The sequence below is a fragment of the Psammomys obesus genome, unplaced genomic scaffold (assembly GCF_907164565.1).
Source record: "Psammomys obesus unplaced genomic scaffold, mPsaObe1.curated_primary_1811, whole genome shotgun sequence".
NCBI lineage: Eukaryota > Metazoa > Chordata > Mammalia > Rodentia > Muridae > Psammomys > Psammomys obesus.
In genome coordinates, this window is record NW_026596069.1 from 30798659 (window position 1) to 30870747 (window position 72089).

General features: G+C 38.8%; 1 protein-coding gene across 1 annotated transcript; it reads left to right on the forward strand.

Moving 5' to 3' along the window:
• The first annotated feature begins 29987 nt into the window (after window positions 1-29987).
• On the forward strand, window positions 29988-55889 carry Hapln1 (hyaluronan and proteoglycan link protein 1). Its single transcript, XM_055625609.1, has 4 exons — window positions 29988-30101; window positions 46816-47187; window positions 51204-51506; window positions 54900-55889. The coding sequence occupies exons 1-4, from the start codon at window positions 30002-30004 to the stop codon at window positions 55187-55189; spliced, it is 1065 nt and encodes a 354-aa protein (XP_055481584.1). The 5' UTR covers window positions 29988-30001; the 3' UTR covers window positions 55190-55889.
• Window positions 55890-72089: the final 16200 nt, after the last annotated feature.

The window sequence follows — 72089 nt, forward strand, 5'->3', positions numbered from 1 at the left end:
TCAGTGGCCCCTCATTACTTCTGTCAATCTAGGTTATCATTAACACTAGTTTCGTTTTACAAGGACCATTTAAAGAAATCCATTACGGCATCAGCCATTGAGTGGTGATTTTGTATCCCCGTCAGCATCTTCTTGTGGTCTTTGTTTTCTGGATGTGGTGTTTCTGTGCCTGCTGAAGAACTCCAGGTTAACACATCTTTTCTTTATCTGGTTTAAAAATAACTCTCCACATTGATCTTACTTATTTTGTTTCAGGCACAAAGTCTGCCTCCATCTTTATTCTTCACAAATATTACGTCTTCTCTACTATTTTCTTTTAGAGATTCTTTTTTGCAATTTTAGTGATTATGTTTTTTGCTTAAATATTTTTATGTTCATTATTAGGGATTTTCTAAGCTCCTTGAATATATGTGCTTATATTTTTCCTCAAGGTTGATTGTTTTTATTCATTTCTTTAAAAAATCTTTTTCTTTTTCTTGCTCTTTTCATTTGAGTTAACAATATTATATATATATATATATTATATATTATATATATATAATATATATATTTGGCCACTTAAGCCGTCTCAAAGCTGAGTTTTCTATTCACTTTCTGTTGTATTGTTCAGCCCACTTGTGGTTTCATATTCTATAATTTCAATTGCAAGTTTTCACTTCAATAATCTTTTAGTCTGAGTTGTTGAACCTGTGATTAGTTTTAGTAAAATTTTCATTTCAGAAAACGTAGTTCTCATACTTAAATATTTTTAGCTAGGTCCTCTGTAAATATCTAGTATGTGCTTCTTTTCAATATTTTTAATAATTTCTCTACTGACTACATTTTTTTCATTTTTTAAATTTATTTTTTATATTAATCACAGGTTATTTACTTTGTATCCCAGCCATAGCCTCCTCCCTCCTTCCCTTCCAATCCCACCCTCCCTCCCTCATCTTCTCCCTGCCCCTTTCCAAGTCCACTAATAGGAGAGGTCCTCCTCCCCTTCCCCTTCCATCTTCAGGCCTGGCTGCAATGTCTTCTTCTGTGGCCTAGCAAAGCTGCTCCTCCCTTGGTGGGGGAGTCGAAAAGTTGGCCATTGAGTTCATGTACTGACTACATTTATAATATAGATATAATATGATTTAATGATATTTTCTACTATTTCCGAGTCATTTTTGAAACAGAGCATTGATTAGTTTCCCTCTTGCCATTTTCCTAATTATTCACATAGAAGCCTCTACCCATTGCCATAAATTGTGAATTTTGTCTTGTTTAGTAATTTATAACTTCAAGTATTACTGATAATATTAAAAATGTGGTTATGATGAATTTTGTGAGTTTTTTCAGTGTATGGTAGGTGGCACCAGAGCTGCATTTAGCTGACTGCTACCCTGTTCCTGAAGAGAGCTATTTAAAAAGCACTGCACCAGTGCTTGGAGTTAGGCTACCGACTTTGTGCCCGAAGCAGGTGCTGTGAAGCAAAGACTCCCAGGACATGGGGATAAGCACTCATATACAGCCCTGCTCGGCCTCCTTTGGAGCATCCCAGGGGACCCCTGTAAACATCTCCCTTCTCCCTGGGTACCTCTCTTCCACTCCTTTAATCTCTATGGCTACCCTGTAGTCAGTAGCATCCTAAAACCTCTAGGCTCATCCACTCCACTCTAATCGTCAAAATGTCCTACTCTGGGCTAGTTTTCCTTCCTCCTCTGCATGGTAACTCTCTTTGGGAAGCCATGTTGGCTATCAGAGGCTTCACCTCACTGGTTACATATCAGTTAGAATGTAATTGTTCTTTTCTTGATAGCCAATTTCTTAAGAGCCACTGGGTTAAAAAAAGAAAAAGGCAAAACCAAAAAACACCTCTCTTCATTTTCTTAGAGCCTGTTTTGAGCAGTAGGTTAAGTCTTGCTTGCTGGTCTTGACCAGAAGCTGAGCCTGTATGGCTTTATTTTCATGGTTTGACTGTTCTTCATTTTTATAAATTCTGTAATGAATTGCAGATGTATATAACACAGTTGTGATAATTAAAATATGTTGCATTTTAATAATACAGTCTTGATAATATCTGAGGACTATGTTTAACAATTAATCATGTTAATATATCTAAGTAGCTCATAAATTCTAACATAGTTTTCAACTTCATCACCAACACCCAAGTTATACTTTTTTTTCCTCTAAAGAATAGGTAATTAATGAATAAAGTGTAATTAATAAAAGTTAAATAAAAAATTTTAAAAAAGAATAGGTAATTGGGGATACACAATATCATAAGTCAGGTGGCAAAGAAGTAAAGGCTTCTTTAAAGTACAATATCACTTTCTAAATACAAATTAATACAAATAAAAAATTTGTATTAATAAACTTTAAATGGTTACAATGAAACATACAAAAACAGAATTAAATGGCTCTAAATGGAAATTGCATGGCTTTCTACTAACTCAACTGTCCAATATGTTTCTTGGTCATTTTAAATAGGGACTTCAGTTACTATGGACAGATATTTATTCTACGACCGAAGAGCTGAGGAGAATTCGACTACTTAGATATTCTGCTTTGAATATCATCTGCTCTCCCAAACCTAGAAATGCATCACAGTACAAAATTCCTGCTTCTACACCTGTGAATCGGGGTCTGTGATCTCCTTGGGTGGCTCATTTTTTCCCCTTTGGAATTTTCAAAGCTTTGATTATGAAAGGAAACTTCTGAAAAAATGTAACAGAGATTCTAGATGCTCCCTTAGGGCAACATATGGAGGAAAAGAAAAGAACAGAATACTTTGAGAGTTTAAAACTATCTTGACTTACATTAAACACAAAGAGGTATCAATGTGTACTGAACACAGGAACCCCTCTCCTTAAGCTTTCCTACCTAAGTCTACTGAGGATTGCTTCCCTAATAAGTTAAGTTTCTGGGTGGTCTTTGAAAAAAATTCTTTGAAGACAGCAGTCATCTAATAGCACTGTAAATGTGAAATAACAGTTGTCTTTTTAATCTTGAAGCTAAGGATGAATGAGTACCAATTGATCACTTTTATTTGTGTAGAATTTCTTACCTCAGCTTTTAAAGATATATATTTTATTCATTTTTGTGAGTGAATGCAGTGGGTTCCTCTAAGGACGCCAGGAGAGGGTGTCTGATCCCTCAGAACTTGTGTTCCAAGTAATAGCAGACGTCCTACTGAAAACTCGGAACAGAGCTCAGGTCCTCCAAAAGAGCCACACACATCCATAACTGCTCACTAAGCATTCTAGATCCTACCTCACTTTTGAGAGGGGAATTTTCAAAAATGCCTCAAATAAGAGGGTAAAATTCCTTATAAAAACCCAAAGGGGAAAATTGAAGTATATGTACTCAGTGTTAAAACTAACTAAGCTTATTTGATGAGCTGTGTATGAATTTACTAGTCAGTTTCACACTACAACAATAAAGTATCTGACACAATTAACTTATGAAAAGAATGATTTAGATGCTGGAGAGAAGGCTCAGTGGTTAGAAGCACTGGCTGCTGTTCAAGTGGACCACTGTTCAGTTCACAGCATGCACACGGTGTCTCACAATCACCTGAAACCCCAGTTCCTGAACATCTGACACCCTCTTCTGACCTCCAGTGCCAGCACCATTCATGCAAGTGCTGTATACACACACATGCACACACACACACACACACACACACACACACACACAGGCAAAGCATCTGTACATATAAAAAAAAATTAAAAATAATTATAGACTTGAACTGTGTACATTTTTTCAAAAACTTCCCAAACACATGCTCTGGCCCTCTCTCTTCTTACTTACAAGAGATTTCTATTAGCAAATAATGGCTTCCCTTGGCAGTGAACGCAGTGAGGCCAAGTAAACAAGCTTTGACGAGGTTTAACACAATAGTAGATAACAGAGGAAACCTACCCCGGGAAGAAGAGTGGCTGGATTAAGCATAACTGGGGAAATAAAAGATTTCTTACATTAAGTTACAAAATAACTCAAGTTATCTATCCCTAGGCTTAAGAATTTTAGTTCAAACCTCCTCGTAAATCATTTGCTTACACTCTACAAACAATTACAAATTTTAAAAAGAGTTTCTTACCAGATGCTCCAGGACTTCCAGTCCGAGACTGGGGAGCAGCATGACTTTGGGCCTTCAGTGAGAGTACCAGCTGATGAAAATGACACAGGAAAGTATTAGATCTGACATTCATATCATAAGTCAGAGACCAGAGGCAGGATGAACTAGAGTTCCAAACTTCTCTTTGAAAGCAAACACTCAGAGCTAAAAATCTTTCTAAGGGTGAGATGGACCTACACGTACTTGCCACCAACCTAGAAATCCTGAGTTCAATCTGTAGCTCCTAAAAAGTAGAAAGACAATTTTACTATGTCAATTCTACTGATTCATGAGCATGGGAGATCTTACCATCTTCTGATTTCTTCTTCAGTTTCTTTCTTCAGAGACTTGAATTTTTTTTTTTTCCACACAGATCTTTTACTTGCTTGGTTAGGGTCACACCAAGGTTCTTTATGTTATTTGTGGCTATTGTAAGGGTGTTGTTTCCCTAATTTCTTTCTCAGCCCATTTGTCTTTTGTATACAGGAGGGTTTCTTATTTTTTGAGTTAATTTTGTATCCTGCCACTTTGCTGAAGGTGTTTCTCAGCTAAAGGAGTTCTCTGGTGGAATTTTTTGGGTCACTCATGTATACTATCATATCATCTGTGAATAGTGGTACTTTGACTTCTTCCTTTCTGATTTGTCCTTCCACAGTGGGCCTCTGAAAGACTCTAGTCAACAGGTTATCAAAGCCAAACTTTGGGCAGAGTGCAAGAAATCTTATGGAAGAAGAGGGAAATAGAAACACATGGAGAGGACAGGAACTGCCGGGGCCAGCCGGGCAGAGTCGAATGGTTCTTGAGTTGGGAGTGAGGATTAAAATTAATAAAATAAACACACAGCACACAGGAAACTTTTTAAAGGTCCAGACTTGACAGCCACGGCAAAAGGCAGACTGCTGCAGCAAGCAGCGTCAGCAGCAAGCCTCAAGTCTCTGCCTGCCTCCTCTGTCTCCAGCCTTCTTCTCTGTCTCCAGCCTTTACTCTGTGTCTCCAGCCTTCACTGTGTGTCTCCAGCCTTCTCTTCTGTCTCTAGCCTTCTCTTCTGTTTTCAGCCTTCTCTTGCCATAACTGTCGGCCTGTCTTTTTATTGTAGAGTTTCTGAACCAGAGTAGAAACATCTCAGAACAATAGGTTAATTTGCACAAGGAGCTAGAGGAAGAGGTGTGACCCTCACAAGCTATCCCACCTGCTGTCACAAACAAAAGGAGATGGACTTGCAAGTTCTCTGCCATTAGTAAAGGCCTGCTAAAAACCATCTTTCCACCGAGATTTAAATATCAAAGCCGGCCGCTAGGAGTCACGGCTCCCGACAAGGAACTTCACAAGGAGACCAACAAAGCCAAAAAAAAAAGCTGGGCCCATGGGGTCCTGCACCATGGCTGATGCAGCAACCAAGGACCATGCATGCAGAGGACCTAGACTCCTGCTCAGATGTAGCCCATGGACAGCTCACAGTCCATGTGGGTTCCCTAGTGAGGGGAACAGGGTCTGTATCTGACACGGACTCTGTTGCTTGTTCTTTGGTCACTTCACCCTAGTAAGAGGGCTATTGACAAGCCACAGAAGAAGATGCAGGCAATCCCAATGAGGCTTGATAGGCTAAATTCAGATGGTAGGGGTGGATAATTCCCCCTTCCTGAGAAATAGGAGAGGGGAATAAGAGAGAAGAGGGAGGAAGGGTGGGCCTGGGAGGAGATGAAGGAAGGGCTACACTAGGGATGTAAGTGAATAAAATAAAGTAGAAAGACATAAATTACTCCTGCTAGTTTTCCTCTCTCTCATATGCACACACACACACACACACACACACACACACACACACCAATGCCAAACCAGATGTGGGTCCTACACACCTTTAATCATACTATTCAGGAGGCAGAGACAGTCAGATTCTTGAGTTTGAGGCTAGCTTGGTCTTCAGAGTTCCAGGACAGCAGAGCTACACAGAAATACATTGAAAAACAACACAACAACAACAAAATAATAATGATGATTATAGTGACGATGAAATAAAATATTTAAATCTCCCACAATTCCCAAGGGTCCTTACCAACCCCTCCTATGCCTAGAACCTTAGTGCATGGGTCTTTGGGAAACACTATAGAAAAAGCAGACATGCATCTCCTGTTTTGTTTCTGTTTCTGCTACTCAGTGCCCATACTCACTACCTTCAGTATTAAACCCTTTGTAGGACTGGCAATAAATTCAAGCTCTGGTGTTAGAGCACAGACTGGGTGGACATGAGGCCATGGTTTTTGATCTCCATCCGTAAAAAAGTACACATAGTAAATTGAATATATCTAGGGATATAAAAAATAAAATAAAAGCCTCCGCCTACTTTTTCGGAACCAGCTATTATTCAGCCTCGTCAACACTTTTGATTTCATTTTTCAAGTGTGAAATCACAAGATGATTTCTTGATATTATTACTCCACTGCAATTTACCCACAGTGAAATATTAAGGTATTCATATTTGTTTTTGTGGATTCTCCCTTTCTTTAAAATCTTACATTCCTTTTATTTTCCTTATATATGTAATGAAAAAATACATCTTAGTTGCAAAATGAGTTATTACCCTGAAAAAATGTCTGCGCAGCCAGCTTTCCACTCCAGGAGAACACTGGGCAAGTCGGCAACGCTGTTACACTTTACTAGCCGCATGCCTGGAGGGATGATCTCCATTACCACAGTGGCTCTGGCTCTGTGCCCGTGCCCATGCACGCGTGTGTGTGTGTGTGTGTGTGTGTGTGTGTGTGTGTGTGTGTGTGTGTGCAATGAAGACAGCCATCCTTCAGGGTACTTATACTGTTCACACCTTAGTTAAATACACTGACTTCAACCTTCCCAGCATTCTTTTACTCTTCAGATAATACTATATGAATGAGAACCTAATAATTCTGATTGATTAGCTGACTTACATTAAGTACTCTAGGAACTGATGTGACCTTGAAAATCCCAGAGGCAAGCCCATTCTAAATGGTGTTGGGTCTGTGCAAATACAATGACTGTATTTGTAAACGTCCGTAAGTGTGAACACCAATGCTGAATTTTAGTTCCCTGAAGTGCTGCCCAGCTTTCTCGGTGCGATGAATGTTACATGGCCTTCAGCTTGGTTTCCTTTGTGTATTGCTTTATTAGAGGAGTTATTAGAATATGTCAATGATGATGGTAGGAAGCTCTAAATTTTTGTTTGATATTTCCCTTACTGCATCAGATTTCAGTGTCATTAGCGCCTCACTCTATATGAATGCCTCTTATTTAAATAGATTTCCTCAAATACCCATACCGAAACCAAAAGAGGAAATAGAAACTATCCAAAGCTACATTTGGCAAATCCTAACCAGGAAATTATCCAAAATTGTGGATTCCCACAAAAGAGAACAACATCCACTTACTTTTCATGTGCATTTAATTATTGGAAAGATTTTGATTGGGCAATTATGTTCTTATTTTGAAGCAACTTCATTTTCCTCTTGAGAATGAGGTCTCCTTAAAGTGGGGATTGTGCCAGTGTGCTCTGCCAGAGCCATTGTGGGTATTGAAAACTTCAACTTGTGAAGGAAAAGAAAGAGAATGTCAGGCATTGCACTGTGGCAGAGAGACCAATATACCTAGAGCCTCAGAGGAAGCTGCCAGGGTGCATGCTGGGAGTCTGTGGTCACTGCAGGACTCCTGGGGCAAAATATTCCTTCCACTATGACAATAAGCCTTTACATCAAAGGCAGTATGGGAGAAGCTAGAGATGAACAAAGACTAAGGCCAAAGAAATGTGATCTTAATGGGAGTGAGTTAAAATGAAGACACCGCTTTGACAGAATATTTGAAGACATTCTATAAGCATACATGTTTTATAGATAAAATGTCTCAGATACCAATTATATTAAAAAGAATGAAATTTTTCGGAAAGAAAGTAGTGGTCAGACATAAAGCCACATTACTTGTTCCTTGATCAACAGGACCAAGGACACGGGACACAGGAGTTCTTGTTCAGCTTACCTCTGTAAGAAACCAAGGCAGTAAACACTGTCATTCAATCTTCCAGGAGAACAGCTGTATCTAAGGACAATTTATTAAAAAAATGCCTATCAAATTTTTAAAATTCTAACACCAAACAGCAGAAATAAACCAGCAGATCATTGCCATGCTTTCTTATTGTTTTTCCTCTATGCTATAAATAATAGATGGTGTGCACAGAAATATTAGATGTGATGCATCACTGTGGTTGTTTTCAGAGGCTTCTTTGGTAGAGAAAAAAATCAACAGCACAACTGAGACTGTTCTAACTCAACCACTTTCAATCTAGGGGCTAAAGTGGATACAGATTCACAATTCTATGATATAGAATCCTAGAATCCTCTAGAATCCACCGAGAATCCTCTGAGATTTAACAAGGTCCTTCCTCTTATGGTTTGAACTTAATCATGGTGAACGATATTTGGGGACTTAGATTGCATTTTATGCACTTGGTCCTAAAATGATGTTGAATAAATGATTTGACTACTATACCAGGAAGCAGCTATTTCTTCTGCTTATCCATACTGCGGAATAGAAATTGGTGCTCTTGCTGGGAAAGCTATTTTTAAAAGACCTTAATACACTGTCACTAGAAAATGCAAATTATAGTCAAGAGGTTCCCAGGGCCGTGATGTTCTCTATAAGCTGGATGGCAAGTGCATACTGAAGCTATTCAATGCACCTGGAGAGAATATTTGGCATTTCATGCAGTTTTTCAAAATGGATTTTGACCAGACTAGCATGGAAGCCTTCAAGCCAGATAGGAAACTGTTTCCCTTCCCTCTGCTTTCTCCTTCCCTCTGGATGCTCCCTTTTTTTTGCTCATATTTCATAATGTTAAGCTCATTCCCATTTATTTTACATTCCTCTCAGCCTATCATTCAGAGTGCCAACCTTACCTAAGAATTTATTCCTTTGCAATTGTATAAAAACAATAGGAATCTTAGAGAATAACATTCTTCCTTTGAAATTCAGGAATGCAAATAAAAACACAGTTGCAGATGTGAATTTCATCCTGTATTGAACTCACTGAAACTGAAATTGTGGGTTTTTGTTTTGTTTTGTTTTTCCTTACTTTGATCCTCACCTGCTCGACAGCATGCTTCCACCTCCTGATATAATAGTTTAGATAACTTTACAGAAATTTCCTGAATTTGTTGGCTCTCTGCCATCAACACAGTAATCTGGGCGAGTTTAGAGCAAGGAACAGGCGTGTCCTCCTGTTTCTATTGAACCTGATTTATTATACTTTTAGTCCATGCTGACGCAAGAAGAAGGTGGCTTGGCTTCTGAACTAGCTCATTTGGAGAATTTTCTGTTTGAAATCCAATGACATTGAAATTCTTCTTGCTGCATAGTTTCCATCATTGTTATCAACTGGAATAAGAATGAAATCATGATGATCTCACTGTTTGTGTCGCGGGTGAAACAAGGTAGCAGGACACTTTACCTGGTAGGAAAAGTCTGCCCATGTTAAGAAAGCTTTCTTAGAGGTGCTAATGTTTCACGGGCCCATCTCATTACCCCCTCTTTCTCCACTTGCAATAGCTGATTCTTTAAAGTCATAGTGTAAATAAATAGATTTAAGAAACAAGTGGATAAAAGGGCACATATTTTAAGTAAATTTTCAGCCCAAGGATGGGAATAATGAGGTAGAGCAAGGAAGGGATAAGGCTGAGGATGGGAAGAGATAGCATTGGTAACAGCCTTTTGAGTCTTGCCATTTTCTTTCCTACCCTCACCAGTCCCCTTTTGGCTACATTTTCAACCCTGATTTTGATTTAGCTCAATCTTTAATGGTAGTAGTACAATTTCATACAATCTCCAGTCTGCGAGAGTAGACAAATGAAAGAGGTAATGATCATACCAGAGCTTTTCTGGCTGAGATACTGCAAATCTCTCATGAGAATGAAACTATTGGAAAGGTAAGGAAGGGGCAGACAGTAAGGGTAACAAACCATAGCAATACACACACAGAGAGAGGGGGAGAGAGAGAGAGAAATATGCTTTATATTTGCCTACAAATAATGTTTAAAATCTTTCATGGAAATACTTCCAAGAATATGTAACTAGTCATGTGTTCTTACAAACCATGTTTTAGAATTCAGTTTAGAATCAACATTTTGCATTTTATTTTCCATGCCACGCATGGCCTCAGTGTTCCCTGAGTCTCTGTAGTAGTATGTAAATGAAAATTGATTTCCAAGTACATTGCTGTTGCCAAACTCTTAACACCGATGACTAATATAGTAGGGTTCTAGATGAGCAGTACAGTAGTCTTAGAGTAGGGTTTCTGTTCTAGTTTGGTTTCTGTTGCTGTGTTAAAATACTGACCAAAATCAACATGGAAAAGAAGGGGTCTGTGTTGCTTATGGGCTACAGTACAGAGTACAGTACAGGGTAGCCAATGCAGAAATTCAAGTAGGAACTTGCAAGCAGGAACTGAAGCAGAGACCATGAAAGAATGCTGCTTCATGGCTGCTCCGTCTGGTTTGCTCAGCTACTCCTTATGCAGCCCAGGCCTACCAGGAATGATAGGGAGAATAGTGGGCTGGGTCTCCCTGCATACATTAGCAAGCACACAGCTGAAAACATGACCACAGACCATCTGATGGAGGCAATTTCTCAACTGAAGAAATTTATTCCCTGGAGACTCCAGTTGTGTCAGGTTGACAATAATTAACCAGAGGTTTTTGTTGGTGATGGTGGGTTTTTGTTATTGTTGTTTTACATGTTGTCAATACGTTTGCTTTTAGAGGCTGTGTTCTCATAATTGCATTTCATTCTCTTACGTTTTAGGTTTGCATATACTTGCTAGTTAGAAGAGGTAGGGTGTTTCAAAGTCACCAGTACACACATAATGCCCAAGTGTCACTTGACCAGCATTGATGAGAATGCGGTTCTTCAGTGGAAGTACTCATGGAATGACCATCATCTTCTATAAAAATTATAGAAGACTGAAACTTATTTATGACCATTATTCTGTTTTGCTTTGTTTGGCTGGTTTGGGGATGCTCATTGACTTTTAATCTGATCAGTACCCAAACAAATACCCCATCACTCCAGTAGTGCTCCCATCAGCATAGCCATGAGATTTTTCCATACAATTCTTGGAACTACAGCAAACAAATTGAGAGTTTTGTATTGATACAAGTAATTATGAGATTGGTAGCCTTTATGAAGGATCTGTGAAAGGGTGTGGTTTTTAATAAATTTTAGAATAGTGGGGAAGAATATAGTCTAAGTTTCCCTCATTTTTTTCAGAAAATATTGCCAATATTTTATGTAATGCAATCATTACCATAAGCTATTTAACTTTGAGTTTATGGCAAGACATAATATATATATAATAAAGATTTATGCATTTTTATTGTTGTTATTTTTTAATTTATTTACTTTTTATTAATTACAGTTTATTAACTTTGTATCCCAGCCTTAGCTCCCTCCCTCATCCCCTCCCAATCCAACCCTCCACCCACATCTCCTTCCATGCCCCTTCCCAAGTCCACCTATAGGGGAGGTCCTCCTTCCCTTCCATTTGACCCTAGGTCTCATCAGGACTGGCTACATTGTCTTCCCCTGTGGCCTGGTAAGGCTGCTCCCCACTCAGGGGGAGGTGATCAAAGAGCCAGCCACTAAGTTCATGTCAGAGACAGTCCCTGTTCCCATTACTAGGGAACCCACTTAGACACTGAACTGCAATGGGATATATCTGTGCAGGGGTTCTAGGTTATATCCATGAATGTACCTTGGTTGGAGTATCAGTCTCAGAAAAGAATCCTGTGCCCAGATTTTTGGGTTCTGCTGCTCTCCTTGTGGAGCTCCTGTCCTCTACAGGTCGTTCTCTCTACCCTTTCTTTCTCAGGATTCCCTGCACTCTGCCCAAAGTTTGGCTATTTGTCTCAGCATCTGCTTTGATACCTTGCTGCGTAGTCTTTCAAAGGACCTCAGTAGTGGGCTCCTGTCCTGTTGCTTGTTTTCTTCCTCTTCTGATGTTGGATCCATTTGCCTTTCTGAATGAGGGTCTTACTTCTTGCTTAGATTCTTTAAGTATACAGATTTTAGTATGTTTATCCTGTATTATATGTCTAGTATCCACTTATAAGTGTGTCTCTCTGCTTTTGGAATATCTCACTCAAGATGATCTTTTCTAGTTCCCAACATTTGCCTGCAAATTTCATGATTTCCTTGTTTTTAATTGCTGAGTAGTATTCCATTGTGTAAAAGTACCACAATTTCTGTATCCATTCAACTGAGGGACATCTGGTTTGTTCCCAGATTCTGGATATTCTGAATAAACCTGCTACAAACATGGTTAAGCAAATTTCCTTGTTGTATACTTGAGCATCTTTTGGATATATGCCTAGGAGTGATATAACTGGATCTTGAGGTAGCACTATTCCTAACTGTCTGAGAAAGGGCCAGATGGATTTCCAAAGTGGTTGTACAAGTTTACATTACAAGCAGCAATGGAGGAGGGTTCCCCTTTCTCCACATCCTCTACAGCATGCGTTGTCACTTGAGTTTTTGATCTTAGCCACTCTTATATGGGTATAAGGTGAAACCTCAGGGTTGTTTTGATTTTCATCTCACTGATGAATAAGGAAGTTGAGCATTTCTTTAAGTGATTTATACACATTTTAAGCCTATATAAACACTACAGTTTAAAAAAACTTTGCTGTTTATAAGCTACAAATACATTTATAAAGATCTTTTTTTTTTTTTTTTGTCTTGGATGGTCACGTTATCTAAGTTGGTTAAATAATTTTACTTGCTTTTGTTTTGTTTTGTTTTTCAAGACAGTTTCTCTGTGAAGCCTTGGCTGTCCTTTGTCCTAGACTCACTTTGTAGGGGAAGGCAGACCAGGAACTCACAGCGATCTCTCTGCCTCTGCCTCCCCAAGTGCTGGGATTACAGGTGTGCGCCACCACATCTGGCTTTCACTTACTTTTAAATTCAGTACTTCATGGGAAGTTGTAAGAATCTTTTGAAGAGTTACAAATACTCTCAGATACCCGTGTGACTTAGAAACCACGGGTCTCAAGAAATGGCTCTATACGTAAAGTGTTTGCTACATGAGCATGAAGAAATGAGTATAGATCTCTAGTGTCCATGGAAAATGCCAGACACGTCAGCACTTGTCTGTGTGGGATTGTTCTGTTTGGATGGGTTTTGTGGCTCTCTACAGAGCAGAGATAAGCAAATCCTGGGAAATTTGCTAGCCAACCATCCTAACAAAAACTCTAAGCACAGGCTCAGTGTCTCAAATACTAGGATGGATAAGTAAGTGATTGATGAATACATCTGGAGATCAGTCTGGCTTTCGTGTGTACTCGTACAGATGAACACATTCATATTCACACTTGCACACACACATATACCACACAGAAACATGCAAAAATACTACATAAACTTTAAAAATAATTAAGATTAACTTTTAGATAGCATGTTGCCTCACAAAAAGTTCGGCAGTCACTGGATCTCTTCTAAGTAAGATTACTGCTGAATAGGGTATTGTCCTGGGCCCTGTGCTCTATAGACACCATTAGAGGACAGAACATGCTATGTTGCACATAGACTAATGAACTTAATTGTAAAGAAATTATGCTTCACCTTGGGGTGCTGAGCAGTAGCAGACCAGCATGGAGTCTTCTAAAGCTGTCTGTAATGGGGCAGTGAAAAAGATGTCACATAGGAGAGGGAGAGAAGTCTCTGCTACCAGAGATATTTAATAGATCTTTGTGTTTGATGGCTCAGCACAGTCAGCCCTCAGTAAATCACTGATCACTAATGTTTTGTCAGGTGATTTAAGGCCTTCTCAAGCTCCTCATGATCGAGTCTGTGCTTAATACAGATGTGAATTGTCTAGTTCATGTGTGTCAGCTTTGTCCAAATTTCTGTGGAAAGCAATGGTGAGCTTCTTGTTGGGCTCTGCATCACGCTGATGTAGACAATGGGCTCTGTCACAAGTGTGATGGTGGCAGAGCTTCCCACAGATGATCTGCAGCTGTATTTTCAGAGCCTGTGGAATTGTGGTGTTTACTTGACAGCTGCTCACATTTCGAGCTTGTAAACAAACAGTAAAACTGTACATAACATGTAGTCTTCTGGCTTGTTAGCTCTCGTAGAAACACTTTCAAAAGGAATTTAGTTCAAGTGATGTCACAAACAATTTTCCTTTCCATGAAAATCCTCTTCTAAAACTGACTCAAATTAGGAAAACTGTAACTAAGAGATTTGTGTCCATTTATTTGTATGCATAGATATTTTGTACTAAACTCATAGGTATGCAGCCTACATTTCAAAGAAGCCTAAAACATCTTAACTGTTTTTATATTTCTATATTATAATATGAAGGGATACTTATTCCTCTTTGTAAAAAGTAATATAAAAGAGCAACTTAAAAGGAAGTTGCTTTGCTTTACTTGTTTTTTTTTTCTCTTTTATTTTATATGCTCAAAGCTCTTAGTTTCTTTAAAATTAGTATAAATGTTTACATTGTTAGCTAAAGGGGCCTACCAAAATTTTTTAAATGCTTCCAATATCCATTCAAATTGTAATTTACTAGAGAATAGGTTCTGTTTAGCTTATTTTTATGATTTTTTTAAGATAACAATACCCTAGTCAGTGTTCCATGTCAGTTATGCATTTGACTTCATACATGAAGAAAACTATTTTGAGTTAAAAGGTGTACTGTTCAGTATAATGCACTGATATGGATATCACTGAGCAATTGATTGTCAGATCGAGTATGAATGAAATCTATGAGGTAGTATCTATCCCAATCTCATATGCTCAACCTACACACCATTTAAAAGTTATACTTACTTCTTTAGTTAGTGAGATGTCTCAACACACACACTTGCCTCAAGGAAACCTGAGCCTAGTCCCTAGAGACCATGTAAAGGCAGGAGAGGACAGGCTTCACAAAGATGTCAGCTAACCTCCATATGAATATCTTTCTGTGCACATTCTCATATGTGTATACACACACAGAAATAGAGAGAAGAAATAAATGTTTTTCAATTGTTTTACTATTTAGGCAATTTCTTTTTCTCAAGGCAGTGTAAAAATAAATATATATTTTCTTTGTATTGTCATTTCACAAATTATATTAAATTATATTATAATCTCAAAAATTTTAAGTATTTTTTAAAGATGACAAGAGAAATAAATGTTTTTCCCAGGGAAGGGCACACCAATTAGTTATCCAGTACCAATGGCCATCCCTGAAACATACATACAGTATGCAGACTAAGCACATTGGTTTTATATATTTAGGAATTTAGAAACCCACACGCAGTTGTATGTGTATGTACGTTTTCAGGGCTGGCCTTCTGTACTGGATAATCAAGTGGCATGACCTCCCCTTGAAAAAACTGTTTCTCCTGTCATTTTTTAAAATAAAAGGTATTTAAATTTGTAATATAAAACAATTTCATCATTTCTTCCTTCCATTGTCTTTCTCCCAAACCTCCCATGTACTACCATCACTTTTTAACTCTTTTGTGTGTATGCGTGTATTCTTAGATTCCTAAGTACATAAAAAAAAAAAAACTGCTCAGTCTACATACTTGTATGTATGTTTTCAGGGCTGGTACTGGATAACCAACTGGTGTGCCCTTACCTGAGACTGTTTCTTCTGTCTCAGCATTCTTTGGTTGCCCGTAGTTCTTTGTCTAGGACTGAGACGTTAAGAACTGTCCCCTGGAGTTGCAAATCAAAACGACCCTGAGGTTTTACCTTACACCCATCAGAATGGCTAAGATGAAAAACTCTTGTTACAATACATTCTGGAGAGTATGTAGAGAAAGGGGAACCCTCCTCATTGTTGGTGGGAATGTAAACTTGTACAACCACTTTGGAAATCAATCTGGTGCTTTCTCAGACAATTAAGAATAGTGCTTCCTCAAGATCTAGCTATATCCTAGGCATATATCCAAAATATGCTCAAGTACACAAGAAGAACATTTGTTCAACCATGTTCTTAAAAGCTTTATTCGTAAGAACCAGAACTTGGAAACAACCCAGATTGTCCCTCAACAGAGGAATGAATATAGAAATTGTGGTACATTTACACAATGAAATATTACTCAGCAATAAAAACAAGGAAAACATGAAATTTGAAGGCAAATGGTAGGAAATAGAAAAGATCATCCCGAATGAGGTATCCCAGAAACAGAAAAACACATGTGGTATATACGTACTTATAAGTGGATACTAGACCTCTAATATATAATAAAGCTACAAAAATCTGTACACCTAAACAAGCTGAGCTAGAAGGAGGACCCTGGGTAAGATGATCAATCCTCACTCAGAAAGGCAAATGGGACTGACATTGGAAGAAGGGGAAAACAGGAAACAGGACAGGAGCCTGCCACAGAGAGCCTGTGAAAGACTCTGCCCAACATTGTATCAAAGCAGATACTGAGACTCATAAACAAACTTTGGGCAGAGTGCAGGGAATCTTAGGAAAGAACAGGGTGATAATAAGACCTGGAAGGAACAGGAGCTCCACAAAGAGAGCAACAGAACCAAAATATCTGGGCACAGGGGTGTTTTCTGAGACTGATACTCCAACCAAGGATCATGCATGGATACAACCTAGAACCCTTGCTCAGATGTAGCCCATGGCACATCAGTATCCAAATGGGTACCCTAGTAAGGGGAACAGGGGCTGTCTCTAACATGAACTCATGGGCTGGTTCTTTTACTGCCTCTCCCTGATGGGGGAGAAGACTTGCCAGGCCACAGAGGAGAACAATGCAGCCACTCCTGATGAGACCTGATAGGCTAGGGTCAGATGGAAGGGGAGGAGGACCTTCCCTATCTGTGGACTTGGAGAGGGGATGATGGAAGGAGGGTGAGATTGGGAGAGAATGAGGGATGGGTTACAGCTGGGATACAAAGTGAATAAACTGTAATTAATTAATAGAAAAAAGCTGTCCCCTGCAGTGCTATTGCACCAGTTAGTGTGTCCTTACTCAGACTGTGTCTGGGCTGCCATGGTGATAAGATTACACAGGCGCAGCTGCCGACCATACAGAGAGGCAGTCTCAGGGCTCTTATAATCTCTCTACTCCCTGTTCCCCAGTGTTCCCTGACCCTTAGGTATGAGAATTATTTGTAGACATATCTATTGAGACTGAGCTCCATGACTCTTCATGATTATTGTTTGTGGTTCTCTGAAATAGTCTCTATCTGGTGCAAAAAGGTTTTCTTGATATAGGATGAGAACTATACTTCTCTGTGAGTATAAGGATAAACATTCGGAGTACAGTTAGGGACTATGCTGGTTGCAGCTTCCGCTCCAAAATGCATGACTTCATTCAGCCTAGGTATTTGTCTAGGGTTCCAGTACCAGGTGTATTTTCCTTCTTGTTGAGCAGATCTCAAGTCCAGTTACAGGACTGTTGTTTATTACTGAGGTACCATGCCATGTTGGTTATAGCTGTGGTTTACAGGCAGCCTAGCAGGTTGGAGCTGTGGTCCACTTTCCTTCTTTATAGTTTGCAAGGCATGTTCTATCACCGAATGCTCGTTCTCAAGGAGGAGGCTTTCAGCTCAGATCAGTTTTGGGGGCCTCTGGGCCCTGTGTCTGAAGTGTATGGTATCCTCACGGATAGGGAAATTATCTTTGACCCAGAGGCAGAGGAAACCAAGGACAATAGTGTGCCATGTTTCTGAAGTCTCTTGGACACCCGAAACACTACTCAGAAGGGAGCTTCTCCTGCTGGTGTTTGGGTTTCTGTAACACGGTCTATGGTTCTTTGGAGTAGCATTGCCAACCCTGATAGGAAAATTTTGTTTAATACACACACACACACATTTATACACTAACTTATGGTACTATAGGTATTTTAAGCAGAAGTTTATGGTATTATTTTTCATGACTTTTTCAAATGAAGTGTTATTTTATCCACATCACTTCTCCTGCATTTATCTCCCCCCTCCATGATTAGAGCTCCTTCATTTGTCCCTTTAGATCACTTGTACCCTGCTGTTCTCCCCCTGTTGCTCTTTCTCCACCTCATCTCCACAATGGTCCCTTTTTGCTTTCCTAGTTTCTATAGTACTCACATCTGGAAATCTGGAACTAGGGATTTAAAATAAGAGTGAATATGTGATGTCTGTCTTTCCAGGTCTGGGTTACCTCACTCAGTATCTTTTCTAGTCCCATCCACTTACCTGCAATGTTAAGTTTTCTTTACAGCTAAATAGTATTCCAGAGTGTACATGCACTGCATTTTCATTATCTATTTCCTAGCTAAAAGATATGTACAAATAGCAAGGGCACATGCTAGATTCATATTGAGTTGTTTGAAGATTTCTCCACACTGATTTCCCTGTGGATGAAAAACAGTTTTCAATATCTAACAATGAACGAGGGTTTCCTTTCTCCCACACCTACTCCAGCATTTGTCGATGGTGGTTTTTTTATGATATATCAAACTTTATTGGATATACTAAGTATAATTCAACACTAGTTAAAGTGGGAGATTTTTTCTTCAAGACTCCACAAGATCAAGACTTTTTCTTTTTTTCTTTTCTTTTTTGAAATATCTCTTTATTAATTATTTTTGATAGTTGTTTTGGTGATAGAAAATTATTATAGTTTTGGCCCACCAATCACCTAAGGCTCAAATAAGCCAATGAAAAGTTTGAGTCAATGTACTTTATGAAAAGTTGGTGAGCTCACAAAAACTCAGTCAATATTTTCCAAGAGTGAGCTAGCAACAAGCCAGCCAAGAATAAAGAATTGAATTGTCACTTAAGCATTATTGATACCATCCCATAAAAAAAAAAAAACCCGCAAATGTTTTCGCTTAGATAGGCAGTCCTAAAATGCAGTGTAAGAAAGAAGAATTTAGAACACAAACCTCAGTAAAGAACAAGGAGGAGGAGGAGGAAGAAAGAGGAAAAGGAGAAGAGTCATGGCAACAGAATGGAGGAAGAGAAGGGAATAATCTATAATTTTGTCCTTTCCATTTCTGCCATCCCTGCTAAAAATAAATAATAATAATAATAATAGTAAAATTACTAATGTATGATTTTGATGCTGTTTCAACTGAACAATAAAAACATGATGACAACCTGTTGCATGGCTCTTCCCTCTTCCTGTGTCATACAACATGACTGGCCAAGGAGTGAAAATAAGTTGTGCCTTTTCTTTATCCCACTCATATTACATCTTCCTATCTCCCTAGGACAGCCTCAGTTTACAGGCCATAGTTACAGAAAGTTCCGTGAGCTCTCTTGCCTGATTTGGATAGTAAATAATCCTGTGATCCTGATAACTTGTGAAAAGTTCAACTAACACAATAACACAGAAGGAAGAAAAGACATGAAATCAGAAAGGATGAGTAAAAGTTACAGTGATAAATAGATAAACACAACCATAGAAAACACACAAAAATTGACAGAAACGTGAACATTTTATGAGAAAAATATCAATGTAATTGATTTCAAAACATAGAAAAGGAAACAAAAAAATTATTCAGCGCTCTAAAAATGCAGGCTTTTAAGTTACAAGGCTCCTGGTTCTAGTGCTTGTATTTGACTGGCATAATTAACTGAGATTTCTGAAACTGTAATCCAGAGAAGAAACCACAAATTGTGGAAACATGTAGAATGAAGTCACAAAACTGAGCAATTTCTATTTAAGTGCTTTAGGCATGCTTACCTCTTCTTCAGCAAAAATGGCGGGAATTGAAAATCCCAAAGTGGTTGTACAAGTTCAGGACCTCCCCATCAGTGGACTTGGAAAGCAGCAGGGAAGAGATGAGGGAGGGTAGGATTGGGAGGGAATGAGGGAGCGGGCCACAGCTGGGATACAGAGTTAATAAACTGTAACTGATATTAAAAAAAAATAAAAAAATTTAACCTGTCCTGTTCCCTGTTTTCTCCCTTTTCCGATGTCCATTGCATTTGCATTTCTGAATGAACAATGAGCATCTTACCAGGGTCGTCCTTCTTGATTAGCTTCCTTAGGTGTACAGATTTTAGTAAGATTATCCTATATTATATGTCTAATATCCACTTATAAGTGGGTATATACTGTGCGTGTCTTTCTACTTCTGGGTTATCTCACTCAGGATGTTCTTTTCTAGATCCCACCATTTGCCTGCAAATTTCATGATGTCTTTGTTTTTAATTGCAGAGTAGTATTCCATTGTGTAGATGTGCCACAATTTCTGTATCCATTCCTCAACTGAGGGATATCTCAACTGAGGGTTGTTTCCAGCTTCTGGCTATTACAAATAAAGCCACTATGAACATGGTTGTATACTTGAACATCTTTTGGATATATGCCTAGGAGTGGTATAGCTGGATCTTGAGGTAGAACTCTTTCTAATTGTCTGAGTCTATCACAGAGGGCCTCTGAAAGACTACCCAGGAGGGTATCAAAACATGCTGAGACTCATACCAAACTTCAGGCAGAGTGCAGGGAGTTTTATGAAAGAAGGGGAAGATAGAAAGACCTGGAGGGAACAGAAGCTCCACAAGGAGAGCAACAGAACAAAAAAATCTGGACAAAGGGGTCTTTTCTGAGTCTGATACTCCAAGCAAGGACCATACGTGGAGATAACCTAGAACTCATGCATAGAAGTAGCCAATGGCAGCTCTGTCCAAGAGGGTTGCCTAGTAAGAGGAACAGGGACTGTCCCTCACATTGAACTCAGTGGCCAGCTCTTTGATTACCTCCCCCTGAGGGGAGAGCAGCCTTAACCATTCCACAGAAAAAGACAAAGAAGCCAGTCCTGTTGAGACCTGATAGACTAGAGTCAGATGGAAGGGGAGGAGGACCTCCCCTATCATCGGACTTGGTGAGGGCCATGGGAGGAGAAGAGGGAGGGAAGGTGGGATTGGGAGGGGATTGAGGAGGTGTCTACAGCTGGGATACAAAGTGAATAAACAGTAATTAATAAAAATAAAATAAAAATTAAAAATGAAAATCCCATTAAATAGTAAATTTAACAGAAGACACCCCATAAAATCGCCCCAAGATGACTGATCAAATGTAAACTGAGCAATGATGATATCAGCGGACATGCCAGCATGGGCAGGGAGAGGTACGCAGGACATACACAAAGAGCTGAGGAAACTGAGGAAAGCTGGTAAGAGGATCTACCCAGGAAACAGCACACCAATTGGTTGTGCAGCGCCAAATGGTCAGCATGGAAAACATGTATGTAAGTGGCATCATTTGGACTGCACATATTCTGTCTGGGACTATACATGTGTAAACATACACATAGATACATGCAATAGTGAATATAGTGAAAAAAAGGCCAGGCCAGGAAGTTGAAGAGAGTGGGTAGGGGTTACAGAAGGGTTTGGAAAGAGGAAAGGGAAGTAAATAATGTTATAGCACAATCTCAAAAAAAAGTGTAATTCACAAATATGGTAGTTCACCTAAAATAAAATAAGTAAAAGTTAGGAAGAACTGGGATTTAGTTCAGTTGGTTCTGATCTCTGAAACTATATAAAATTGAGGTGCATGCCTGTAATCTAATCCCAGCAGGGAGCTGGAGGCCAGAGGAGCAGAAGTTCAAGCTCAGCCTTGATTACTAGAAGCTTTAGATCAGCCTGTTGGCTTACTAATGACAATAATAATGAGGTTTGTCTTGTTGAGGAGGGAGGAGAAGAATCTGCTCCTAATTCCTCCTTTCCCTTTCTGCCACTGCATCCTTCCTTGATGTGCATAGCTGCCAGTTTCTATAAGGGAAACTCCATTCTAAACCATGGAAGGAACTGAGTTTTCTCTTGGAGATGACATACATAGACATTCATTTTTGGTATGAAAATGCAATGTGATATGCATTTAGTTTCAGAATTTTATTTCCTCAAGCTTAAAAACAATGTACCTAACAGTCACCATTTATTAGTCATCTTCTCCCCACACACCTCTTCCTTTCATGTTGAGTGGCTTCTTCCTTTTCACTCTATTAATATGCCAGGCACTTTCTTCCATGTTTTCTAGCCCATTCCTTCCCCCTGTTTGTCTTGGTAGGAAAACCTATAAATGCAGCTATGTATCAGAGGGATCAAATTTCCCAGTGAGATATTATGAAGGAACAGTATCATGTGATGTGCTGAACCTTTAAGAGAACTGTATTTCCATAAAATGGCAGCAGTCTCAATTTATTCAAACTAAATTAAGGCAAGTAGTGCTTTGATATCAATTTTATTTTTATCTTTGTTAACTATGATTAGATGAGAATCTTTAAATGAATAAAGCTTTTACTCACTTTTTAACAAATGTAGTAAGCATTGAGTTTGTTTTAAAAAATAAGAAAATTATTTATCTACCTTTTATTTTAGAGAAGGCAAATCAGTAAGTATAAATATACTTTCTTATGTTCTAAAGGAATATATTTAATTTCAAAAGCAATACAATATAGAAATAAAAATAATGATGAAACTAGAGAAAAAAAAACACAAATGAGGTCACACCATTATTGCCAAAGACTGGGGACTCTCACAAGTTCAACCACACAAGCTAGGTAAGAGCCCATTACCTTGAAGGCTTAGGCCCTCCAGGCTTAGGCCCTTCTCAGAGGTAAGCATCAGAACTCCAGGGGTGTGGAGGGGAAAGAAACAAACACTCCCCGGAAGTTTATGACTCACTGCCCTTTCAAGGCACCAAGAGCCTGTGCTTTGGACAAGGCCCTGGGTGCTCCAGGCTCCAGAACAATTTGACATCTCAGCTCAATCAGATAGCAGGCTTAGAAGAAGACACAGCTGCTCCTAAGATGTAAATCGCTTTCATTTGACAATTTTGTTATAGTTATTTATTCATGAAAATTGACCAGATTTCAAGTAGGCTGTCTGTCTGATTAAAAAAAAAAAATGCTTTAGTCTCTGTAGCTATTTTTCTGGAATATTTTCTAACCAGGGAGAAATTGTCTTCATTCTTGTTTTATGCCCATGAACCCCTAACATAACACCTAATAAAAAAGTAAATGTTTATTAGGAAGGATGGCAGGAGTTCATACTCCTCATTTCTAGGATTTCACCTCTTCCTGTCAACCATATGGACAAAATCACACCAAGGACAATAAAGCAATACATTTCCATAGCCAAATTAGAGAGAAAGGCAGTGAGGAGGAAGGGCTGTGGCTGGGGCAGGACAGACTATTGGAGAGCCCCTCTGTCACCTGTGCTTCTACAGGCTGTGCTGTGTGACAGTTCTAAGAACCCCCTGAGCAGAATGCTGACCCTTCCATGTTTCTCTTAGGGAGTATTATCATCATATAATTGAGCAACGTACATGGGCTTGGTTTGGCTTGTTTGTTTGTCTTAGCTTTTATGCTTTTTCCTTAATCATGGCTTCTTTCTTGAAAATTTATCTGTGTTGCAAGCAGCTCTACATTGTGCAACTGACCACTTTAGGATCAGACTGTTGGTATTAGTATATTTTTATTTCAGACTATTAGAATTTTACTTTGGGCTGAGTGGTGATAGCTCTTGTCTTCAATCCCAGCATGCAGGAGGCAGAGGGAGGTGGTTCTTTGTGTTAGAGGCCAGCCTGGTCATAGAGCAAGTTTCAGGAAAGCCAGAACTGCACAGAGAAACCCTGTCTCAGAAAGGAAGGAAGGAAGGAAGGAAGGAAGGAAGGAAGGAAGGAAGGAAGGAAGGAAGGAAGGAAGGAAGGAGGGAAGGAAGGAGGGAAGTGGGAATAGAATAGAATAGAGCAGAATAAAACAGCACAGAGCAGAGCAGAACAGAACAGAACAGAGCAGCAGTAGGAAATTTATTTTAAAAAATAAACAATTGCACTTTCAAAACAGTATCCTGCTTCCCAGTGGTGCTTAATTATCACCAAAAGAAAACTGTGAAATTACATGATTCCCGTCTATTTTCTGTTTTTATCATGTTTATTCACATATTTATGGGGGTCCCCGAGGACACGCGTGTGAAGTGGAAGTCAGAAGACAGCTTGCATGTGTCGGTTATCTCGCCTACCATGGGGAACTGGTTTACCATTCTCGCACTATCCCTTCCGTCTTCATCCCAACATCTCCTGCAGGCAGGACGAACCTTGGGTCCAAGGTTTATGGGCAGGTTGTTGACACTTTCCCTGCACTGGAAGTCCCACTTGGCTACAGGAGGTGGCTCCTTCAGCCAGAATTACCCCATAGACTTTTGGGGACCTTTTCAGGGAATGAAGCTTAAGAGGAAGTATATTTAACCAATGACCCATCTGATGGACCATATGTTTTTCCTAAATTTTTATTTTTTTATTTTATATTTTATATTTATATTTTAAAATATTTATATTTAAAATGTATATTTTTATATTTATATTTTATTTTTTATTTTAATTACAGTTTGTTCACTTTGTATTCCAACTGTTGCCCCTCCCTCACTCCCTCCCAATCCTGCCCACCCTTCCTCATCTGTTTTTACTAAGTGTGTGAGAATTTCATGCAGTGTGTTTTGATCATGCTTACTACCTCCCCCAACTCCTTTCTGATCCATTACCTTCTACCCATTACCTTCCTACTCACTCAACTTTGAGTTTTCTTCTTTTAAAAAATCAGTCAAGTCTACTTAGTACTCTTGGGAGTGGGGCCTGACGTGGGGACCAGTGTACCAGAAGTCACACCATTAAAGTAAACTGACTTCTCTCCCGGAACAATTACTATGTTCTTCCCTAGAGCCTGGGTTTCAACTCGTGGAGGAGGTCTTAGATGTAATCAGAAAGTGTTTGGTTACGCCCGTAGCATTCATGCCACTGTTGCAGTAGCTGCACCCACCTTACCAGGTCAATCGTTGCTGCACCTCACCGGTGTCACAGCTAGGTGATACTGGTGATTACTTTTCTGCCCCAATAACATGCACAGTACCTTCCACCAGTGGGAATGAAACTTCTAGGTCATTACCAGTGTAATTTCTTTTTCTTTCTCTCTCTCTCTCTCTCTCTCTCTCTCTCTCTCTCTCTCTTTTCTTTCTTTTTTCTTTCAATTGATTCGCTTTGTATTCTTCTGTAGCCCCCTTCCCTGATACCCTCCCAGCCCCTTCCCCAGTCCACTGATAGAGGAGGACCTCCTGCCTTCTATCTGACCCTAGCCTATCAGATTTCATCAGGGCTGTCTGCATCATCTTTCTCTGTGGCCTGGTAAGGCTGCTTCCCACAGAGGGAGGTGATTAAAGAGCTGGCCACAGAGTTCATGCCAGGGAAAGCCCCTGCCCCCTTTACTAAGGAATTCACTTGGAAACTGAGCAGCCTATGGGCTTCCTCTGAGCAGGGAGTCTAGTTCTTCTCCATGCATGATCTTGGTTGGAGTATCAGTCTCTGCAGGCCACTCGGGGCCCAGGTTTTTCAGAGAATTCTCAACAGAGGAATATTGAATGCCAGAAAAACACTTAAAGAAATGTTCAACATCCTTAGTCATCAGAGCAATGCAAATCAAAATGACCCTGAGAGTCTACCTCACACCCATCAGAGTGGCTAAAATAAAAAACTCAAGGGATGACAAATGCTGGAGAGGTTGTGGAGAATGGGGCACCCTCCTCCATTGCTGATGGGAATGTAACCTTGTACAACCACTTTGGAAATTAATCTGGCACTTTCTCAGACAATTAGGAATAGTGCTACCTCAAGATCCAGCTATACCATTCCTGGGCATATATCCAAAAGATGCTAAACCATACAACAAGGACATTTGTTCAACTACATTCATAGCAGTGTTATATTCATAATAGCCAGAATCTGGAAACAACCCAGATGTCCCTCAATTGAAGAATGGATTCAGAAATTGTGGTACATTTACATAATGGAATACTACGCAGCAATTAAAAACAAGGAGATAGTGAAATTTTCAGGCAAATGGTGTTAACTAGAAAGATCACTCTGAGTGAGGTAACCCAGAAGCAGAAGACACATATGTACATACTCACTTACAAGTAGATATCAGCCATATCATATAAGATAAACATATTAAATTCTACAGATCTAAAGAAGCTAAACAAGGAGGACCCTAGGGAAGAGGCTGAAGTCTCACTCAGAAGGGCAAAGAGGATGGACATCAGAAGAGGGAGAAAACAGGGAACAGGACAGGAGCCTTTCATGGGGGCCTCTGAAAGGCTCTACAATGCAGTGTATCAAAACAGAGGCTGACACTCATAGACAAACTTTGGACAGAGTGCAAGGAACCTTATGGAAGAAGGGGGAGATAGAAAGACCTGGTTTCTTAATTCCTCTTTGTTCTAATAATCAGTTATGTGGTAGCTTCAGCAACAGGGTCTTACCATCAAGTTATGGAGGGTAACCAAGAGCATTCATAATACCCAATAATGTTTGGTAATATAGGGGACCCATTAGCCAGCAACTCAAAAAACTCACTATTTCTGACACTGGGATTTTTAATTGCTAGCACACAATGTCAGCTTGGGATATTACCCCCAAGAAATAGCACAGCTCCATTGAATACATAGGCATGCTTCTATTTATATAGTATTATACACCCCACACAGGAGTGTTTCTACATTACTAGGATTTCATACAACTATTTTTAAAAGCCTTCAGTGTTAATTATCCTTCTTCATAGTCCTTTCTTTATTCCACCTTCCCATCCTCAACCCTATTTAATTCTTTTTGTTCTATTATTTCCTTTTTCCTCCATACACTCGCATACATAAGCATGCACACACACAGCACACACAGCACAGCACAATGCATATGTGTACATTACACATACCAATACAGAGACACACAAAACAAAGACTGGCAATGTGTGAATTTCTGGCACACTGTAAGCTGTTAATAACAGCTGGTTACATAAAAATATTCCTAATTTCCTGAATTTTACTCTTACTAAGAACTGGAAGATTTCACTTGACATACATAGATATTTCAAAAAGATGTCACAAGAAGCAAGAGTCAGATTCATTCATTCACTCCCACGACCACCAATGTTGACCTCATCTGTTGGGGACCAGCACGTAGATCCATGGTATAGCAATGTGATCAAGGGGCTCAGCCTGGGATTCAGAGCCTGCTCTGCTTGCAGTTTGTTCCAACTCCTGACAACTGTGTCCCTAAATTTTCCTTTTCTGATTTTCTGATCATTAAAATGGTTGTTGTTCTGGTAACTTCCCTGTACCTGTCTGAAGTGCACTAACACCAGTGTGAATACTCCAGAGTATTCATTCGTATATGCCACTGTATTAATTAGGACTCACCACACATGAGTCATTTCCTTGGAGTCTTCAAAGATGATGTATATGTCTGTGTGTGCCTACATGTGAGCCACCAAGCAGGTACATGTCATCATCTCTGTATCATAAATGAGCCAGGGACATTGGCGATAGGAAACACACCAGCAGTCTGTCCATCATACAACCATGAGAAATTATATTCACATATAACAGACCTCAAAGTACTAATTTTATAGTTGTTTCAAAGCAATATGCATACATTAAGAGATAAGAAAAATAGCAAATAAGTCTCCATAACAAAAAAGTAAGTAAGCACAACTGAAAAAGTAGAACTGTTTTTGCCTAAAGGTAAAATACCAGATGTGTAACGCTGAGCACAAGGAATGACTACAGCAGGAAAATGGAAATATTTGTTTCTTAGCATTGGCCACAATTGGCAATACACATGATATAGGATATGGCAAAAAAAGAGAAAAGTAATTAAAAGAAATTGCAATTATTTATCATTGTTATCATCATTGTCACATTCTCACCATATTTGCATTTCAGAACTAGGCTATGAGGCATCTTCTTAACTCAATAAAATGCACCTTTAGTGATATGTTTGAATACTGAGCTATGGAATTAAAAGAGATATATCCATCCATGTCTTTCTATCTATCATCTGTCTATCTATTATCTATCTATACCTAGCTGCTAGCTAGCTAGTGTTTATCTACCTGTCGAGCTAACTATCTAACAACTTTTATGTCTATCTAGATCTTACATATATTATGATTTAAGGTAAAAATTATTCAAGGCAACTAAAAAATTGAATTAGTGAAGTCACACACATTTAAACATGTGCATATTTATAGCTCCCCATGAATTAAGCTATATCACAGTGATATGAAAATTAATCTAGCAAATCTCTACCTTTGCTCATTTTACCCTTTTTCTAGAATGGGTTTTCTTTTTGTTGTTGAAATTGCATTTTTATTTAATTTTTTACAATGCATAATCTTCCCTTTCATGACATCTAGGGTAAGCAGATAGCACAGCATGCCCTGAATAGTGCTGGACTGGTGTTTCATATTTGTATAACTATCTCAATAATATTAAGAATTATAGACAAAGTCACCTCTCTTCTAATTGTTCACCTTCATCACATTTGGGTTGACAATAGGCAATACTTGTTAGCTATAGTGTTATAGACAAAGTCATTGGTACAAAAACACCTTTTACAAAACCCTTAGGGAAACAAAGTTCTCAAAATGAGATTAGTAAATTAGGTAGAATTTTGAAGAAACCGCACTTGGTTCTGAAAACAAATGAGCCGTACATCCAACTTCTTCCTGTGATGTAATAAAGAGAAGAAATGCCAGCAAACATGAAAGGTTGAGGCAACAGCAGGCATTCTGGGGCAGAATTACAGTGGAGTGTGTGTTCAGTCCCAGAGGCCTGGGGAAGTCCTGCAAAGCCATTGTAGAATGCACCTCACCCTTAAGGGCCTCCAGGGACAGACAGTAAACTCATTAACATAATTATTCCAGAGTTCCAGCCTTTCCTGGAAAAAAAAAATTAGTGTGAGAAGCAAGAACTCGGCAATTTCAGTTTTAAAAATACCCAGTATTGTTAAGGCTGCTCTGTGTGTGGTAGCAAAAGAGAATCGTGGTGTTTGCCTCAGCTTTTACATTGGAACAGAAACTATACTGAAATTCTTCCCTGCAAATCCTGCCAAGGATGAAAGGTTTGTATTGCTTGAAATTACTTTATGGTCCTTCCGATAACAAAGTTTTAGGGGGTGAGGGGTTCTGTCCTCTCTTATCAAGTCTGTCAGGGATGAAGGACAGGCAAAGGGTGACTCTGCCTCTTCTGCTTAAGATCAGAGCTAAGCCTCCCTTCTATTTATTTCAGCTCTTCATTTGCCTAACTGCCCTGTGAGCCCGGCAGGGACCTTCCCCTGCAGGGCCGCCTGACTGCAGAGACCCCACCTAAAACTCTAAGTTGGTGCGTCAGCACTTTATCTTGGGATGAATGAAACAATCAATCAGTATGACTGCAATGCTGTACCCTGTATAGTTCTAATCTAGTTTGTTCACATTCCAACTCTTCACCACAGAACCCAGCAGTGGTTATGATGGTAAGCCAATCTGTAGCAAATATGCTGCTTCTGATTAATTTTTTTTGTCCTCTTTTCTATTTAGAACAAGCAAATCTAACCTGCTTAGGAAGCCACATGTGCAATGAATGATGATGCGACGGCTCATGCAAATATTCTTTATTTGCTCTGGTCTAAGATTGAGTTCCTAATTAGGTTGGCTAGATAAATAACCATAAATAAAAGTGTCAAATTGCTCTTTTGTTAACTTATACTCCCAACCTGGTAGCTTAATGTTTTAAGAGAGTATTTGCTGCTTACTAAAGCTCTGTCCAACTCTCTGTAAGTCTTCATGCCAAAAAGCACACAGTGTTTTAAATTTCCGGATTTACAATTCTGCAAAGACAGAGTTAAACACTGTTTGGTCTCTGACTGCCTCAGAAGTACTGAAATATTTCAAAGCTCGACCGTCAGCTCTCAGAGGCTGGCACGGTAACTTTCTGAACTGATGGGGTTAAACATTCTTAGAGACCCATTCCATGATGATAAGGCGGTAATGATTTGTGCAGTGCAATGCTCCAAAGGGTTCCGAGATTCTCAAACCTCTCTGTATGTGATCCTCACAGTGAAGAAGAGTCAGGGCTCCGAGGATGAAGCGTCTACTTTTCCTGGTGCTGATTTCAGTCTGTTGGGCTGACCACCTTTCAGACAGCTACACTCCGGATCAAGACAGAGTCATTCATATCCAAGGTAAGAAAGCACAGATTCTCAAATGAGCATCAGACAAATGTCCAGTTACTTACAGTTGAGATGTTTGACGCTTGTGAATGTCTGTTCTGTTGCATAAACTTTTCCTTCCCTTTCTGCTAATTAGTAAGCTTACTTGTGGTGCATGGAAGCTAATACATGAGGGGCTGTTAGAACTTTGGAACAAGTGAAGTTGGGCAGCTTAGGAACAGCCAACTGCAGTGAGCTAATGCAGTTAACTTCAAGCTGTTCACTGTGGTTGGTATCTTTAAGTAGCATGGAGTGCATGAAGTTCATTGAAACGGAAGATGAACGGGAGAGCTACAGAGCAGCCAAACTTAGCGTTTAAGGTCATTGTGTCACAGTAGTTGCTTAATGATTGAGAGAAGCAATGCAAGTAAGGAAAATATCAAACCAGCTATGGCTGGGAAATAGGAGCTTTTCCTGTTACAGTTTCTGTGGAAGGCTTTCGTTACCATGGACCAATATACTAGCCCTGCATATTTCTGTTGCGCTCAGCTGATCCTCGGAGAGCTGTAGCAAAGCTAGTGTCTGCAGTATAATGCAGCTCTTTCGTCAGTTTAAGCTTCTGTAGAGGGACACCCTGCAATGAGAGAGCTGGAGACTTATGCAATAAGGAGAGGGGCAGGAGTCTTGCACCTGCCCTTGGGTGCTAAGTAATTAAACTAAGAATTTCAGAATATAACAGTTTAAATGTATAATATTAGGAATTTTAGATAAGTTCAATTTGAGGACCAGAAACATTTTAAGTTTGCTAAAAGACATAAAAGAGTAAGTTATAATTTCAAGGTCAAAAGTGTAGTCTCAGAAAACTATGTTCACTAATTAAAAAAAAAAAAAAAAAAAAAAGCAAGACTTGTGAAGGTCATTTAACAGTGCAAATCTGGTAGAAATACTATCCTGTAAATGTTTTGGCAGTCAGGAGTAGGATTTCTAATTAATCTGTCTCTGAGTATTTTAGGCACATCCTTTTCAGTTTTGTTTGATTCCAGGCAGCTTTATTTTTTCATTGTTGAAGCATGAAAAGAAATTATATAACTGTAAATTCTCCTCTGCAAACTGCTAACTCAGCTGTTTTCTTAATATATGTATTAGAATCAAAGTGCCTTCCCAAAGGCTGTAATGTGTTTACACGCTGTGTTTACTGATGAAGAATAGCATCTTTTAACTTCTAGTCACAGAAATCGATTGAGCACACCTAGTAATACTGAATCATTAGTAATAGCAACTTTAATCTAATATAAAATATTATTTACATAACTATGCTCTCAACTTACAAGATCTACTCAAATTATAGCATTAACCATGTGATCCAATTAGTCTATGTGAAACCTAATGAATGAAAGTATTACTTTAAAAATATATTATTTACTGACTTATTCATGTTAGAGAAAGGTTATTTGAAGAAGAAAAATCCATATAGCCCAGCCCTCAAAATCCCATGTGTTTGTTGAAATTTAGTTAAAAGGGACTGTAGTCCAATATACCCAGTTGTTCAAATGATTTCATACACTGTTGGATTGTTTCCAAATGCCTTGATAGTCTACTTCATTTCAATTGTAAATTCATATTCTTAGAAAGTGTAGGTTGCCCTGGAAGAGTTACTTAGGCTTTCAAGTGATGCTACTACCAAACCTATATTTTCTGATAGAAATTAACATGGAAATGTGGCTTAGGTCATAGCATTGTGAAATTCTCCTCATAGATCAGAACTGATTTTTCTAAAGTTGCTCAAATAATTATCCCGACTAGTCCCCCTTCTCCATTTCTCTTACAGCATTAGCATTCACATTGAAGTTTTAAGGTACAGAGCTCTGAGAATCCATGTCCAATTGTCATGCTTTAGTTTCAATTATCTCTTACAATACAACTATAAACCTCAGAACAGTAAGGAAACAAAACAGCGGAAGTACTAGTTTCCTTTTCATATTTAAACTTTATTTGTAATAACCCAGAAAAATTAAAGAAATTGAAATCCTCATAAAATATTATAGCCATTTGTACCCCAAGGATTAAATTGGCTGTCTGAACCTCAAATTACTGAATTGTTCTGATAAGCAGTTTCGTTTCACAAAGGTAGGAAAACAAATTTAGAATTTTCATTATTATGGAAATATATTTTATGTCCTTAATCCATCATTAATGTTCTATTTTATATTCAAAATTCCCCAAGCAAAACTCAATGGCCGAAGTAAAGCTACATGTCCTTCAGTTCTCCTTAGACACCTTGGTACAGATGCTTGACATTTTCCTGATTTCTCCTTGAGCCTCTCACGTCAGACTTACATACTTGAATTTCTGGTGACACCTTTACAGCTTTGTTGTAGATTCTATAGAAATACAGACATAGGAATGTTTAATCTAGCAAAAAAAGGGGGGGAAGGAAAGAAGAAGGAATGAAGAGAAAGAAAGGAAAGAAGAGAAGGAATGAGATAGGAGTGGAAGAAAGACAAGCAGGAAATAAAACCCTGAGCATATGGCATAGACCTCAGTTGGTGCAATGCATACTGCACAAGCCTGAGGACCCGATTCTGAATCCCCAGTACCCACTTAAAGAGCCAGAGATTGCAGCATTTTGTAGCCCCAGCACTGTGGGGAGAAGGGAATCAGAGACAGATGGATTTCTGGAGCTCGTTGACTAGACAGCCCAGCCTAGCCAGTGGGCTCCAGATTCCGTGAGAAAGCCGGACTCCAAAACATAAAAAACAAAACAATGAAAACAAATAAAAAAAAAAATAAGGAAGACGAACCTTTGTCCTCCACATGTATACACACAAGCATTCATTCACATATATACCATTGTACACATAAATTTAACACATATACACTAACACACATACACACCGAGAACTGCTGACTACACATGAATATATATGCATTACACACTTACTTTTGCCAGTATTTATAATTTCTGGTTCATATCTAATATATTTACTTTTGTCCAGGCTTTTAAGAATCTGTTCATTTGGGTGTTTGCGAAACTCTGACATCAGTTATACTGTCAAAGGACAAATCATCTTCTCAACACACTCATTAACACTACATTAGGGCAACACAGGTGATACAAGAGAAGAAAATAAGGACTAAATAAAAGTGAATGCAGAGAGAAAAGGAAGTAGTCACAAAAGAGTCTTATTTAGAACGTTTATCCAAATTCACTGGAGTTTTTAATACTTGGCACTTTTAGCCCATAAAATATAGCTTGTGATTAAGCTATAGCACTCCTAGGCACATTTCCAAAAGATCCTCAAGTATACAAAAAGGGTATTTGCTCAACCATGTTAGTAGCAGCTTCATTTTTAATAGCCAGAAGCTGGAAACAACCAGATGTCCCTCAACTGAGGATACAGAAACTGTGGTACATTTACACAATGGAATACTACTCGGCAATTAAAAACAAGGAAATCATGAAATTTGCAGGAAACTGGTGGGATCTAGAAAAGATCATCCTGAGTGAGATATGCCAGAAACAGAAAGACACACATGGTATATACTCACTTATAAGTGGATATTAGACATATTATATAGGATAAACATACTAAAATTTGTACACCTAAAGAAGCTAGTCAAGAAGAGAACCTGGATAAGATGCTCAATCTTCATTCAGAAAGGCAAACAGGACAAACATCAGAAGAGGGACAAAACAGGGAAGAGGACAGAAGCCTACCACAGAGGGCCTCTGAAAGACTCTACATAGCAGGTTATCAAAATGCTGAGAATCATAGCCAAACTTTGGGCAGAGTGTAGGGAATCCTATGAAAGAAGAGGGAGATAGAAAGACCTCGAGGGAACAGGAACTCCACAAGGAGACCAACAGAACCAAAAATTCTGGGCACCAGGATCTTTTCTTAGACTGACAGTCCAACCAAGGATCATGCATGGAGGTAATCTAGAACCCCTGCACAGATGTAGCCCATGGCAGCTCAAGTTTCCAAGTGGGCTTCCTAGTAATGGGAACAGGGACTGTCTCTGACATGAACTCAGTGTCTGGCTCTTTGATCACCCCTACCTGAGGGGGAGCAGCCTTACCAGTCCACAGAAGAAGACAATGCAGCCAGTCCTGATGAGACCTGATAGACTATGGTCAGATGGAAGGGGAGAACAACCTCCACTATCATTGGACTGGGGGAAGGGTATAGCAGAACAGGGAGTGAGGGTGCGATTGGGAGGAAATGAAGGGGGGGGTACTACAGCTGGGATACAAAGTGAATAAACTATAATTAATAAAGAATAAAATTAAATTTAAAAAGAAAAATATAGCTTGGGAATATTTCTCTTTTTTAAAAAAAGATTTTTTTATTTATTATGTATACAGTGTTCTACCTGCATGTATGCCTGAAGGCCGGAAGAGGGCACTAGATCCCACTATAGATGGTTGTGAGCCACCGTGTGGTTGCCGGGAATTGGACTCAGGACCTTTTGAAGAGCAGACAGTGCTCTTCACAGCTGATCCATCTCTCCAGCTCCTGCTAATTATGAATAGCGCACACTGTTATTTTATGCCATTCTGGTAGCTATCAATTAGAACTTTGTAGTTTTATTCTTCTAGATACAAAATCTTCCTTTCAAGTGACAGCAAATTCATATTGGACAGCCAATGCATTTTACTTTCTTTTCCCTGGATGCCAAAATTGATAGACTATGAAAAAAAAATCAAATTATTAGAAAATACATATCTACAAACAAGTAAATCATTAACTAGTAAAGCCTTTTGAAAGTATGTAAGAATGAGTGCTAAATTAACTAAAGCACTTGCCTAAAATCTTTACAGCATGCTAATTTTCTATTTTATCACATGATTAAAATATTTACATTTTTATTGTTTTTGCTTTTCACTTAAAATATAGTGAAAATCTGCTATTTTAATGAAGTCATTTGGAACATAAATACCATCAACTTCTAAGAAATTAAAACAGTCACTCAAGGATTATCAGTAACTAGGAGAAATAAAAATTATTTCAAAATAAAAGCATTGAAAAAACAAATACAATAGCATTATAAAAACTACTTCAAAAGTTTATATGACCATAGTGAAGTGCTATTTACCACTCTAGAGGCAGTGGGACCAGGGGAAATGGAGCTGATGAAGGAGATAAGCTAAAGTCCCATGCAAAAGCTAACTTTATTCAGAGCATCAGACAATGTATACTCTGAGGCTTAAAAGGAGTAAAGTGCCTAATCACAGGGGCAGACAACATGTGCCAGACAAGCAGCATGCAGCAAAAACACATTTTATTTCCCCACAGGCATATAAACAAATAACAATAACCAGTTTTAATAAATAACATGAAGAAAAAAAGCACTCCTATCCACTACACCTGGGAGGGGCATGAAAGCACAGTTCATAAACAACCCCATGTTTTTGAATAAACTGAGGTCGCAAGGTTCTTGTCTTGGTTCCTCGCAGTTTTCTAACAAGATTTAAATATCTCCTCACATGACTCCATTCTTGGACTGTGTTTGCACATAGGACCACAAAGACACGTGTGACATCAGGCATCATTGTCCAGGAATCAGTACAAAAGGTAGCCACTTTTGCCTGATTTATTTCTGTATGTTGGTTACTTGGTACAATCAGTTACTAATCACCACATGTCCACATTCTGAGTGGTATATCATTTTATGTTCAAAGACTGTCCTTTGAAAGTGTAAGCCAAATAAGAATTCATCCAACCTTTTCTACTCTTCACTCCAAAGGGACATTGATGTCCTGAGGGAAATAAACACCAAAAAGCCACAATGCATCATGTATGAAACTTGATAGAACAATAATCATTTTATTACAGCCAAAGCATACAAACTATGAGAGCAGTATGGGGAAGAAAGCCTTCATTGTGTTTTTACAAAGCATTTGAAAGTTTCAAATGGAGAAGGTATGATTTAAAAAGAGACTGGACGAGTAAACAGAAACTAGACTACCATAATTTTTGTCATTCAGGGTTGCATTTTATATTCAGACATTGAAAACTGGTTCAGTCTTAGACAAAGGTGTAATCTCTTATGATTGCCTCTTATAAAAGACCCTGTGGGTAACACACTACAATGAATGGTCCATGAGTGAATGGGAGGGGACCCTTTAGGGGGGTGCTGGTGAGTTTCTGTCAGCTTGACAAACTAGACTCATGGGGCAGAGGAAACACTGTGGAAGGATTGCCTCCAGTGGGCTTTCTTCAGTTTGTCAGCATGTCATTTTTTTCAACTGATAATCTATGTGAGAGGGTGCAGCACACTGTGACCGCCCTGAACAAGTGGCCCTGGGTTACAAAAGACAGCAAGCTGAGCAGGCCACAAAGCCGGGGAGCAACATGCTATGGCTTCTGCTTCAACGTCCTGCATTTCGTTCTCGCCTTGGCTTTCCTAGAGGATGAACTATAACCTGTAAGCCTAATAAGTACTCTGCAAGTTGCTTTGGTCACAGTGTTTTATCTCAACAACAAAACATAACTAGGAGGATATGGAGGGTCTTAAGGCATTGTAGATGGAAATCATGACAGCATGAGTCTTTTTATTTTAATGGATGTAGACATACCAGAACTTATGGATTGAATGGATGTAGAGAATCAGTGAGGTATGGTAAACATAGCCCACATGTTTTGTATTGAATAAATGAATGGATGATGGAGGCAAGGCCTAGACTCATAGAAATTTAGGAAATGGGTTTGTATAAAAAAGAGAGAGAGAGAAGTTTTTGATAATACAATATGTGACCAGAAGTTTTATGGATTTCCTAATTTATAGAGTTATCAATACAGGTGATATTTGCAAGCTACATACATAGGTCCATTGATTAGGGAATAGACAGGATAGGCAATAGAGGTAGAGTATGTACACAGAGGCAAGAGGATGCCTCTGGAGAGCTCCACTACCGAAAGTTGAATAAGGGAGTATTATATATATTCACTTCCAAAAAGTCTAAATTCTGATCTCTGATGAATGTGAAAATTTTCTCATTATTTTTATTTTTAAATTTACATGATAGAATATGTCCATAATCACAGAACTTAAGAGACTGTGTCAAGAAATCATGTTCCAAACTAGCTTGGATATATAGGTAGAAAAAAAAAAAACTCTTAAAAATCTAAATTAGTTGCAAGGAATTAGAAATACACACTTTGATATTGAATATTATTTTTCTAACCTGTGGAGGAAAACCAAAGCCTGGCTTATTTTCTTCTGGTATTTTCTAGAGGACATGATAGGACCTGTATCTACTGCCCGTTAGACCGGAGTGTGCCTTCCCAGACAGGCTATCCTTCTTCAAACCACATTGCCCCCGTCATTTTTCTGACCCTTGATCAACAAAGGCATTTGTGTTTGACCTGTTCTGAGGTCTCTGAAGGTATCATGACAGTCAGGAAAATAAACCACAAATTAATGAAAATGAAAACTCCATTCAGTTTTACTTAATTAAACTCTATCAACTCTATCGAGGGTCTGATGCCAGGCAGCTTATTGTCAATGTAGTTAAACACAACAGAATTTGGAAAGAAGTTTCCTAGTATAATTCAACTCCCAGAGGACAAGCAGGTAAAATTACATTGAAGTTTAACTCAAAGCACAAGCTATTTCTTCTAAGAAGATGGGTTCTAGAGATAGGTTACAGGTATCAGTTGAAGGGCCAAAGGAAGGATCTGGTATGGTGTTGGTCATACTAATAGCAGAGAGGACATTTGGACTATTAGCCACCTCTGGTCCTGGTTGTAAGAATTTGGGGAGCAGCTGACTATGCAGCTAATGTAAGGGTAATTTAGATTATTAGGTATCTACAGTCCTGGTTGTGAGCATTTGACATAGCCTGGCCCAAGAGATAATGCAGATCACCAGGCTGTTAATCATCTCCAATTCCCAGCCCTCTGTATAGAAGAGCAGGCTTGAGGTCTTTTCATTTGAGAAGACAATCCTGCATGCTTAACATTCCTCGTATCTCTGGAGATTGTGGGGGCAAGGGCTTTCATGCTCCCAACAGAAATATATTTTTGTTATCTTTCAGCCTTAAGCTCAATGCCTGATCCACCGAAGGCTTAATAATTCATGATTGTTCGCAAAAAAAAAAAAAAAAAGAAAATTTCCCTAAATATTTTCTGAGTGCTTTTCTACTACTATTTTATCTTTCATCTTTTGTAGTGGTGTTAATCTTATCAGTGCGCACAAGTAAGTGCCCTTTCTGGAAATTATAAATTCAGTTGACCTTCTCCTTCCCCCCAGAATGGGCATGTTCTAGATAGAAACAGAGATTGTAGTTTTGTTCCCTAATCACACAATAGAACAGTTTCAACAATTATGAAATATGTGGGCAATCACAGATCCTAAGGAAAATAGCATACACAATTATTCCATTTTCTCCATAAAATTTGAAACAAACCCTGATAAGTCATCAACTTGGAAAGTATATTTATCTTTGTTTTTTTAATCTATTATTTTTATTTTTAAAATTATTACAATTTATTCACTTTGTAACCCAACTATAGCCCCCTCCCTCAGCCCCTCCCAATCCCACCATCCCTCCCTCATCTCCTCCCATGCTCCTCCCCTTCCCTCAGTCTTTAGCTTATAAAGTCTCATCAGTACTGTCTGCATTGTCTTCCTCTGTGTCCTGGTAAGGCTGCTCCCCCATTAGAGGGAGGTGATCAAAGAGCAGGCCACTGAGTTCATGTCAGAGACAGTCTCTGTTTCCTTACTAGGGAACCCACTTGGATATTGAGCTGCCATGGGCTACATCTGTGCAGGGGTTCTAGGTTATGTCCATGAATGGTCCTTGGTTGGAGTATGAGTCTCAGAAAAGATCTCTGGGCCCAGATATTTTAGTTCTGTTGATCTGCCTGTGGAGCTCCTGTCCCCTCCAGGTCTTTCTGTCTCTCCCTTCTTTCATAAGATTCCCTGCACTCTGCCCAAAGTTTGGCTATGAGTCTCAGCATGTGCTTTAATATCTTGCTGGGTAAAGTCTTTCAGAGGCCTTCTGTGGTAGGCTCCTGTCCTGTTCCCTGTTTTCTCCCTCTTCCAATGCCCATCCCATTTGCCTTTCTGAATGAGGACTGAGCATCTTACCCAGGGTTTTCACAGTAAATTCTCAATAGAGGAATATCGAATGGCAGAGAAACACTTAAAGAAATACTCAACATCTTTAGTCACCAGGGAAATGCAAATTAAAACGACCCTGAGATTTCACCTTACACCCATCAGAATGGCTAAGTTCAAAAACTCAAGTGACAACACATGATGGAGAGGATGTGGAGAAATAGGAACCCTCCTCCATTGCTGGTGGGAATGTAAACTTGTACAACCACTTTGAAAATCTATCTGGCGTTTTCTCATAAAGTTAAGAATAGCACTACCTCAAGATCCAGATATGCCACTCCTAGTCATGTACCCAAAATATGCACAAGTATACAAGGACATTTGCTCAACCATGTTAGTAGCAGCTTTATTCTAATAGCCAGAACCTCGAAACAACCCAGATGTCCCTCAGTTGAGGAATGGATGCAGCAGAAATTGTGGTACATTTACACTATGGAATACTACACAGCAATTAAAAACAAAGAAATCATGAAATTTGCAGGAAAGTGGTAGGAACTAGAAAAGATCATCCTGAGTGAGGTATCACAGAAGCATAAAGACACACATGGATATGCTCACTTATAAGTGGATATTAGCCATATAATACAGTGTAAACATACTAAAATCTGTATGCCTATCTTTATTTCTTATTTTTACTAGTTCTTTGGGAATTTCATACAATGTATTCTGATCGTATTTGTTCCCACCCTGCCAGGTACACTCTTACCTTCCCTACCCACCGAAATCTTTGTCCTCTTTTTTAAGGCCCATTCAATGTGCTGCCCATATACTCTTGGATGCATGGCCTTCACTAGAACATGGCCAACCCATCAGGGACCTCACCCTGAAGAAAAAAATGACTCTTCCTCTCCCAGGACCTATCAACTGCCAATTTCACTTTTGCAGGGGTAGGACTTCACATCCACCTCCTCTCTCCATGCTGGGATTTTGTATGACCTAAGTCTGCAAGGGTCTTGTGCACGCTGTCATACATGCTATATGCAACTACTTTGCTGTGCACAGAAAACAGGCTTCTTAAAGTTATCCATAGCCTCTGGCTCTTAATATCTTTCCACTTCCTCTGCTTCAATGATCCCTGAGAAAAATGAGAATAAAACAGATGTCCCATTTATCTTGAAAATGTGTCACTCAAAACACTGTTGAAATGTCCCAATTCGATCTTTTTTGTTTTGTTTTCCTTAATTTTTCAGATACCCTGTTTTATTTTTTACTCAATATAAATAAGAATTTAATGCTAAATTTCACTTTTAATCCACTGATAATCCAAATAAATTTAAATTTCAGAAGCTTATTAACCAGAGACCTCTTAAGATAACAACAATACCAACACCATATCTGCTCTGAAACAAATAGCAGAAGGCATGACAGAATCTATGATCAGCACTGACATGTACAGTCAGCTACCTGTGTGAAGCCCTATTCCCCCCCAGTTAACCCACCACATGTACATAGCTGGTGAGTCTCACTAATGTAGACAGAGGCCAGGCAGTTAGCTATAGAAGCTGGGATTCACTTTTCAGCAGTTTCTCTCTACTGAATGCCACACTCTCATGGTAGCCAGATAGACTTCCAAGTAATCTCCCCCTCTTTGGTAGGAACTACTTTTAAAGTAGAGGAATAGGTAAAAATGGTTGACACTTTAGTCCATTCAGTGTTGTTCCAAATGTTTAGAACTATGTGAAAGCGAGTGAAATGAATCACTGTGAAAAGTTTAGTCTTACAAGAAACCTATTTCTAGGATGCCATGATGATTTGAATAGGAATAAGATAAAGATGAAGATTACAGTGATGAATACATTTAAATAAAGATTATCTGAAATCTACAAAGAAATTGAGGATGGGTCAGAAAGAAATTGTATTATATAGAAATAAAGACAAGAAAGAGGGTTTGTTTCCCAATGAATCCTTTCTTCCAGGAAAATCCTCCTACTGCATTAATGTCTTCTTTCTGTGTGTGTGACCCACTCATTTAATTAGAAAATTTTGTCTGAGCAAGAGTGGGAGCTTATTTAGTACAGCAAGGGCAGCAAATAAGAGACTACACCACAGAAGAAAACGAAACCTCATATTTTATCAACTGTTAACTTCTAGTGGGCTGGAAGAGCAGGGTAGAGCCTCGTGGGTGTTGATGGTGCTCAAACACAACCCTGTCAAGAATCACTGCCTTAGAAGAATCAACAAGGCACTGATGGGATGTAAGATTTGAACAACCAACTGCTTCTAGGAGCTGTTTCCTGAGCCTGTTAGGCTCACCCAACACATGATGGACCCTGAGTGAGCGCTTCTTAGTACAAGTGACTTGAACTGGACACTCACCATCAGCCAGGCATTAGCAAAGCTGTCTCTGTGTTGAGTTTGAGTAGATGATCATAAGAACCCTTGGATGAAAGTGTCATGTTCTCTTGTACTGATGAGGAAACTTAGGGTTAGAGGGATTAGGTGATATTATCTAAGAGGCATGCCTAACTTATATGCTTAACTCATGCTTTTAATTGTGAAATATAAAAAATTAAAAAAACGAAGACATAACTAACAAAAGAAAAGCCCACAAAAACAGAAATAAGCCACTTTGACTTTTTATGTCTTCCTTATACAAAAATCTGAAGAAAATGGAAATACAAAAGCAGAGCATTTATCAGTACATTAACACAGATTTCAGTGTTTATCTCAGAGTTGATATTTTTAAAATGTAATTCATGTGACAACATAGAGTTCTTTTGGGTCTCTTGATGCCTAGATCAAGCAGACAGGCCCCTTTGATGGCAACAATATTTTCAACACTGCCATAAATACACCTTTAGGATTTAAAAGAGTCGTGGCATGTCTCTCTTCTTTTTATTGTGAAGCTGGCAATAACAATAACATAGCACACACTTGTGATCAGAATTGTCCCAAACAGTGCCTTATTTCAGTGTTGGATGATTTCACATCACAGTCAGTTTAGCCAGAAGGCAAGGGAGGAAGACATTATGCATATTTCCTAAAATGGTGCTTATTCCATAACATACCAGATCAGAAAATGCAGGTCCCAAAGGAAAAATGCAGGCTGCCTGACAAGATTATAAAAATAGAGTTCTGGAGAGCTAGATAGATGAATGAAAAAGACTTGGGCACGGAGACTGTGGTTGTTAGAGAGGACACTCCCAGTAAAGGGAGGAGGTGAACTGGATGCCCAGCTTGCATTGCTGCAGCTTGTGCAATCTGAAGACAGAGAAGGTAGAAAAATAGCAGCAATCACTACCGCTAATAGGATTATCTTCATCACCACTTCCAGCACTGGGGCTTTCACTTGTAATTCAAAACAAACCAGACACCAGAGAGTCCTTGGAAATAGTGCCTTTAGGGACTAAGGAGAGTGAAATGAAGCATTGTTAAAATTTTGCTTAGAGATATGGCTTTAATTAGGAGATCAACAAGCTTTCTGTAAAATATGTAACACTTCATTCACAACAATGAACCACAGTCACACCTGGCGACTTCTTGTGTGTTTCCTGAGAAACTGTAGTCAAGGATTTGTTGTTTTGGGTTGCTTATTTATTAAGGGCTTTCTCAAATTTTAATTTACTTTTCACAGCATTGATAAGCATAGTTTAACACAGAGTTTGGAGTATTTAAAACATGGGAGTATGCACAGCAAAGAGGCAAGCAAGCCCACTAGACACAATTTTCTACTCTTCCAGGAAGAATTTTTAAAGCTTTGTTCAAAGCCTTTTAAATGACTTGTCATGGGGCTTTCGATGTATAATTGCCTATGAGTTTAGGATACATATGAGAGAAATCAGCTTTCTAGTCTATGTGATGCAGATGTTCTGAAAAAAGACAGTAGTGATGGCAAAACACTGCTGCAGTGACAGGAAGTAGTGGCGCTGCATTGAACGTGATTCTTACATACATATGTATATATGTGAATATGCATATATATTCACAGCCGTACATACCTTACATGTATGTATATGTATATCCACGCTCACACAAAAGGTTAGAAAGTTTTGTTTTGTTGTGTTTCTTGCAGAGGTGTGTTTTCATTCTCCTATTTGACTATTTTAAATGAGTCTTCACATTTTTTTTTCAATTAGTCTAAGAAATCTAAAATTCTGGAATCTGTTTCTTTCTATACACTGTGGGAGAAAGTTACATAACAAGACTTGTTTTCTTGTATGACTTTATTTCAAAGTAACAAGCTTTGATTCATGGTGCATTTTTTTCTTTTTGTTACCTGAGTTTCAATGAATATGAATTTCAAAAAATTACACTTCTAATAGAACTAAGAACTGTAGTTTGAAAGTTGTGTTTCTAATATTTTTTTGGCAATCACTTTTGACCTATTGTTTAAAGGTTTCATCTAGAAAGTATATGGCGAATCCAAAGGTCACACTTGTTCCATTTGGTGCAGCTGAGTCCACCCTCTAGCTCTCACAGCAGTCTGTAAAACAATAACAGGGTCCAAGCGGTCCAGTGCATCCCCAATTGGTGTTCTCAGTGTGCTCTGCTGTTCCTCCCCCACCCCCCACGAGTAAGCCCTGCACTTGGAAGGGCATCAAGTCCCTCAAGTCACCATCACTCACCATTTCTGATTGAAACAAGGAATTTCATACTTAAAAGATGCTCTTCCAAACAGCAACACTCCCCGCTGAGCATCTTTAATTTCCCAAATTAGCTTTGTGTTTTGAATAAACAGCCTCATTTAAGAACAAGGTTTGCAGTTTACTTAAGAGTTTATGTGAACCTACCATGTAAGATAAGAACGAAATAAGAACACATATGAAGCTTTATGTTATTAATTCTTTCATTTTGTTAAGAAGCAAGACAAGAAATACTGATTCTGATTATCAAGGTTTAATGTTGTATTTTGCATTTGTATTGCTGTGAGACCACCTTGTCAATCAAATGAATTTTGACTGAAATATTAATATATCAGACTAAGCCAGGATTTAAAACATCATGATCAGATCCAAAATGTTCTACTCTAGGCAACACTGTGAGTTCAGTCTTCAGCTCTCTCAGCTCCTTTTCTGATCTCTTGCTATTACCTTTTCACTTCCCATGCTTAATGTATTTTCTGATTGCTCCATGTGATGAAAGCCTGTGAAATAGAGCCTGGTATAAGATTGAGCTGGATGTTCTCCTGAGCTTGACATGGTGAAACTCCGGTATAGCACGGCTTTAACAGAAATTTGAAAGCTCCTGGCTTGCCAGCCATGTTGCATTCTTCTATATCTTCTTGTTTGATAATTGACCTGTCTTTCCAGCAGATAGAAACAGGGTTTTTCATATGACATATCCTTAGTTTATCTGCAAGGCAAGGAGCTTAAGTGATACACAGCTAGACCAAATGAACGCCGCCTCTTGTAGAAATGTGTAGAGTTTTAATGTATCCTCAAAGCCCATCATGGAATAAAGTCCAGGTGTGTTCCTCAACCACTAGCATCAATGTCCCCTTTGGTCACTGATGAGTGTCTTAAGTAGGGTTTTATTGCTGTAAAGAAACATTATGACCACAGCAACTCTTACAAAGAAAAATATTTAACTGGGGCTGGCTTAGAGTTTCAGAGGTTTAATTCATTATTGTCATGGCAAGAAGCCTGACAGTGTGCAGACAGACATGGTGCCGTAGAAAGAGCTGAGAGCTCTACATCTTGATCCACAGGCAGGAGATGAGACTGCCACAGTAGGCTTAGTTTGAGCACATGAGACCCCAAAGCCCACCTCCACAGTGACACATTTCCTAGCAAGGTCACACCTCTTAATAGTGTTGTTCCCTATGGGCTAAGCATTCAAACACATGAGTCTACAGAGGCCTTTCTTATTCAAACCACCAAGTGAGAATGGTTAGTCAGCATCATCTTTTCCTCCCTCACCCCGGAAAGGTGACTAGAGATGTTCAGATAGAACTTAGATACAGACATTGGGGTAGCAGATGAGGAGATTATATGTAGGGTGGAGATTCATCTTTCTCCAGATTCTCTTGTACTGAATAATAAGATAATGATTAGAATATGTAAAATGTTTAATGAGCTGTGCTTGTGATTCTTTTCAACTGACTCTCTATGAAGTCATACTCTCTGTTTTCATTATCTGTTGAAAGTAGGAACATTGATGACTTTGTTATACTTTTCTGCTTTTGAGGATTGGGGCTCATTTACATAAATACAATGATATGCTAAATTTTGAATATCTAATTCTGATCACAATAGCATCAAAAGTGCCTGATTTCATTAGATATTTTTATTTTAAATCAGAATCTGATGGGTATGTGTCATTAAATAAATTTTGAGCTCTGTCTCAGATCAGATGGTTACTCTCAACATGCTGGTTGTGAGCCCTGTGGAAAACCTCTATACCCCAAAATATTTACATTCGTATCCTCTATATCCAAAAATATCCATAACAGTAGAAAAATTACAGTTATGAAGAAGCAATGAAAATAATTTTATGGTTGGGGGTCACCACTACATAAAAAACTGTATATAAGGGTTGCAGCATTAGGAAAGTTGAAAACCATGTATGTATCTTAAAAGGTTCATGGCCGTGGATTATTCAACAGCAGTTGTTCTAAGACTACAAGGAGTGCCAATCTATAGAAAAGGCAGCTTTTATAGTTTGGAAACTGTGTGTAGACAAGGAGCATATTTGTCCTAGAGTTCTTACACTTTTTCACTCTCATATCTCAGACATCCTCAGTAGAATGTGTCAAGGTCAAAACCATAAAGGGCTAACCAGGGGAAACCTCGGGATAGCTGCGATCTGAAAATAACAGCTGGCTTTCTAAAGAGACAGCCCTGCTGACTGTGCAACTTATATTATTATGCTTCTCTTTGGGAAGCTATGAAGTCCTTGGAGGGTAAAGGCAGGAAACCAAAGGGCAAGAATAATAGAGGAGGAAGTGATAAGTGTAAAACAAGAGAGTAAAGGAGTCAAGGGAGTGAGGATAGGGGATGGGGGGAGAAGAAATAGAGAGGAAGGGACAGCACTTAAAGGGAATAAAGACTGAAATAGTTATTTGGTACTAGACAATAACTATAATTTTCAACACCCTTTAAGCTTTCAAAATTTGAAGGACGTATCTCAAAACTTACCAGAGTTCATCACTAGCATTAAAACTACCCTCCTGATGCCCAGGCTCTGTTAAAATGGAATATATGAATGTCGCGTGAAGTGCTCTAGAACTGCATGATACAGAGGTACAAGTAAATGGAAGACATAAATCTAAAAGCACTTGCATTTGACCATAATGATAAGGGGCAAGTGAAAGTATTTCTTTAAAGTTTTCTTATACGTGTTTTCAGAGTTAACTGCAATAGAAAATGTATCCGAACTGACTTTACCTTGAAAGATTTGGGATTCATCTTGATGGTCAGGGAACTGTGCCTATATAACTCAACTTTGCATCTACTTTTTTGATATTTAAATAAAGAAAAATGGAATCCAAACAACATTTAGAATTTATTTCAATGTCATTAATACTGTTTGAATCCTATAATTTATATTGATGGTTGTGAATACTGTTCCCAGTTTTATAGTGGCTTGCAGACACTTTCTGGCTTGTGGAGATATCTTAGTATATACTTCGAAGCACATGAATTTGTCTTCTGCTTCTCTCCTCTGCCCCTTGTTGGTATAGCGGAAAATGGCCCCCGTCTACTCGTGGAAGCGGAACAAGCCAAGGTCTTCTCACACAGAGGTGGCAATGTGACACTGCCATGTAAATTTTATCGAGACCCTACAGCATTTGGCTCAGGAATCCACAAAATCCGCATTAAGTGGACCAAGCTCACTTCAGATTACCTCAGGGAAGTGGATGTCTTTGTTTCCATGGGATATCACAAGAAGACTTATGGAGGCTACCAAGGTCGGGTGTTCCTGAAGGGAGGCAGTGACAATGACGCCTCCTTGGTCATCACAGATCTCACCCTGGAGGATTATGGACGATACAAGTGTGAGGTGATTGAGGGACTAGAAGATGATACAGCTGTGGTAGCATTAGAGTTGCAAGGTAAGTATTCATACAGCATGTTAAACTTTGAAGGAATGATTAGTCACGACTATTGTTTTAATATGAAGTTACATGTTGTGGTTACTGCAGTAAGAGTGTAAGAACCCAAAGTCTGTGCTTAGTGGTTTTTATCCTTCTGATTTGTCATCTGTATATGATTTCAGATTTCATGGTTGAAATGTATACACAACACTTATGTGCAAATTTGAAGCCATTGACAACAAGGCGGAACGTGCAATGAAACTAAATTAATAATTTTCTCAAATAGCCTTATGCTATTCAAAGATTAAATCCCAATATGGTTATTGAGAAAAATTCAAATGAGAATTCTTTTTATTGTGCTTCTAAAGTTATCTCTGTTTCAAAACAATGCTAAAATCGGTAAAGAACATCTGCAGCATAATACATGTAATTGTATTCTGTGAAATAACTGTAAAAGTTAATTTAGCAGAAAACATAACCTCTGGGTTTACTTAAATATTCTTGTAAAAGGTGATTCTTTCAATGGCGCGGGATCTTTAAAATTCAAATATCAAATAATCTAGGTATTTGAAGAGACTTTCTATCTCTTGCATAGGTAACACAATTGAAAGGTTCAAAAGTCAACACTTGCACACAGATATAGAAGCAGAAGTGCCTTTGCCTTTCAATCACTTCTGCTCAGTGATCACTTCAGGAAAACTTTTTGTGTTTAGGATTTCTTACATAGTGCAAACTTTTATTCTCTTATGTTTTGCCAATGTTCTACACTGAAGAATGAAATTGGCTGCATTAGTAGGACGGTTTCCTTTTCAAAATAATGGATCTATGCTTTTAACCCATCTCAGAACAGAGTAGTGTCTTTTGAAAATGATAACACTGAACATTGGCCTTCCTGAATCCCACAGGATCCTGTCAGGCATGTAGATATTCCTCAGCTTCATGTCTCTCCGTGACTTCAGAACACATGTTCTAGCTGTATAGAAGTGCAGTGAGAAGTATAGACTGTGCATCTAGTTAATCCTCGTATGTAATACTGTTTTCACTTTTAAATATTATTATTTACAATTTATGAAGTTGGTGTATCCCGGACGTAGCCCCCTTCCTCATCTTCTCCTGGTTCCACTGTCTTTTTCCCTTTCTCTGTTATCCTTCTCCCCTAGTCCACTAATAGGGGAAGTCCTCCTCTTCTACTGTCTGGCCCTAGACTATCAGGTTCCATCAGGACTGCCTGGATCCTCTTCCTCTGTAAGCTGGCTAGGTCACCCCACCAGGGGGAAGAGATCAAGTAGCAGGCAATAGAGTTCTCTCCTAACTAGGGAACTCATATGGTCTATGGCTCATATGGCTGTCTATGGTCTACATCTGAGCAGGGAGTCTATGTCCTCTCTATGCAAGGTCCTTGGTTGATGTATTAGTCTCTGCAGAGCCCCCTCAGCACAGATTTTTTGGCTTCCTTTGTCTCCTTGTAGGACTCCTGTATGTGATACTTTTTATTTTCAAGTTGTTTTTTAATACATAACAAAGATAATTAGTTTATTTTTAAAGAAAATATTAAACATTTTTCAAAAGTTATAAAAGCCTTGTTACTTCATAAAAGGATTTTATGGCATCATTTTAAAATAAAAAGGAACGCAAATATAAATACGGTATACTGGATTTGGACCTAACTCAATCATGTGTCAATAAATAGAGAACAAATGAAACTTTTCTGCTACTCGTGAACAGCGCAGCATGACGCAGGATAGTGGACTGAAATCTGAAATAGTTACAGGTCTTTACAATTTTTATAAATCAAAGTGTCCTATATTTTCCACTATTTCTATCATGAAGCATTTGGAAAATAAAAGCTGACATGAATAGTTTCTATCTTCAGGTAAAAGTTCTGGAGATTTTCTGCCCCTTGTGTTCTAGCCACTAAGAGAACCATTGCTCAAGAGAGTATTTTCTTTCTCAGGGATATATCTGGGATTGCTGAGAAAAGAGAACACACGGTAAAGGGTACAGAGAGCACCTGCTCTAATATAGAGAGCATCGTGGCACTTCTATGGTGGGCACACTGCTGTCCTAGCTGGGTAGAGCATCCTGAGAACCATCTTCAGGCTCTTCTTCCATCTTACCACTGCAGGAGTCAGTGGCAACCAAGAGTCTTTCCTTCTTCCTTTGGCTCTGATACAGCTGATAGATCTCCCAGCCAAGGACCTGAGACGGCAGAATGAGACCAGAAAGCCTTCTTGGATCCTCTCCTGCAGCACTCTGCGCCAGCTGGACTATTAGAGGGACAAGGAAAGAGGCTTGGTTTAAAACCTCAAAGTCTCTCCTAGAAGCATCCAGGATAATTTAGAAAAGAAAACACTACCCATGACTGGCTGTTAGAACACTGAACATCACCTTGAATAGGATTTGCAGTCTTGTAGCATGTGATTTAAAGCCCATACAATCGCTGGGCCACTGGGATAAGAGGCCTGCGTTCCATGTGCTAAGATAATAAGTAGTTGTGATCTTATTTCTAAGAACGCTTGCTCTGAATTATCTTTTATTAACTGTGGGGGAGACATATTGACAGAGCTCTTCTTTAATATGCAGTAAATGACAAAATTCTGAATACTTGACTTGGGAATCAATCCTAAAGAAACTGTGTAGGATGTGAGATAGCTCAATTTCCCCCAATAATTATTTGGCCAAAAGAAATGCTTTCAGAAGGCCTTTGCCTCATCCTAGACAAAGTCAATCCATACTCTTTGTTTTTACAAAGGGATTGTTCTCAGATATACTTGGCTCTCAGGACTAACCTGTCAGTTAAGAAATGTTTGCTCATCTTGTGTTCCACAAGTTTAGGGAAGTAATTCTTTTTGTCTATGTATATTGAAAGCATTTTCAAAATGTCAGTCTTAGTTTGTAGTATTATTATATTACAATATAATATTATAATATGTAAATAAGGAAGACAAAAATGCTAACATTCAACCCATTTTCAGGTTCTTCCCTGCAGTACCTCTCTGCTGCCAGAGAATGTGCCTTTATTGCTCAGTAGACTTTCCTTGCCTGGCCTTTAAATAAACAATAATGAGACTTTTTTTTTTTTAAGTAAAAGCCCTTGTTTTAGCTGTTTCAAGGGCAGGAAGCAATAGTTAAGGAATACGTTAAAAGTTGAAACAAGGGCCGGGTATGGTAGTGCAAGCCTTTGATCCTAGCACTTGGGAGCCACAGGCAGGAGGATCTCTGAGTTCAAGGCCAGCTTGTTCTACAAAGTAAGTGAGTTCCAGGACAGCCAGAGAAACTCTGTCTTGAAAAACTAAAAGGAAAACAACAACAACAACAAAAAGCTGAAACAGAAGAGTTATTGTGCTTTAGATGGGGTGTGCCTCACTGGAACAGAATTACCTCATTAACATGAAATGAGACTAATGAGATTTTTGTTAAGTATGCAAATCTAATTGAGGTTTCTCCAAATAATAATCACAAGGAGACAGTAAATTACTTGCATGGTTTCAGCATCACATGTAAAATAAAATAAATGGACACGCTTATTTGAAGCATTCAACATATTTCATATAGTCAGACTATATAGTCAAAGACTATATGAAAATAATTGCAAACTCCATAACGACTCTGAAAAGAAATATGAATTTTTAAAAATATCATCTCCCTCTCAATCCCTCAATTCTCCTCAGTATTAGCAGCAACTTTTCCCTTCTCAGACCAGCTCAGCAGTTGTCTGACCTGGGGCTAGCAGAAGGCATTCTTTCAGGGCGTTGTTTACACACTGTAACCCAAGGCTGCATCTCTCTCAAAAAGGAGATATTTTTAGCATAAGGTGAGCTCTTGGCAGCAGAGGCAAATCCCTAAAGTTGTCAATCCAAGTAATAGCTACTTGTGTGATACTTAACGAAGTGTGTGAGGGAGAAAGGGGCGGTGAGAAGCCACCTCAAGTTACGATCGTTCATCATGGAGATCGCACTTTTCTCCTCAGCTGCCCGTTGGGGGACGTGCTCAGGGTTCTAGCACTAAGACTTTGCTGTCTCTCCTCTGCACAGGTGTAGTGTTCCCCTACTTTCCACGGCTGGGCCGCTACAACCTGAACTTTCACGAGGCGCGGCAGGCTTGTCTGGACCAGGATGCGGTGATCGCTTCCTTCGAGCAGCTGTACGACGCCTGGCGGGGCGGCCTGGACTGGTGCAATGCTGGCTGGCTCAGCGACGGGTCTGTGCAGTACCCTATCACCAAACCACGAGAGCCCTGCGGGGGCCAAAACACGGTGCCTGGCGTGAGGAACTACGGGTTTTGGGACAAAGATAAAAGCAGATATGATGTTTTCTGCTTTACATCCAACTTCAATGGTAAGATAGTAGCTGCATTGCCTTCCTTTCTATCCCAGAGAACAAGCCGTCTGAAAGCACTGAAATTTGGTGTTCCCTTCTGAAAACAAACCAACAAACTAACCCTTTAAGGTACTGATACAAGCCAGGCGTGTTGATGCACGCCTGTAATCCCAATGCTTGGGAAGCAGAGGCACACAGAGCTCTGTGAGTTGAGGCCAGCCTGGTCTACAAAGCAAATCCAGGCTACACAGACAAACCCTGGTGGGTGTGGGTGTGGGGGGGGGGAGTACTGTTATATTTTAAAGTGTTCTTGAATCTTGAATGTCATATTACTTAGAATATCTACATAATCAAACAAAGGCTGTATACTTCTGGTTCTCCAACAATTTAAGAATCCTGTCTTTTTCTGAAGTAGCAGAAGCTGTGACTTGCTGCATGTTCCACTTTACCACAGTGTGCTCTCCCTGTGCCACTGTTTGCTCTGCCGAAGGGAGGAGCTACCCAAGTTCAGGCCAAAGGAGGATCTGAGTGAGACAAACAGCACAGTTAGCACCAGAAGCAAAAGGCAGGGAAAGGTCTCAACAGCCCTAATGACCGACTCGTCAGTCACACTCTTCCCAGTCCTTTTTGTATACCCTCCTGAACATAATCTTGGGGGTCCATCACCAAATGAAGATGCAGGGGATGTTGTTAAATTTTATTAAGAATTTTAAGCTATGTGTGTGGCACAAGCCTGTAATCTTATCATTTAGTAGACTGAAGAGGGAGGATTACAGGTTCAAGGCCAGCCTGAGCTATAGAGCCAGACTATCTAAAACTAACAAAGACAAAATCCAGATGCACCAAAAGTAGGGTCTGCTCATTGGGGAGCCAAAGCAAATGCACAAGTCAAGTGCTTATGGATCAAGCTCTGTGCCTATAGTTTTATATTAGGGCCTCTGGACACAGACTCTGGAGTAAACGAAAAGGAAGAGGTGTGCAATCTCCGTAAAAAAGTGCATATATATATATATATATATATATATATATATATATATATATATATATATATATATATATATATGAACATGATGTCCATGTTGTTACCCAATGGAGCATTTAGTGATGTAGCTCAACCATCAGCGGAATGAACAGATGGATAGGGGTCCAGGCAAACTTCAATTTCAAACATGTGGAGGTCCAGTTTGAACTCTTGTCCTATGGTCTGCATGTAGATGGCAGGCCAGACTCTAGTACAGGGATGCTGAAGTGGCTTCCCTTCTTTCAAACCTTGTTAAGTTAGAGGAGAAAGAACAGGCAGCATTGTTTTATACTTTTGGCAGCCTGTTTAGAGCTAGGGAGACATCTCAGGTGTGAAGCACTTGCCTCACAAAGACGAATTGCTGTGCTCAGTACCGAGAACTCACGTTGAAATGCCAGATGTGGTGGAGTATTCATAGTCCCAGTAATGGAGATGCAGAAACAGGAGGATTCCTGGAACTCACCGCTCAGCTAGGCCAGTTTAATGAGAGGCCTTGTACCAAAGGAGGTAGAGAGTTTTTCTGAGTAGGACATCAAGGGTTGTGCCTCTAGCTGCCGTATGCACACAGTCAAAACCATAAACAGATGAGCACACACAGTCAAAGAGCATCCAGCTTAATGAGAATTAGAGGATAATACACTATATGATGCGTCTGATAAGAAAATTTGATATTACATTAGGTGTATGCCACTTCAGTCATTTAAAGATACATGCGTACATTTTTTTTTTTTCTGTTAGTGGGAACTCAGCAATTAATACTGCAGTAAGTGGTTGAAAGTCACAGTGTTCCTGTGCAACCAGGGAACAGCAAGCTGCCAGCCGGGCTTCAGACGAGGTTTTGAAGCACCAGCACACTCCTTCGCTAGTGGGGGATTGCAGAGCAGTTTACATGCGGCGAGGGTATCACGGATGGCAAGTGACTTCCTGTGTTTGATGAATTTTTATGTGCTAGCTTTGGTGGAGAATAAGGTCTTATTGATACCTGTAATGAAAAGAACTTGAGGGCTTTTGATTTTTTTTTTCTAAATGGACTTTAATGCCAAGAATGTTTTTTGATCCTTTCACATTCAAATTTTGCCTCTCTAGAAACTTGTACTGGTGTTCAGTCTTGCTACAAGTAGAATTTAAATAGCCCTTCTTTCAACGTGGAATTCAGTCTTCCCTGGAACCACAGAAGGGCTCTTAGTCCCTAATTAACTAACAGAAGCTTCATCTGCCATTGCTCTTCTCTTTTTAATGCTATGCAAGGGCATGTGTGAGCACATGAGAATCAAGGGAAAGCTAATTTATTTAATTTAGAGAGACCTATTAATGTGACATTTATTTTATTTATTTTTTTTATTATTACAATTTATTCACTTTGTCTCCCAGCTGTAGCCCCCTCCCTAATCCCTCCCATTTCCACTCTCCCTCCCTCATCTCTTTCCATGCCCCTCCCTTAGTCCACTGATAGGGGAGGTCCTCCTCCCCTTCCATCTGACCCTAGTCTATCAGGTCTCATCAGAACTGGCTGCATTGTCTTACTCTGTGGTCTGGTACAGCTGCACTCCACCATTAGGGGGAGGTAATCAAAGAGCCAGCCACAAAGTTCATGTCAGAGAGGTTTTCCCTTACTAGGGAAACCACTTGGATACTGAGCTGCCATGGGCTACATCTGAGTAGGGGTTCTAGGATATATCCATGAATGTACCTTGGTTGGAGTATCAGTCTCAGAAAACACCCCTAAGTCAAGATATTTTGGTTCTGTTGCTCTCCTTGTGGAGCTCCTGTCCTCTCCAGGTCTACACTCTGCCCAAAGTTTGATACCCTGCTGGGTAGAGTCTTTCAGAGGCCCTCAGTGGTATGTTCCTATCCTGTTTCTTGTTTTCTCCTTCTTCCAATGTCCTTCCCTTTTGTCTTTCTAAGTGAGGATTGATCCTCTTATCTAGGTCCTCCTTTTGTTTAGCTTCTTTAGGTGTACAGATTTTACAGCTTTATTCATAATAGCCAGAACCTGGAACCAACCCAGATGTCCATCAATGGATGAATGGATACAGAAATTGTAGTACATTTACACAATGGAATACTACTCAACAATTAAAAACAAGGAAATCATGAAATTTGCAGGCAAATGGTGGGATCTAGAAAAGATCATCCTGAGTGAGGTATCCCAGAAGCAGAAAGACACACAGTATATACACTCACTTATAAGTGGATACTAGACCTATAAGATAGAATAAACATACTAAAACCTGTACACCTACAGGAGGCTGGCATTTAAATGATAACTTTATGTTCTTAAAATATCTGACGTTGTTCTCTGTCTCCTTTCATTGAGGGGCACTTTGCTTTTGGCTCATTCCATCTCAGTGGTTCTGAAAGGCTGACTAACTCTTTCCTCCTCTCCACAGGCCGATTTTACTACTTGATCCACCCCACCAAGCTCACCTACGACGAGGCGGTGCAAGCTTGCCTCAATGACGGTGCTCAGATCGCAAAAGTGGGCCAGATCTTTGCTGCCTGGAAGCTTCTGGGCTATGACCGGTGCGATGCCGGCTGGCTGGCGGATGGCAGTGTCCGCTACCCTATTTCTAGGCCAAGAAGGCGCTGCAGTCCTACTGAGGCCGCTGTGCGCTTTGTGGGTTTCCCGGATAAAAAGCATAAGCTGTACGGGGTCTACTGTTTCAGAGCATACAACTGAGCATGCCCTAGAAAGAGTCAGTTCTCCTGTCGTAGGGAACACGTGAAAGGTTTTTTTGTTTTGTTTTGTTTTTATTATGAACTCATGCAAATTACCAAAACTGTGATAACCCTTTTTCACTTACTGTAAAGAGTCATTTTCATAAAGGCCAATTCATTCGTTTGTTTTGTAAAGCTATCAGTCAATATATGTTATAAATTAATATAAGTATAAGGGAAGCTAAAAACAAACAAACAAAAACACGAGCCAACTGGTTTATGCTGTCATCCCAACAAGATGCCATTTCGTGAGTGGAGCATGCAGTGGGCTGAGAACCGCCAGGGCTGTGTCAGGGAAGGTTACGTAACTTGCCGCAGCAACTTCCACAAGCACAAATTTTACATGTTTCTACAATTTTGAAATGCACTTCACTAAACAAATTAAAACAACATATTTGAAATACAGACTTCTTTACATAAACCAGGATTCTGGGAGGTGCAAAAAATCTCAGTTTCACAAGGGAACAATGGACACTTTTTCTAAAAGTTAGTACTTCAAGTGTCCAGTATACAGAATAGTTTACTCTATAAAATTCTACCCTTTTGACCAAAAAGGAAACCATATAGAGTCAGATGCATAATAATTAAACCACAGTTAGAACTCCTAGTTCAACCCATTTATATGAAGTATAGATTTAAATACACAGATAATATCTTACCAATGAGAGTCCTACCTTCTAATTAAAATTATCTATCTGAAAAGAACTGTTTTATTATTTTTGAGTAGCTTTACTGAATCATATTTAAATTCTAAGAACTTTGCTAAGCAGTATTTAGAATCTACTCAGGGCAGTTAAAATAATAAACTGCTGGACAGAAAACATATAAAATGTAGCAACTTGATTTTATGTTAGCTTATGAAACCTTATTGTCCTATAAAATAAGTTTAACCTATTTAATATTTCTTTCTTATTTACATTACATGACAAAAACCAAGTGAATGGATAATTCTACACTTGCCTAAATAAGAAATCAAGACTCAACTTCCAAAATTGTTCTTGTTTGTGTATACAACAGAGAACCCAAATAGAATCTATATTTAGGAAAAGAAAGCAAAAAAAAAAAACAAAAAAAACCAAAAACAAAAAAAAAAATACAGTTCTAAATGGTCTCTCAAATAGAAACTACCATCACTGTTAGTTTCCTTTCTGGTTAACATTTGGAAATAATAAAATACTGACATTCTCATAGTGGACTTTTCATCTTCAGGCTTTAAATGAAAAGTTCAGGTTCAGAAAAATGACTTCCAATATGAGCAATTCCAAACTTACATAAAGCTTTCTTTTTGTGACTGCTGAGACCCCAACGGGACCAATATTTGTATTCAAGTAATATTTCTGGTTTCCCATTGTTTTACAGTGAAATCTGTTGCGTGGGCCTTAGTATAATAATCCAAGTACAACATAGCTGGTGTGCTGTCAATGTTTTTATGTAGATTTTCATCCATGAACATGAGTAAATAAACCTGTTTCCTGAATTGACCATGGTTTCATTTAAAGCTCTGTAATAACTGTAATAAATTTGCTCTATGAATACAGTTACATGTGTTACATACAGAGCAGTTGGAAGTTCATGATACTGCAACTACCATGATACATTATCTAGATAAATTATTGCAAGTAAAAATAGATCCTTTCTTTCAGATGTTTTAGTCTTAAAACACAATGATGCATGCAGTTGTAAGTTAAGAGGTGCAAAGTACACAGAACTATAAATCCAAAGAGACTGTCGGGGTTCGCTCCAATACTGCTGATATAAATTGAACTCAGACTTCTAAGCCAAACACAAATTTAAGATATTGAATGGTCTAGAATATAATAAATATATTCTTTAAGAAGGAGGCTTCAAACTAGCTCCTCAATCACCTTATGGGCTGGGCTAAGCTCTTTGGAAGAAGACCATACTTGAATTATCATTACCTATATTGTAAGAATTTTGTCTAAAGTGCAAGTAGGAAGATTTTATATTGAAGTAGATGAATCCTGCTCATTTATCATCACAGAACTCCACATTTAAGTAAAGTAGTATTTCTTACCTTTTAAATACTTAGTACAGGAAACGGTGCTGATCAAACTCTCCAGCGTGACTGTTAGCTGACTCACGTCTCTATCAATTGCATACCATTTGCTTGTTCTTGAAAACTCCTACAACGAACACAGCAGGGCAGAGATTTCAACTTCTGATTTCACATAAAGGACCAGAATCCTCATGCCCTCTGAACTCCTCACTGAAAGGGGTCTTTTAATGCTCTCATCTTGCTGTTTTATTCCACCAAAAATCTATTTTCATACTTCATATTGCATTTGAATGCCTTTGAAAGAAAAGTTGTCTTAGCAAAATTCCTAGCAGAAAGCTGACATAATGCTGTCTAATTCAGAAATCACTTTGTAGACTTCAAAAACTCCTAGAGTATCAAGAAGATGAGATGACAGATAAGCTACAAATGTCTTCATCATTTTTGTCTTATGGCTCATATATAAAGAACAAAATATATCTATAAACTTCACTGAGACTCTTTCATTTGAAAACTCTAAGCAAAAAGAACCAATTCATATAAAATACAATATAGGGATGAAGATAATTTGTCATATTAACACTGGAAGCCATCTCTTAATGACTGCTGCCATATTTCGTCACAGAAACTCTTAGCCAAATATAGTATTTGTAAATTTAAAATGTCTTTCATATATAGGGGGCCGGTACCTGATACAGTACTATTTTATTCAGTAAGATGGCCGCTTGTTATTTTGGCAATTAGTACACTCAAATAAGATTCCAATTTGGTTGCTGGCAGCCATACTGGGTTTCTTGATTTCAGTACTCCTAAAGATGTGCTTGTGTCACTGAGCAGCGGACCACTACAGAAGAGAGGATTAGAAGGGAATCAGTCATCAGGTTTGGTTTAGTCCTATTTTTTTCCTTTTGTTTGTTTGTTTCATTTCAGTTTTGCATAGAATGCTTAAAGAAAAATCAATTGACAGTTGACAACGTTTTTAAGAAGTTCAGTGTGTCATAGTTCAAGGCTGCCAGGACAGCACAGAGTACAGCAAAAGTTATCCATAATACAGAAGTTGTTAGGCCACCCAATTAGAAGAAAGTGAGCATTTAAATGCATTTAGTAGTTAATTAATAAGTATGAGTTTGAGGGGAACCAATCTGTATTAAAAAATATGTTTTCATTTTCTGTAAGACACATGATCTGGTAAACAAATATTAAAAGTCAATGATGCTTTAATACAGTATAATTTGATTCTTCTGACTTGTAGAATCAGTCATTTTCCTTTGGGTCAAACTTGGTAAGCATTTCACGCAATGCTCTATTGCTGACACAGTGTTCTGAATGAAACCACACTCAATTGAGTTAGAGCTTTGATAGTCAAACAAGAAAGTATACTTCAGAACTTTACCATAACTATTTGTAATACATTAAGCAGCCTTGAAGAAAAAAAATTCCAGCAGCGAGGTGAAATAAACCTCCTTTTAGTATGTAAGATCTTTAAAAATGAGAGATATTGTATTCATTCTGTCATTATTTTTTATATTTTTTAATTTTGTCATAAACAAAGTCTGTGAGACAGGGTGAAAGATCCCATGGCAGATCTTAGTCCCCAAATAAAAGTAATGAAACCATTCAAGTGTAATGTGTTACTTGCTTACCAAAGAAATGGCTTAATACTATAACTGTTCTTGAATAAATTGGACCCTGTGTTTGACCATGAGTTCTGTTGGATGTTTAAGAAGAGGCATGTAGCCTACTGAACTTCAGAAACCGATGTACTGTTGGTTTCTACGTCAATTTCTTGGTCCCTCCATTTATGATCTTTGAAGGCTCTGCAGTTTTACTTCTCAGTAGTGTAGACAGCTAGGTATTAGTGCTATATATAGTGCTAGTTATATATGAGTGCTCGATTCATGTTCCAAACTTAAGGGAAATTTTTTTTCATATATTATTTTTCACAAGAAACTAGAGCGACAAACTTTAATTGCATTTGTTATTTTTTCCATAAGAAACAAACTTCAAATTTGTTTCAGTGTTTTTAGATCTCTTTCAGTTCATCTGAAACTGTTGCCAAGCCAGAGTGGAAACCAATGGCTTATGAAATCAAGAACTTTTCTTCCTTAAGTCTGTCTTTTCTACTCTTGCCCTTTGAGTTTGTCCACACATCTAAAGCTTCAGCTATAAAATCAGGTTTTTTTCATGTAGTAGTTACCAGGTTATATAACCACTATTGATTTGGAAGAATATTCCCAAAGTAAATACAAAGCTCAAATTCTCTTCTGTCTAGTAATTGAAACATTGGATGATAATAGTTTTCTGACAATATTAATCCCAATGTTTTTCTGTCCAAAGAAGGAATCTACAAACTATGTCTTTATTATACTGAAAATATTTTTGCTTAAAAAAGTCCCTTAGAAATCCATCAATATAATCCACCACATAAACAAACTTAAGGAGAAAAACCACATGATCATCTCCTTAGATGCTGAAAAAGCATTTGACAAAGTCCAACACCCATTCATGTTTAAAGTCTTGGAGAGATCAGGAATACAAGGCACATATCTAAACATAGTAAAAGCAATATACAGCAAGCCTATAGCCAACATCAAACTCAATGGAGAGAAACTTAAATCAATCCCACTGAAATCAGGGACAAGACAAGGCTGCCCACTCTCTCCCTACCTCTTCAACATAGTACTTGAAGTCCTAGCCAGAGCAATAAGACAACTAAAGGAGATCAAGGGGATACAAATCGGAAAGGAAGAGGTCAAAGTGTCACTTTTCGCAGATGATATGATAGTATATATGAGCGACCCCAAAAATTCAACCAGAGAATTCATCCAGTTGATAAACACCTTCAGCAAAGTGGCAGGATACAAAATCAACTCAAAAAAATCAGAAGCCCTCCTGTATACCAAAGACAAAAGGGCCGAGAAAGAAATTAGGGAAACAACACCCTTCACAATAGCCACTAATAACATAAAATACCTTGGGGTGACACTAACCAAGCAAGTGAAAGACCTGTTTGAGAAAAACTTCAAGTCTCTGAAGAAAGAGATTGAAGAAGATCTCAGAAGATGGAAAGATCTCCCGTGCTCATGGATTGGTAGGATTAACATTGTGAAAATGGCCATCCTGCCAAAAGCAATCTACAGATTCAATGCAATTCCCATCAAAATACCAACTCAATTCTTTACAGACCTTGAAAAAAAGATTCTCAGCTTCATATGGAGAAACAAAAAACCCAGAATCTCCAAAACGATCCTGTACAACAACAGATCATCTGGAGGTAGCTCCATCCCCGATCTCAAGTTGTACTACAAAGCAATAGTAATAAAATCTGCATGGTATTGGCATAAAAACAGAAAGGAGGATCAATGGAACCGCATAGAAGATCCAGAAATAAACCCACACACCTATGAATACTCGATTTTTGACAAAGAAGCCAAAACCATTCAATGGAAAAAAGACAGCATCTTCAACAAATGGTGCTGGTCCAACTGGATGTCCACATGCAGAAAAATGAAAATAGATCACTATTTATCACCCTGCACAAAACTAAAGTCCAAGTGGATCAAAGACCTCAACATAAAACCAGATACTCTAAATCTGTTAGAAGAAAAAGTGGGGAACAGCCTAGAACTCCTTGGCACAGGAGACAACTTCCTGAACAGAACACCAACAGCACAGGCTCTAAGAGCAACAATCAATAAATGGGACCTCATGAAACTGAACAGCTTCTGTAAAGCAAAGGACAGTGTCATCAAAACAAAACGCCTGCCTACAGATTGGGAAAGAATCTTCACTAACCCTTTATCTGACAGAGGACTAATATCGAGTACAGACAAAGAACTAAAGAAGCTGAAAAGCAGCAAACCAAGTAATCCAATTAAAAAATGGGGAACAGAGCTAAACAGAGAATTCTCGACAGAGGAATATCGAATGGCAGAGAAACACTTAAAGAAATGCTCATCCTCATTAGCCATCAGGGAAATGCAAATCAAAACGACCCTGAGATATCACCTTACACCCATCAGAATGGCCAAAATGAAAAACTCAAGGGACAACACATGCTGGAGAGGTTGTGGAGAAAGGGGAACCCTCCTCCACTGCTGGTGGGAATGTAAACTGGTACAACCACTCTGGAAATCTATCTGGCGCTTTCTAAGACAATTAGGAATAGTGCTTCCTCAAGACCCAGCTATACCACTGCTAGGTATATACCCAAAGTTTGCTCAAGTACACAAAAGGGATATTTGCTCAACCATGTTTATAGCAGCTTTATTTGTAATAGCCAGAACCTGGAAACAACCCAGATGTCCATCAACGGAGGAATGGATACAGAAATTGTGGTATTTTTACACAATGGAATACTACTCAGCAATCAAAAAGGAGGAAATCATGAAATTTGCAGGCAAATGGTGGGACCTAGAAAAGATTATCCTGAGTGAAATATCCCAGAAGAAGAAAGACAAACACGGTATATACTCACTTATATAGACCTATAAGATATAATAAACATAATGAAATCTGTACACCTAAAAAAGATAATCAAGAGAGTGGACATGGGGTAAGATGATCAATCCTCATTTAGAATGACAGATGGGATGTGCATTGAACGTATGACAGGAGTCTACTGAGCGCATTGGAAAGACTCTAACTAGCAGTGTTTTCAAAGCAAAGACTCATGACCAAACCTTTGGCAGAGTACAGGGAATCATAAGAAAGAAGGGGAGTTAGTCTGAAGAGGAAAGGATAGGAGCTCCACAAGGACCAAAGATATCTGGGCACAGGGTCTTTTCTGAGACTGACATGCAACCAAGAACCATGTATGAATGTAACCTAGAACCTCTGCTCAGATGTAGCCTGCGGTAGCTCAGTAACCAATTGGTTTCCCATAGTGAGGGGAACAAGGACTATTTCTAACAGGAACTCAATGACTGGCTCTTTGGCCTCCCCACCCCCCAAGGGAGGAGCAGTCCTGTTAGGCCACAGAGGAGAGCTTTGCAGCCAGTCCTGAAGATACCTGATAAAACAGGATCAGATGAATGGGGAGGAGGTCCCCCCTATCAGTGGACTTGGCAAGGGCACGGTGGAGATGAGGGAGGGAGGGAGGGACTGGGAGGGAATGAGGGATTGGGACACTGCTGGGGTACAGAGTTAATAAAATGTAACTGATAAGAAAAAAATAAAATACAAAAAAAAAAGTCCCTTAGATTTTTCATTAATGAAAATTCACTTTTACAAGATGCGTATATTTAAAGAGCAGAAAAAATAATTTTAAAGAAAATGAGTTTGAGGGTTTACAGACTACTAAATTCCTGTTTTTTAAAAATGTCGAGAATCTTGTGTGTGACTCTAAAAGCAGAGATACAAAGATACTCATTAATTATCATTATTCTGATCTCTTCACTCTCAGGAAAAACAGTATCCTCTGTGGTCCCCTCTGTGTTTGAATTCTGCCCAGGGTAACATCACTGGAAGAAGCTTGCTTCTGTGATGGGAACTAATTTCAAGTGACTGAATACTAAGTTCTGCTCTTCTAATAGAACATTTTCAAAAAGGTTTTCTTGGATGGGTATCCAGCTCATTGGTAGAACACTAACTTAGCATGCCTGAGGCCCTAGGTTCAATACTCAGTGTGATTAAATAAATTAACTTCTTTTTAGTTCAGTGCATGTGAAAATTTGGAAATCCGTTGACATAGGTGTGCTCAGCATTTCAGAACCACATGTGTTCATAACTAAAGGCAATGATCATGGGGAAAACTTGTAAATATGATTTTCTTAACTCCTTGGATCACCAAACATATGCACTCCTGTTCTGATAATAAACTGCCAAAACAAGCAGAAAATATTTATATTTTTTCTCTAGGCAAATCATAAGAACAGCAATTTAAACTGTATTTTATGACCTCAACCATGTGCAATCAGTTAAAAAGTCTGGAAGAAATCAATATCAACATGTTCAGAGTTAACATTTTACTTTTTTAAGGCTTCTACAAGAAAAATGCATTCTGAAATAATTATTTAAGAAAATTTGGCGTGATGGTTCACATAAAATGGCCCTTCTAAGCGAATATATTTGAATGCTTGGTCATCAAGGAACAGCCCCATTATTTAAAAGGATTAGAAGAAGGTTTAGGAGGCGTGGCCTTGTTGGAGGAAGTGCATCACTGGAGGTGGGCTTTGAGGTTTCAAACGCCCATGTCAGGCCAGTCTCTCTCTTCGTGCTGCCAGAAGATCAGGATGTAGAGCTCTCAGCTATGTCTCTAGCACCATGACTGCCATGTGTGTTTCCGTGCTCCTGGCCATGATGACAACAGAATCAATCTCTGAAACTGTAAGCAATCCTGCAATTAAATTCTTTCTCTTATAAGAGTTGTCTTGGTCATGGTGTTTCTACACAGCAATAGAACAGACTAAGATATTCAGTCGTCACGGTATAACAGAAACCAAGTCTGAGACATATGATGGATACTCTTCAGTGTACCATCAACAACATTCCACACAGTAAGTTATCCCTCTACAATGCAGTGTTGGTCAACAGAAGTCTAAAGACTTCTTCTCAAATGGTCAAAATCTGAATTTTTGTTTGACTCATCATATTCCTACTAAGCAAAAGAATTCCATTCTGAAAAGGTGTTTTTCAAAAAGTTACCAAAATTCTTCACAAACATTAACAATATATATGAAGTTACAAAGCCAAAAGACAAAGTATTCATTACACATACATTCATTTAGAAGTGTTGTGAATTGGAAAGAAGTTATTTTTTATTATTTATTAATTTATTCTCTCATATATTATTTCCTGAAAAAACTTTCCCCTCCTTCCTCTTCTCCCAGTCCTTCTCCTCCTCCACCCTTCCCAACTCACTTCTTCTGTTTTCCTTCAGAAAAGAGAAGGCCTCCGAAGGATATCAACCAAACATGGCACATCAAGTTGCAATAAGATTAGTTACTTCCTCTCATATCAAGACTAGATGAGGCAACCCATTAGGGGAAAAAGGCGCCCAAGAGCAGGCAAAAGCAAACAGATCCCATTGCCTCTGTTAGGAGTCCAACAAAAATGTTTAGCTACACAACTATATCATATGCAGAGGGTCTAGGTTAGACCCATGCAGGCTCGCTGATCACTAGTTCAGTCTCAGTGAGGCCCTGTGAGTCTGGGTTTGTTGAGTCTGTGGTTTTTCTTGTGCTATTCTTGATCTCTTTGGCTTCTACAACAGTTCCTCCTCTTCTTCAAGATTCAATGAGTTGTGCTTAATGTTATACTTTAAAGAAACATCAACTATTGGAAGGATGCATAATTGAAGTTTCTTCTTTTCATTAAATTTTATTATTCACTAATATGTAAAGAAAATAATCCAACCTTCCTCTGTTTGGACAACCAATGTCCTTTATTTTCTTCCATCTATACAAGATTCACATATGCTACAACAGATTTTACTACTCATTTCACACGTAAGACCAATGACATTTGAACCCTATATTCTGTTCCTGGCTTAGCAAATCTCTCTGTGGCCAGTGAAATCTTCCATACTGACTAGAAAGAACCTCTCTCTAGTCTTCAAACTTGGAGTGACTATATTAAACTTCCTCACTATCAGCCTCACTCAGGTAAAATTAGAGATTTTGTTTTTTCTTTCGTTTTTGCAATAGAATCTCACCATATAGTGCTAGTTGAAATGAAACAAGTATGTAGTCCAGGATGGCCTCACACTCACAGAAATTCGCCTGCCTCTGCTCCCCAGTGCTGGGATTAAAGATGTGTGTCACCTTCCAATGATTTTGTGACACAGCCTGGGACCTGGTAAATACTGTTTTATTTAATGATAACATTAATTTAATTATTAAAACAGTATTTACTTATTTATGCTTTTAATAAGATCTGAATTTTTATCTACTGAATTCTTATAATAGGAGGGTAGAGGATCAGGGTATGGTGAAGGGGCTGTTGGTGTCATGTCCGGCCACAAAGGTGTCGAAAAGAAGCCCCTGAAGCAGCCCAAGAAGCAGGCCAAGGAGATGAAAGAGGAAGATAAGGCTTTCAAGAAGAAACAAAAAGAGAAGCAGAAGAAATTCTAGGAGCTAAAAGCCAAGGCCGTAGGGAAGGACCCCCTAGCCACAGGTGGAATTAAGAAATATTTAGGCCTGTTCTTTGATCACCTTCCCCTGAGGGGAGAGCAGCCTTACCAAGCCACAGAAGATGACAGTTCAGCCACTCCTGATGTGATCTGATAGACTAAGATCAGAAGGAAGGAGAGGAAGACCTCCCCTATCAGTGGACTTGGGGAAGGGCATGCGCAAAGAAGGGGTAGGGAGGGTGTGACTAGGAGGGGAGGAGGGAGGGGCTTATGGGGGGATACAAAGTGAATAAACTGTAATTAATAAAAAATAAAAAATATATATTAATATAAAATAAAAAAAGAAATATGGCCAAAAATCAGCTGTTCCTCATATCTGAAGTGATGATAACCCCCTTCCATTCCTATTTAAACATCTGGATCCCCTGCCATAGCATCTTTGCCACCAATAGCTGGAATGAAGAATTATCCTGGAGCCTATTGTACATTGTAATAAACTTTTGTAATTTAAAAAACTGAGGGCCTACTATATTCTGACATAGGAACCAGTCACTTATGTTCTGGTCCATGACAGAAAAATACTGCAAGTCTCTTAGATAAGTGCTGTCCACCATTCTACAACAATTCCAGCAGAACACACAGTGTTTTCAGTGAGGTATGTATAATTCTACAGATGAACGTTAGCCATGTTACATTATTTTTATACTAAGACAACATATATTTTATAAACATGCTTTACTGTTGAGTTTTCAGTCAATTCTTAATAATTAGTCACATCCTTCGAGTTCCCCTTCTCCAGAGAAAAGGAAATATCATGGAACATAGGCCCAAAGATGCCTATTCATTAGACCTTGCTAAGTCTCTCTGAATGCTTGTGGTACCACATTTTGTGTCCCAATTTAAAAGTCATTCAAGTTCAAAGTCTTTTTCAGTTATAAATATGTTCAAGCTCCCTGGGGAGTTTGCTGCTGAGCCAGATGGCTTGTAAATATGCAGAGTTCCACCTAACCTAACTTTTTTATCTCAAAATAATTGACTTTTTTTTCCTCATCTCATAGCCTTCAGTGGTAAGAAAGCTATGTAAGGAGAAAACGCTGCTAGTGTTTTATCCAGTGATATTGTGTGAGTCAGTCTTGGTCAAAATGGGAGAAAATTATGGATGACAAGATTCCCAAGTTTGCTGGTGACCTATGTTAAGACAAAAGATTTTGAGTATGTAACTTGCCCTTGTAGAAATATTGAGAACCTATAAAATTTAAAAGCCACAAATCTTCAGTGTCAGCCACCAAGCTGACATGTTTTCTAATTGGTCTTGCAAGGTGAAGATACATTTTTCTGAAGTTCTCATACTATTTTCTGTCATTTACACCCAAAACAAAACAATACAAATATTCATGACATTGTGCAATAATATTGTGAAGTGTTTCTTTCCTATCAAATACAGAATTTCCTACAAATACAGAAAAACTAACAAGTTATTCTGTCCCCCATAAACTCAAGGGTAGAATAAACTGTCACCAAATAGAGCATTAAAATTAAAGCTAACATACAGAACTTTTCAACAGCCTCATAGAGGTTGAGATACATATTTCCAAAAGAACACCACTGCTCTCCAAAAGCAGAAAATAATGTAGTGAAAAAGAAAAGAGAGACAAGACTATGAAAAAGACAGCAGGCAAGAAATAATTAGAGAACTTATGCAAGAGGAAGGCATCTGTACACAGCAATGTGTTGATTCTGAGCAAGCACAGAATTTATGCCCTACCCGGAACACCGGTGGTAAGCATCTAGACCCTTGATTGTCCATTCCTCACCCACTGGCCTATCCGGAATGGAAGAGATGTGTAGTTGTAGAAGAGCGAAATCCCCTTCTCTGAACAACTAATACAGAATCAGAATTATATGATGGACAACAGGCTCTTCTTAAATGTTCTTTCTTTTTGTACACATTCTGTTAACAAACAATAAAAGCATAGTAACTGCATACTAATAGGAAGACTGATAGGTACAATTATTGGTTGAAAATTATGTCTATTCTGAAATTCTTTTTTGTTGCTATAAATAGATATCAGTCTTTTTTATTTATTTATCACAATTTATTCGCTTTGTATCCCAGCTGCAGCTCCACCCTCATTCCCTCCCAATCCCACTCTTCCTCCTGTCCTCAACTCCTCCCATGCCCTTTTCCCAGTCCACTGATAGAAGAGGACCTCCTCCCCCTCCATCTGACTCTAAGGTTAGAGTCAGGTCTCATCAGGACTGTCTGCATTGTCTTCCTCTGTGGCCTGGCAAGGCTGCTCCCCCCTCTTGGGGAGGTGATCAAAGAGCCAGTCACTGAGTTCATGTCAGAGACAGCCCTTGCTCCCCTCATTAGGGAGCCCATTTGGAGACTGAGCTGCCACGGGCTACCTCTGTACAGGGGTTCTAGGTTATCTCCATGCATGGTCCTTGGTTGGAGTGTAAGTCTCAGAAAAGACCCCTGGGCCCAGGTTTTTTGGTTCTGTTGCTCTCCTTGTGGAGATCCTGTCCTCTCCAGATCTTACTGTTTCCCACTTCTTTCCTAAGATTCCCTGCACTCTGCCCAATAAGTCTCAGCATCTGTATTGATAGTCTGGAGGGTAGAGTCTTTCAGAGGCCCTCTGTGGTAGCCTCCTGTCTTGTTCCTTATTTTCACCTTCTCCCACTGTCTGTCCCATTTCCTCTCTGAATGAAGACTGAGCATCTTACCCAGGGTCCTCCTTCTTGCTTAGCTTCTTTAAGTGTACAGATATTAGTATGATTATCCTATATTATGTCTAATACTATAGCAAAGTTTAGTTTGGCTTTTCTTTACAGATACAATCAAATATATTCTAATCTGGTAAGCATGTGACTGAGACACCACTATCTGCTAAATACTAAAGATAATGTTATAGATGTGATACCTTGAGAATAAAACCACTGAATGCCATACCCCCTCAAAATTCCTGTAAATTAATGACTCAACACTGAAACACTTTAAAAAACTCAAGGCTTCCTAATGGTTATTGCCACCAGAAATTATCAAAGAACTGGAAAAAGGTTTCCACTATAATTTCACTTCTCACTAGAACCGGATGAATAGCCAGTTCTACTGGAGTGAAATTCCAGTTCAAAAGCTCAGGATTCCTTGTCACTGTTGCTTGTCTCCATCCATGTGATGTCAGCCTTATTAAACGTGACAAAGGAATGCTAACATTGTGGTACCCATGCACAACACATATTCATACCATCATTGCCACCTACTTTAGTTCTTTCAGGCTTGAGAGATGAGAATAGTAGCAGAAAACTCTTAAATAACATGAACACAATGAGGCATCTTATCCACCTTATGATCAAAGCTCCCTTTGCAATGAGTTGGCTTTGGTGAGATTTCCATTTATCATTTCTCAAAAGTACATCTCATTACTCTTCTTGCACTTTATTAGGGATATTTAATCTTTGACCTTTTAGCCTTGTTTGCAACATCTATCCACAAGACTGTGTATACCCACTTGTCTAATTATGCCACCTTCCAAGTAAAAGCAATACCAAATATACAGAATGCTGTAATTTCTAACTAGTGGAAGAATTACAGTTGCTTAATTATTGAGAAGTGTTCTTTAATGAGATTGTAATGCTATTACTTTCCACTTCTTTCTGCTTTAGGCTTTATTATATACAAAACACACAAGTGTTTTCTTTCTTAGTAAATGAGTCACAGATGCTGATTGAATCTGAGGTACTAATGTCTAATGAATGAGTGCTACTTCTGTTGGCTGATCATCAATTTAAGTAATTCATGCTTAAATTGCCAAAGCCCAGCCTCCTACTTACAACATTCCATATGATGATGGCTTGCCCAAAACTGTGGTTTCATAAAGCAGAAACATCTAAATTCATGAAGAGCATCTCAGGACACACAGACAACTCACACATATTACTTATGTGATCATTTTACACCAGAATTTTCAACATTTATAGTCTATGCTTTGTTCATTTGCCACGGACCGGCCCAGTCGGGCTCCCATCATCCGCGGGAGAACAAGGCTTTGGACAGGAAGACATGGTTTCGGCGATGAATTGACAGACAGAGACACCTTGATGGTTTTGACTCTGCTGCAACTTTACTGAAGTCAAGCTAGTATTTTTATAGTGATCTCACAAGGAAGCACCTTAAAATTGGCATGCTTTCCAGAACATTCAGACTTTTACCAAGGATACAAAGTTTATGTTTTAACATAGGGCAGTGCCCACAAGAAATCTTTGCTTAGAAACTTTCTGATCAACGCAAACAAGAAACAAAAACCTCAAACTATGGTTTCATTATCACTGACTAGTGAGGAGGAAAGTCAGGAGCTGTAATGGTCCTCCGAGCCAAGTCAAATACCTGCCAAAGTCTAAAAACACCTTTGTCAACCATCCTCCCATATGTCCTGCTAAAGATTTATAATCTTCCCTAGGAACAAGGTGCTGAAGGGAGGGGAAACTCGTGCCAGCTGTACTTCTCATGTTATTTTTTCTTAAGAAGGAGCCCATTATTTTTTTACTATTCGTATAATGCCTTTTGATACTGAATCTAATTTATTACTTTTTTTAAAACTTATTTCTTTTACATTTTATATTTATTAAAGCCTTTAACAATCTACTAATAATAAATTTCTTTATAAAATTAGTTGTGCTGTTTCAGGAGTCACAGAGAAAGATCAAAGAACTCATTAATCCAGCCTCAGAGCCACAACTGAAAAAGCGTAGAAATCTCAGAATACGTCTCTTTTCCAAGTGGGATGAGTCTGCCAGGGACCTTCCAGGGGGCGAATTTCCAAAAAAAGTATATCCCCCGCCCTGTAGCATATGCTACTATGGCGACACTGGTGTAGGTGTAGCATCCATTAAGGTGAGTTAGAGATATGTCCCCAATATTGGAGGTGTTATTGGAGATACTGCTCCTCCGTGCTGTGTCACTTGCTATGGTGGTTTGTGTGAGAATGGCCCTCATTCTCCTATTTGGTAGTTTGGTTTCCCAGGAGTGGATTGTTTAGAAAAGATTAGGTATGGCCTCATTGGAAGAGTATGTTACTGGGGTGGGCTTTGCTCTACCTCTGTCTCTGTTTCTCTATCTCTCTATCTGTATGAGTTTTTCTCCTTTTCTCTCCATCTCTGTGTGTGTGTCATTCTCTCTTTCTCTCTCTGTGTCACTATTTCTCTCTTTCTCTCTGTCTTTGTTTCTGACTCCCGCTTCTGGATCAGATCTAATTTCTCAGCTAATGTTCCAGCACCATGCCTGCATGCCTGCCTACTGCCAGACTCTTTATAATTGTAGCCATGGGTGATCCCTCTGGAACTGTGATAAGCCTCCAATTAAATGCTGCCCTTGTAAGTTGCTTGGTTATGGTGTCTTCACAGCAAGAGAACACTAAGACACTTACTACCTCTAAGAATAAGACCTTATGAAACAACTTAGAGAAACTACCCTTTCGCACCTTCTTTAGCTCATGGTGAAAGTAAACAATGTTCTGAGTAGATGTCCTCTGTTTTGGTAAGCTTAGTGATCAAAGTTTCTGCACACTAAATTATGCCTTCAATTTGGATTATTTGATGTCACCCTGACTAAACCAATAGAGGTGTCCATTCTTTGTCAAAAAAGACAAACTCTTTAAGTACTCTCAGATTAAGCTAAGTTGGAATGGAGTATGGCTAACTTGATGGGTGAAGAGAAAGTCCATTTGGAATATCTACTGTCTCTATAGTTCCTGAGTCTATTAAGCTTCAAATGTTACACTATGGCTTAATAAGGAATCATTTGTGAACACCACAAAATGAGTTAAGTGAGTTAAGTTATGCAATTGTATAAGTCACCATGACTATATCTCTCATACTTTATATTTCCTCTGTAATTCCTCATTGGTGTTCTTCCTTATATAAAGTAGTTACAACATGCACCAATTTCAATACTTTGAACCTCTGTTTCCCACCGTCTGTACCCGCAGTTCTAACACTTTGACTGTTCTCTGTGGATTTTCTTGAAGCGTCTAACAGAGTATTAGTACTATCTCCTAGGTACATTTGGGTATTAAATCATGTATCAAAGCAGAATGTTCCCAATTTGGAAAAAAAAAAAAAAACATTTCATAATCAACTTCATGTTCTGCACCTGTTTGCAAGTACCCTCATAATCTAGTACCCTTCATCCCCTCCAAGTCCTGGAGAAAACTTTTGTTGAACTCGTACAGTTTCTTCAAGAGATAATGCCTTTCTTCCTCAGGAAGCCAGAATTTTATTTTTAAGATTTATTTATTTATTTATCTATCTATCTATTTATTTATTTATTTACTTACTTTTTTTTTTTTTAATCCATTCCTCAGTTGAGGAATGGATACAGAAATTGTGGTACATTTACACAATGAAATACTACTCAGCAATTAAAAACAAGGAAATCATGAAATTTGTAGGCAAATGGTGGGAACTAGAAAAGATCATTCTGAGTGAAGTATCCCAGAAGGAGAAAGACACACATGGTATATACTCACTTATAAGTGGATATTAGGCCTATAAGATAGGATAAACATACAAAAATCTGTACACCTAAAGAAGTTAAGCAAGAAGGAGGACCTGGGTTAAGAGGATCAATCCCCGCTTAGAAAGACAAAGGAAAAGAACATCTGAAGAAGGAGAAAACAGGAAACAGGACAGAAACCTATTACAGAGGGCCTCTGAAAGACTCCACCCAGCAGGGTATCAAAGCAGATACTGAGACTCAGCCAAACTTTGGGCAGAGTG

Coding starts and splice junctions, on each gene's coding strand:
- Hapln1 (XM_055625609.1), top strand. CDS start 30,002: ATGAAGCGTCTACTTTTCCTGGTGCTGATTTCAGTCTGTTGGGCTGAC. Junction 30,102..46,815: donor CAGAGTCATTCATATCCAAG/GTAAGAAAGCAC, acceptor TTGTTGGTATAG/CGGAAAATGGCCCCCGTCTA. Junction 51,507..54,899: donor CTTTACATCCAACTTCAATG/GTAAGATAGTAG, acceptor TCCTCTCCACAG/GCCGATTTTACTACTTGATC.